General features: G+C 26.6%; 6 protein-coding genes across 7 annotated transcripts; 2 read left to right on the top strand and 4 right to left on the bottom strand.

Annotated features, from left to right (window-relative positions):
• Positions 1–1,801: 1,801 nt before the first annotated feature.
• LOC145837061 (large ribosomal subunit protein mL49-like) lies at positions 1,802–12,282 on the bottom strand. Its single transcript, XM_082944826.1, has 5 exons — positions 12,228–12,282; positions 7,526–7,672; positions 6,493–6,584; positions 4,165–4,340; positions 1,802–2,182 (listed from the first exon to the last, which is right to left on the bottom strand). Exons 2-5 carry the CDS (start codon positions 7,648–7,650, stop codon positions 2,036–2,038), a joined length of 540 nt encoding a protein of 179 aa, XP_082800952.1. The 5' UTR covers positions 7,651–7,672; positions 12,228–12,282; the 3' UTR covers positions 1,802–2,035.
• Positions 12,283–12,751: 469 nt separating this feature from the next.
• LOC145835990 (polyribonucleotide 5'-hydroxyl-kinase Clp1-like) lies at positions 12,752–14,573 on the bottom strand. The gene has a single exon (XM_082943766.1). It carries the CDS (start codon positions 14,551–14,553, stop codon positions 13,222–13,224), a length of 1,332 nt encoding a protein of 443 aa, XP_082799892.1. The 5' UTR covers positions 14,554–14,573; the 3' UTR covers positions 12,752–13,221.
• Positions 14,574–24,385: 9,812 nt separating this feature from the next.
• On the bottom strand, positions 24,386–28,669 carry LOC145836683 (elongation factor 1-alpha-like). Its single transcript, XM_082944466.1, has 5 exons — positions 28,535–28,669; positions 28,363–28,480; positions 26,331–26,514; positions 25,305–25,500; positions 24,386–25,009 (listed from the first exon to the last, which is right to left on the bottom strand). The coding sequence occupies exons 1-5, from the start codon at positions 28,667–28,669 to the stop codon at positions 24,386–24,388; spliced, it is 1,257 nt and encodes a 418-aa protein (XP_082800592.1).
• Positions 28,670–42,391: 13,722 nt separating this feature from the next.
• Positions 42,392–55,754, top strand: LOC145837039 (arylsulfatase-like). 2 transcript variants are annotated; one of them, XM_082944808.1, is made up of 9 exons: positions 42,392–42,482; positions 43,851–43,991; positions 44,313–44,465; positions 45,647–45,759; positions 46,899–47,115; positions 51,112–51,420; positions 51,897–52,027; positions 52,154–52,534; positions 54,552–55,754. In XM_082944808.1, the coding sequence occupies exons 2-8, from the start codon at positions 43,910–43,912 to the stop codon at positions 52,508–52,510; spliced, it is 1,362 nt and encodes a 453-aa protein (XP_082800934.1). In that variant the 5' UTR covers positions 42,392–42,482; positions 43,851–43,909; the 3' UTR covers positions 52,511–52,534; positions 54,552–55,754. The 2 variants fall into 2 exon arrangements, with proteins under 2 accessions (XP_082800934.1, XP_082800933.1); XM_082944807.1 differs by lacking the exon at positions 54,552–55,754 and having other exon boundaries at positions 52,154–53,114.
• Positions 55,755–59,622: 3,868 nt separating this feature from the next.
• LOC145836684 (uncharacterized) lies at positions 59,623–63,447 on the top strand. The gene is made up of 4 exons (XM_082944467.1): positions 59,623–59,780; positions 59,909–60,127; positions 60,729–61,061; positions 63,075–63,447. Exons 1-4 carry the CDS (start codon positions 59,623–59,625, stop codon positions 63,415–63,417), a joined length of 1,053 nt encoding a protein of 350 aa, XP_082800593.1. The 3' UTR covers positions 63,418–63,447.
• A 2,350-nt stretch (positions 63,448–65,797) lies between these two features.
• LOC145835643 (protein canopy homolog 2-like) lies at positions 65,798–72,056 on the bottom strand. The gene is made up of 2 exons (XM_082943322.1): positions 71,783–72,056; positions 65,798–67,133 (listed from the first exon to the last, which is right to left on the bottom strand). The coding sequence occupies exons 1-2, from the start codon at positions 72,031–72,033 to the stop codon at positions 66,764–66,766; spliced, it is 621 nt and encodes a 206-aa protein (XP_082799448.1). The 5' UTR covers positions 72,034–72,056; the 3' UTR covers positions 65,798–66,763.
• Between the last annotated feature and the right edge of the window lie 33 nt (positions 72,057–72,089).

Raw genomic sequence — 72,089 nt, forward strand, 5'->3', positions numbered from 1 at the left:
TTTTCTACCTTTTCCAAAGATGCTTTTAATAAAATGAGTTTGAGAAAACCTTATCTAAATCTATCTGGCGTACCAAAGAAACTTAATAAAACGCGGAGAACTCTATTTAGTGCTTTGAAAACTAGGACTCTGTTGAACTCACAATTTTCACTATGCTCGAAGGGAGAATTGAGCGGTAGATGTTACTGTTAAAGAATGTTACAAACAAAACTGTTAAGTTTAACTGTTTGGTTGAAACAAATTAGATAAAATGATAAGTTTTTTTTCAACTGGAACGGTTACAGTGAGAATTGCACTTTGTTTCACTTCGGCACGGTTATATACAAGTGTAAAAAATAAGCCTGAAATCGTAGACATGCTATCACGAATTCCTCACTTTAATTATAAATCCATAGACCAGAGGTCGTCGGTAAACTGTTTCCCTCAAAGCCGAACTTTGCGGCCCACGATGTACTTCTCAGCTAAAAATATACCTTTTTTTTAACAGTAAGAGTTTTCGTGGTATCACCTTATAGTCAGGCTTTTAATTTAGTAACTAATCATTAATAGTGCTCTACCATTGCCTACTTTTCACAATTTGAGTTTAACATAGTACTTTTATTTTGAATACTGTAAACATTTTATATTAATTTCGGCCCGCGGAAAATTTTTTAATAGAGTACTGCCGCAAGGTAAACTCACATTTTGTACTCTTTTTTTTTTTTATATTTACCTAACCCTTGGCCAGTAAGCAATTCTCGGATTTGATTGGATGAGAGTTGTGCTCGGATTGGAACTGAGCGTGTCACCTTCCGCGAGCAACTTTTTCTTGAAAAATGGCTCATAAAAAGCTGTTGACCTCAGCCTTAGGCGAACCTATACAAATATCACTCTAGGCAATTGTGACGCGTTTCCTTGGATTTTAGTTGTTTGCGGTTGTTGATCTTTCTTTTTTATTCTAGAAAGCTATAAAATTTAGTTTGAAATAAAGTTTAATTTTTGAGACCAAGGTTTGAAAACGTAGTGGTTGTTTGCAAAAGTGTAACATTTGCTATGAAACTTTGTTTGATTAAAATTATTAATCCAAGGATATATTTTAGCAGAGTAATTATTTTTCAAAGTATTAGTCTTTTTCCTTAAATTAAATACCCAGCACAGATTGTTGTTTATATCCGACACCCGTGCAAAGGTGACGGTGTGCTTTTCTGACACCTACCCACTACAACTCAATAAATTCAAATAAACCCTAATCTGTGTTGGATATAAACTGAAAGCTAAGAACAAAATTAACACACTTATAAAAAAGAATTATTCTGCTAAAATATATCCTAAAACTAATATTTTTAATCAAACAAAGTTTCATAGCAAATGTTGGGTAGATGTCAGAAAAGCACAGTGTCACTTTAGCACGGAGTGTTACTTCAGGTCACACTTTTGGTTTCTGTACTGTTTCACTCCGTGCTAAATTATCACTCTGTGCTAAAATGACTCCGTGCTTTTCTAACTAAAGTCGTGCTATATTCAATTTGTAATAGCTTTCAATAACAACACACTTTAAACACAGCAATAGTTGTCTTTATGTCTAAGACTTTGTTGAAATAAAAAATTTTACAACTTTTTTTGTCTAGAACCTTTTTTGTATAATTTTTTAGTTAGATGATTTGTTTGTTGTTAAGATTTTAATTGAAAACTTCAGTCGTTTTAGCAACAACTCACTTGACTATAAAATGAGCCTTAGCTAAAACATAGACTTTATTTTTAAAAGCAAAGGTGCCTTCCATGCTGAATATGTACAAAATAACAAAACTGAAAACATTGAAGGATTTTATTTTAATTTTAAATAAGCATATAAATAAAACATTATTCATTATTGAGCTGTACCAGCTTCAATAAATTTAAGTATAGTAAAGCAAACGTTTTACAAGTATTTTACTAATAAGACAACACAAAAAAATATATAAATAAAAATTCAACAAAACTAATATTAACTACATGCGACTAAATTTATTAACTATAAAAAAATACCAAAAACATCATGATAATAAAATATTAAGCATTAAAACCCGGTCTTTCCCAAAAATTCGGTGACTTCCTTGTGAAAATCCCCCTTGACATAGACAACGCAGTCGTCTTCATCCACGCTCGTCACCGGATCGAAGTCCGAGTGGGGGCGGATCGCGTCTTCCAAATCAGCAGCCAGTTCCTACAACCATGTAACATGAGACTGTTAAAGTTGGCAACGGAAAATTTGTTGAGCAACAATAGTCGTGTCTAAGCGTTAATTTGATTAAAAACTTTGAAACACTAGCAGGATTGACAGATGTCAGTGTGAGCTTAAACTCTCAAAGAGAAAAAGATGTCTTGCAGTTTAGTAAAAAAAAAGTAAAACAATATCTTAACTCTAATATTAAAAAGTAAAACAAGTCTTTAGCGAGATCCTACATAAAAAAAGATCTTTTTTTAGTGAACAACGAAGAACACTATACCATGGTTGCCACTGATCAAGCCGAGAAAAATATCCTGACTTTTCCTGACTTTTTACCAAAATTTTCCTAAGTTTTCTAAATCAAACTCTTAAATTTAACTTATTCTAAAATACATAATCTAACACTTGAAAATATACAAAGCTTTCAATCTAATTTTAAAACAGGTTATAAACAACAGTTTTTTGCTGAATTCTATCATCAAACTTCCAGTACATCACTTAAACCATCTGTGTATGATTGATGTTTGTAATAAACAGCTCTATCAGCAAAATACTTGTATTATTACCTTATAAAAACAGCTTGTCTGAAAAAAGACACAATTTTTTTTAGAATTTTCTAGCATAAATGTATCTAAATAAACGAAACGACATATAAGGAACTTTTACAATTGAAACCTTAAATCAATAAGGAACTTTCACAACTCAAACCTTAAAAGAATAACGAACTTTTACAGTTAAAACATTAAAACAATAAAGAACTTAATCAAATACTGTCTTTTTAAATGTATGTACTAAAATTTATTTTCTCCGTTTTTTTATTAGCACTTCAACCTCTTCATCTAATGAAGATATGGTTTCCTTCATCTGAACTGCATTCCGCTTCATTTTCTTGGCAGTTAAAATCATTTGCCTCATTTTATATAAATCGCTCTAATCTGCTGCCTCTACACATGTTGAAGAGGATCTTTTCTCTAAATCAAGCCACAACTTGTGGGCTTCATTTCTTTTCTTTTGGTACTCATTTATTTTTACTTTCATCTATAAAATATTTCCTCTTATCATTTAGTATAAAATTTGTAACAAATAAATATACTCTTATTTACTTTAAAAACTTAAGTTACTCTACAAAAAATACAATTAAAAGTTAACTTAATCTTGGCATATACCTCTCTTATAACTTATTTTATAAATTTAAACAACTTTGAAAAATTATAAAGAGGTAAAGTATAAACAACACTTGTTACATAAAATACTAAAATAACTGCTTAGTTATAAAGAACTCAATTATTTACTTAAACAAAAAACACTTTGATTCTAAAATTATGCTAGATAAACTTTTGTGTATATATCACAGTTTCACTATGGAAGTATCCTTGCTACAGATCATCAATACTAAAAAGCTTATAAAATCTGCTTGTTCAAGTAGGGTACTTGTTCACTATATTAATAGAAAATTTTTGCAGTTTTGTAAGGATATTTTAATAATTTATACCAGATGAAGGCATTGGAAATAAAATTTAATATTTTTGTAAATTTCTAGGAAAATTTTGGAACTTTTTTATGACTTTAAAGGACTTTTAATTAATTTTTACCATTTGAAGGCTTTGGAAAACAAGGAATTTTGTAAATTTTGACAAAATCTGACTTTTTTTTTTATCAAATTTCCTGACTTTTCCAGACTTTTTTTTAAAACCCTCCATTTTTTTTATTTTTCCTGACTTTTGTCATTTTTTTAAATTTTTCCTGACTTTTCCTGACCGAGTGGCAACCCTGCTATACTGTTAAAACTTATTTGTTTTCAAAATTCAATTCTTTTTTGGTACTCGTAGTTGTATTCAAGAGTTGTAAACTTAACAACTAGTTAATGAAGTTTGAAAAAAAACATTTTTTTTTAAGATATCCAAAAATTAGCATACGTTCAGCTCAACAAGCAACTATAAGAGCACAGTTGAATCTAGCTGTGCAATAAAATTACTAACCCACAAATCGCCGCGTATGTTTTTCACCGTGGTCAGCATCTTTTTCTCTTCCAGCTGCATGACCTTGTTGATGTCGACGGGGGTGTCGTCCTTGTTGAAATCGTCTTCAACCACCTCGACCGGGAACTGGTGGTACTTGTCTCTGCTCACGTGGTATGATAAATCCGGTATTGAATCTTATATAATTTAAATACATTTTTAATAAATCTTTGTCTATTGTGCATTAAAAATGTTTTGTAAAATTTTAAATTCTTTATCACTTTGTCCACTTTACAAGGTCACGAAGTTGAAAATGTCACAAATTAGTTTTGTGCAACATGTAGATTATTTTCTTATTTTTATTAGATTTACAAGTCATTTACTACTATAAAAATAGCATCAAGCAATATACTGATGAAGCCTTTATATGATTGTTTCTCAAAAATAGTGCTCTTAACTGTTTTTTGCTTTTTAACTTTGCTTAACTTTCATTCTTACAACTTGAAATTAAAAAGCTAAAGTAATGTTTTTTTGCTCCTTATTTGTTTATTTTAATCTATTTTTTCCTAAAAACAAATTAATTATAGTGAAAATTATAATAACAATAGTAAAATAAAAAACTAATTAAAGCTATCATAAATTACTTATTTAGCGGTTTCAAATCTATACCAGTCATTTTGATACTAATTAATTGTTAAAATGTAATTATACAAATAGTATTATATTTTCTTTTCACTATTTACAAAACGAAAAAAGTATTTAAATACTTTTGAAGAAAAGTTAAATATTTTATTTAAAAAGTAATTACAATTAATACGCGTGTAGTGTAAGGTAAAAAAAAATCTGTAATTTTGATTTATATTTACAACAATCATAAAAATATTTCAAAACTACAATTCAATTTCAGTATATCTGTTTCAGACAAGTTGCTAGACTTGGTATCAACTTTTCGAGAAAAAGAAGCTAAAATTTTAAAGTCATAACCATTTTTTTAGTAACTATGCATGCTTGTTTGCGTTTTGTGCATTAGCATACGAATATTTGTCAATAACTAAACATTTAACCTTCAAACTATTTTGTGATCTCTCAACTTGAGCTCATGGTATTTCATCTTAAGAATAAGCAAAAGCATTTATTATTTCAAATTTACTGAGATTTTAAACGATTTACGAAGATTATAAAAAAATTACTAAAACTTGAAAACATACCAAAGTTTAAGAAAAGTTTAAAACAATTATATTACTTAATTAACTACTTTTATTGTTTACTAAACCTAATCAAAATTAATTAGTGCTATCTTTATACTGACTTATAAAAAAAGATAATGGCAATTTACTAGTTTTCACGCAGTAATACACTGATAAACTGTTTAGAAGTATTTTGCTAAAGTGAAAATAATTTGAAAGTGATCAAAACATTTTAGAAATAATTATTAAATTTTTTGTTTACTTTTAAACATTAATTATTATAGATTTTGTAAAATTTAGTATTTAATACTGCTTAATGTAATTCAAATATTATAGTAGTTATTTACAAAAAATATTATCAACTTAAAAATGTTGTACGTACAAATTTTATCCAGTGTTGAAAATGTTTTTTGACTAAAGATTACTACAGTCAGGGTTACTAGTTTTTTTGTAATGTTTTTCAAGTTCTCTGAATTTCTTTTAGGTTTTTGAACGTACAAGTTTTTTGTCCATTTTTAGTAAAAAAAATAATTTAAGGTAAAAAACTGTCTTAGATAGTAGAAAAGTATTTGAAAGATACTGAAATACTATTGTGTAAGTGTTTTATAAACGATATTTCTAAATCATAAAAAAAATTGTTGTATATGACAGATTTTTCGCATCTAATCTAAATTTCATTTTCTCTCATGTAAAATTTGTCAAATATACCAGGTTTTTTCGCCTAAATTGTTAGATTCTAGGTTTTTCAAGGACTCCAGCTTTTTTTTTTGAAACCACGTACAGTGCTTTTATTTTAAAAAGTATTGAATTAAATTCAAAACTTATTGGAAACCATTAATTTATTAGCACATTTAACTTTCAATTCAATAAAATACTTAGTTACTACCTAAAAAATGCATTTAAACTTTTTAGAATTTAAAAACAAACTGCATAATCATTTTTAATCAGTTTAGTTAGATTACAAGCAAGAATAAAACAAAATTTGTTTTCAAGTCAAAATACTAAAACCCTTGCTTAATTCTACCTTAGTAATACAAATCTAAACACTAGTTCAAAATTGATTGAAATATTAAAAACAAATAAGTACAAATTTGTTCTTTATAACTAAAAACTTTAAAGATTAACAAGTATTTTACTATTAAAAGATAATTTATTTAAAAACCTGAAGGAGGAAACCACCCGGAGGGAGTTGGGTAGGAATCGTGTTTGGGCGGATTGGGTATCCTGGAAGGCGGCAGAAGCCTTTCCACAAACCTGAACAAAAACATATAAGAGATGAAAATAGTTAAACTCCGGTTTGAATACTAAAATTTTTAAACATTGCGCACTTGCTTTCGCTTTAAAATTAGTTAATCATTTGTTTATTTGAAACTTGATTGATTAACGTTTTGAATATAAATAACTGCACATGCACACTGTACGAAGTCATTGAAATAGCATTTAAATTTTATTTATTTACCATACTATAAAAACCTTACTTCTGTAAATTTTTTGGGTAGCTGTTTATAATTCAATTATTAACTCAAAAATAAAATGAAGCAAGTATTTATTTCTACTAAAAGTCTCAACATTTTAATAAAACTTAGATTTGTTAGTAAATTCCACTTGACAATTTCAAATTAATTAAGCTATAGTTAAGGTACAGCATTTAAAAACTTATATAATGGAACAATATTAACTTTATAAAATTAAAAAAACCCACAGCAGAGATTATACTAAGATTTAAAATAAAACAATTCTAAAAAAGTATTTACGTTATGGCAAAAAAAAAACAGTTTACAAACTAGTCTTACTTTTAAAGCTTTATTCAAGTTTTACTTTGCAAGAAAATCTAAACACCGTTATAAAACAAAAAACTAATGTCTGAAGTTTCTCAATTCTAAATTAATTTTTTAATTATAAAAGAGAATGTTGATTGCAAATAGAGTTCCCTATAAATTTTCATTTCAATTTTTTTTTTCAGATGCTTATTATTAATTATGATACTAATAGTAACCATTTGAGAGGTGACAAATGTTTTATCTATATATGCATGTATGAACAATATGTATGTGTAGCTATTTTTATACTTCTGCAAACTGATCAATAACCAAATACTTGGTTTTGGTACTAAAAAGGGACTCTACAACGATTTAATTTTTGGATAAAATTGTAGTTAATTTTATCACACAAAAGCAAAGCAATTATGTTACAACCTGAAGTCTTCTTTGCTTTCTACGTATGGTAAATTCGATTCATTTTTTTGCAAGCATGTAATTGAAAATCTTCTCAACTGGGAGGATCGTAATGATTTACTCACTCTCTGTAATGTCTTTAACATTTTGATTGGTGTAAATTTAAATCTGCAAAATAATTATTAAATAAATCTTTATACTACTAAAAAAGCTTAAATAAAAATTTAACATTTGCTTATACAAAAACATATTATATAACTTTTGGTATATATAACTAAAGATTCAATGAAATATTATCCTTCAAAATTTTTGCAAGTTTGGTCAAAAAAGCTGACAAAAGCCCACGTAAATTTTTACTTGCATTTGTTTTTATTTGCTTTGATTATAAAAAAAAAAACGTTGTTAGTGTTTTGAATGAAAAATGGATTGTTCGAGAAGTATATAAATTAATTTTTAATTATAAATTACGTATTTCTTTATAATATACTAACATTCTTTTTAAGTACTTATTCTTTTATAAACCAAACTAAAAGTAAACCATAATATTAGTATTAAGATAACAAGCATGCTGTTAAATATACTTTAAACAGACTGAATTACTGAAACAAATCAAATTCAGATTGAAATACTTTAGCAACTGTTCAAGAACTTTTTAAAAGAAATACACATGTTTTAAATTTCAACCAAAAGAACAAAAGTTTGCTAGTAAATGAATCAATAAAAAATTGTCTTAACAAAATTATTTTAGATCTAGAGATAGTAGTACTAAATGAGCTTGTTATAAATTATATACTTGTATTGATCATGATAGAAGAAGCTATGTTTGTACATATTTTAAATATTGTTCTCGTCAAAATCCGCTCAACAATAATTTATTTTTTACATTTTACAAATTTGTTTAATAACATCAAAATAAATTATAATTATACAAAGTTTTAAGCTTATTTAAAAACAAAATTAAACTATAGTAAAAACTTTAACTTTTTTTTTTATGTATCATGAAAAGTAAACAATTTGATATAGCCACAAATACTGAAGTGATACTATTGATTTTTGGTGTTTTAAAATATACACAACAAGTAAATTATACCTTTTTATTGGTGAAATATTAACAGTATAAAAAATTTTTAAACGCTATCATTTATAAATTTCATTTATCGAAATGCATTGTACTATTTCAAAGAATAAAAAATTTTTAATGTTCATTAGCTTTAAAATATATGTTTGTAAATGTTTATTATATTTCTAATTCAAAGGTAATAAATTTAACTAATTAATTAATTAGTGAATAAATAATTGAACTTTACTTTGAAACTAATTACAAAATTATACAAAAATTTAATTAGAATGCTTACAACAATCCACAAATTTAATAGAATTTTACTTGAACTTTGATTATAATATATAAATATACACTTACTGTGTATGGGAATGTGGGCAATAAATTAATATGCTTTTAATTCCTTAATTTTGAGAATTGAATTTAAGATTATAAATATTTTTGAGATAATAACAACACACTGTAATTTAAACTGTATGTATACAGTGCCTGTATATAAAAATACAAATATTGGTAACAATTAAAAATTTAATACCTAAATTTATTAAAATTCAATTGTATATAACACTAATTAGTGTGCTTTTGCTTACGAAAATATTTTCAATTAAAGTATTATGCAAGTGAAAATTCAGTTTGATGGCGAAAACATAAATTAAAATAGATATAACCTTGTCTTAAAACTCTAATCTTTTTAAGAATAGTTGAAGTAAAAGAGTAATAAAAAACTAAGTTAATTGGAAACTTTGAAAAAAATCCTTGGTATAGAAGTTAAAGTTCAACAAATTATAGCTATTTCATTGTTTGAATTATTCTGCATAGCTAACTAATATGGCTTCAAGAAAAGTTTTTATGAAACGTTTTTTTTGATACTAATATCAGATTATTATTTTAACACTTCAAAAGAAAAATTGACTGACATACAACAATTTGTTTTTAAATTTTCAAAATATGCATTCAGTAATAAAAAAGTCTGTGCATACTGAATCATCAGGTATACTTTTATTAAAAAAAAATAACTTTTCTTTAATTTACTAGTTTGATGTATATTTATAAACATATAAATATTTTTTTTTTTTATAAAACACGATTTAAACTTGAATAGATTTGCTTCTGTTTTACTACCTTCTAATCATCACCTTTATACTTTAAAACCATTAGATATGAAAATACTTATCAATCTATAATGGATTTACTTCATAACAACTTTTATTTTTTTTATTTTCAAAGTTAGCTTACGTTAATCTGTAAAAACTTTAGCATTAGATTTTTAAACATTTGTACCAATTTTGGACATTTCAGCTAAATTTGACAACTTTTTTTTTAATTTTCACTTCAAACAATATTATTATTTTTTGAAATTTTAAGAAACTTTGTAATCTTGTTGTTGAAAGTGTTATGTGAATTAGATTACTTTGTCATAGAATAAGTCCTAAACATACATAAATTAAAGACTTGAAATTTCCCAACTAAATAAAAAACTTAACTATAGTTTTTTTAGGTAAGTTAAAAAAGCTAAATAAATATTTGTTTAAAGGCATGCAGGTTTAAACTATTTAAGTAGTTGAAAAATTAAACTACACTATTTAAAAGCACTAAATTGTAGGAAGAAAAGGTGAGATTGTTTTAATAGTTAGACTGTTCTTGTTTAAAATTTATCAAAAAATATCTGTAAAACTTCAACATATAAACGCTAAGTGATATAGTATATATGAACATGTTTTTATTTGAAAACTAATTTAATAAACTTACAATTTAGTAAAAATCTTAACTAAATCTAATTTTGATGAAATTGCCATTAAAATTTGGTTTTAACTTTAGATAATTCTTTATAATGCAGTTAATATTTATATTTTTCCTTTCAAGTTCTAACATTATTTTCCTTAATTTTACCTCAATTATAACTTAAGATTAGCAGTTGCCATAATTTCAATTGAATTTATTTTAGGTTAGAGAAATTCATCCATGAAAAAGTGATATCTGTTCAAGAGACCTGTGCTAATCTTAATACTTTCCATTTTGTGTGGTTAGGAAATAGTTAAGCATCAAAATACTATTGCTAATTATATGAAAAATATACTATTTTGCTGAAAAAGTTAATGGACAAAAAACAAATAATATCTACTTTATTTAATTTTTATTACATCCTTAAAATATTTGCTTTCGTGGTTTATTTAATTTTTCTAAATCCGTCAAAATGAAAATTTCACCAAGTTAATAGTTAGACCAAAAGGGAAAAGTAATTATTTTATATTGGCATCTGCAACAAACAAAAAACTATCTTTAAAAGTATATAGAATAAAAAGACTCTAAAAACAATACAATGTGTGTATCATTAATAAGTATTTTACAGCTGCTCAATAATATGTGTATATATATACATATATATAAACTTTACATTTTACTGAAACTTTAGCAGCCATGGGCTTACTGAAAAACAAACTATTTTAGAAAAACGTAAAAAAATACCATGAGTACATAATATTTACTTTAAAATAATGCTTTCAGACAAAAATCAAACTGAATAGTGAATAGTAATAAAGATATGAACTTGAAAGATATATTGTTTGCCCTATTGAGACTTTATCTGAATAATATTTGATGAAACTTGCATCTTTTGTGATACATTTGATAAAAAGAATAAAAACGTTTTAGTAAATGACAAAACTTAAAACAACTTTACTCTCTAGCCTATTTAAAGGCATGGGAGTAAATAACTTTTTTCACAATTTGAACTTATTTCGTTGATGTTTAGCTAAGCTACAAGTTTATTTTTACGGACTTTTTAAATTCAAAATATTTTTTGAGAAATAGCGGATCAAAATTAGAGACTACAATAGGTTGCTTTTGGAAGGCGCAAACTAAAAAGGCGAAAAAAGACTAATTAAAAAAAAATATCTCCTACGTTTTCTTGAGATATTTATCTCAAACTTTCAGGAAATGTTCCTTGCAGTATTTAGAATATTATTCCGCAAAAACATTAAAAAAAAAGGGCAAACTTACATAAAAAACAAACAAAATAAACATTTTGTAAACAAAATTAATTTAACAGCTATTATTACAGGGTTGCCACAGATAGAGCTGAAAAATTTTTTCTGACATTTATAAATCAAATTCTTAGTAAAAACCAACCAATTTAAAAATACATAACTTAAGACTTGAAATATTTTAAAGTTTTTTATCTTATTTAAAAAAAGATTAAAACAACAGTTATTTTACAAAAACAAAATATTTTAGTAAAATAACATTAGCAAAATACAGTTTTTAGTGATGATAAACTTTCTTATTATGAACATATTTTTATCAAATTTTTTGACTTTTTTTTTGGAGGACCCCCATTTTTTCCTGACTTTACCTGATTTTTCTGACTTTATGGCAACCACATTATTATTAATTTTTTTTAACGGAAACATTTAGTAAATTAAACTGTAAAACACAAATACTACTTCTTTGTTTTTAGTTTGCAATGTATAAATTTTCAACTTAAAATATCTAAATTTTAATATTGATATATTTTAGTGTTAATATGCTAAAAAGCAGTATATAACAATTCAAAAGGAAGTTTTTATAGCATTTTCTTTGATAATTACTTTTTTGAGGTTACAGTTCTTATTTTACAAATACTGACAACTACAAATTACATATTTATAAAAACAGTAAAGTTACCTTTAATACAGATTGACAATCCGGAGATAGAATTTAAATAAAATTTTATTTACCTGTGCAAAAAAATATTCAACTAACCAAATCACTACATAAAAAAACTAAATTCATTTTTCACCTATAAATGTTAAAACGTTTAGCATACATAATAATAACCTAACCAAAGCTTTGAAATCTAAAAAAATTTAAAAAGTCAAAAAGTTAGTGTCTAAACAAAAGGAAATTAAACTGCATTGTTAAAATATTTTAGTGTCCATTTAAAAACTTTATTAAGGCACTCAAATCTAATGATAAATAAAACCAAAAAAAGTTTGTCATTTGTCACAAAGCTTACAAACATTTGAAAAGAAAATAATCTATAATTAAAACTCTAATTGAGATTTCTTAAGTCACACTTTAAACTAAAAGACATAAAAATTTCCTAGTTAAAATGTTTAACTTTTGACAAATCAGATAGCATAAAGTATATTACAATATCCACTTACCTATAAGTAGAAAAACATGTTAACCCTTAAAAAGCTTAGCTATATAAAATTGCTGATTATTTCGAATCATATATTTATTTAACTATAAAAACAGAGGGAATCTTGTATATACTATCTATATTTTATTGAAAAAAATATATTGATTTCAAAATCTATGTACACGGGTATAACCATTTAGCAAAATAAAAACTCACATAAGAAATTAAACTTAATTCAAAAATAAAACAAGAATTAAATACACTAAAAACCCGACCTTGTAATATTTATACTTATTATCAATTTATAGTAATGAATGGAATAGATAATTTAGTTTAAAGAAAAGTTTTGAAAATTAGATTAAATACAACAAGGTATTTTTTTTATATACTTAAAAAATTCTCGAATAAGTATTGTGGTCACATAAAAATAACACTGCAGTTATAAACTTTTACAGTTCATTATCTTAAGCACCATAATTAAAACCTTTGTGAACTTTCAACAAAATATCAACGTTTTCATTTATATTTATTTAACTAGTTACTGCTGTCCAAATCATATTCCATTAACACGAAGCTGTTGTAATCTGACAGCTTAAAGTGTGGTGAGCTGAGCACGACTTTTTTGCTTTCTAAATCAACACTTTTTACAGTTGCAAATGCACGGATGTTTTCATTTAAAACATCAGCTGAATAATCTTGACCTAAAGCACTGACTATTTTTCCTTTCAGGTGCTCTCCCATTTGAACAGGCTGTAGAGACTCACACTCTTCATTTCCATAAGTTTTACCGTATTGTAGAAGCTTCACTGTATCAAAGGTGTACGTTGAGTCATAAGTTTTCTTTACTCCATAGGCACCTTTAAAATACTGTGCAACTTTCAGGGCGCGAGAAGTTCTGCGGAAAGAAGTACATCTCTGAACAGCTCCAGTGTTTTTTGGTATTAAGATAACCTCACAAGAACTGCTTGGCAAAATTTCTTGAAGTTTGTTTTTTGTTTCTTCACACCCAACAACAATAACATGTTGGCACTCAAACGCAATGGCAGCACTTTTGATTGCTTCAAAACCAAAATTTTTAACCCAACCACATGTGTTGATAAAACACCCAGAATATTTTATTGCGTCTTCTCTTTGACAAGCCGATTCAAAAACTTTTGCTAATTGGTTAATATTTTTAAGGTACAAAGATTGGCGTAATGGACTAACTAAGCCATAGTGAAGTGAATATGTAGAGTTACAGAAATTGAAGTCAGCAACTGGATCCAACATTTTATCTACATGCACCATTGACATAGTTCCTGGAATACCAATTGAGTTTTGTCCAACATCTAGATCAATAAAAGAAGATGTTTTTCCAATTCTAGCAGCATAATTTAAAAGAACTTTACATAAGCTGGTTTTACCTGCATCAGTAGGTCCTACTACTAGTACTTTAGGACCATGAATATCCCCATCACTGGCTTGATGTGAAAATACATTAAGTTGATGGTTTAAGTGAATGTAAGTTCTCATGTACATATTTTCTCTGACTTTATACTCATAATTATTACCTTTCATTTCAACAAGACATCCTCTTTGAGTATAAATGGCAAAATACTTACGACCTTCATAGTAGTATTTTTGATGTTTAATTAGCACACTTCCAAAAATTTCACCTGCTCCTCGCACAACAGACACATAAAATGACCCATTTTCATCAAGTTCAAAACTTATTTCATTATTTTTTGGTACATTCACTTTTTTAACTTCAGGTTGTTTCAGTGAATTTGAGTTTGAATTCATGGCTGTTTGGTTTGTTTCTGAGCCTGCTTCATTGTCTGAATTTGAATTAGTTCTAACAACTTTTTGGGACGAAATTTTTGACATTTTAATTATTAAAAATTAAATATTCTGTTTAAAAAATTGATACATTACAGCTAAATATTTACTACATTGTACTTTTCAATCTAAAATAGTAATAAACTATGTGTTTAAAAAGATGTTAGTGTTGACATAAAGACTTAAGATTAAAGTTCCATAGAAACAAATTTAACTTTGAGCTTTTCAGCTTGCAATTGTAGTTGTGTTGCATACTTACATCTATAGATTCATTGTTGAGTTTACTTACCAAAACTACATAACAACAATTGTATTTTTATTTATGCAGCGCATAAGTTTGTAGAAGTAAATAAATAGCTTATTGTACTGCAATAAATATTGAAATAAATATGAAAGTTAAAAAGTATTGCAAAAAAAAATCTAATATATATGAGTATAGCAATTCTCTAAGTACCAAATATTTAGAAGTAAATATTAGAAAAGATAAAACCACTACCAGGGATAAACTATCTTGACTTAAATCACATCTTTTAATTACAATATTAGATCAACAATATATTGATTTAATCAGTGACCTATTCAAAAGTTACTGTTGCTAAAATATTTAACTTTAACTTTACATTTAAGGGCATAGATCAGGAGATTGCACTACCAGGGATAAAATATCTTTACTTAAACTACATATTTTAATTACAATAATAGATCAACAATATATTGCTTTAATCAGTATTATATTCAAAAGTTACTGTTGCAAAAATATTTAACCTTTACTTTACATTTAAGGGCATAGATCAGGAGTTTGCAGCCTTTTCTGAAGAGCCAATTTTTCTACAAAAAGTTGCTCTTGGGCAGCACTGTACAAAAAAGTATTCCGCAGGCTGCAGTTATTTCAAAATATGTGTAGTAAATAACATAAAAATACTATTTTGAACACAGGTGTGATAAAATAAGCATTAGTAGCGCAATATTAATAAGTAGTAATAACTAAATTAAGGGCATAGGGGAGCAGGGTTCGTGCGCGAATTTTTTTTCATTTAGCCTGACTGAGACCAATTTAGCCTGACATTTTTTCAAAGTAAGGAAAATCCTCTTTAAAAGTCATTTTAGGTATTGTGGGGTTCTGATAAGTACTATTGTAGTCTCCGACTTCAACCAGCTTTATCTCAAAAATAGTTTGAGCTTTAAAAATCTGCAAAAAGCAACTCATAGCTTAATTACAACTCAATGAATTAAGACTAAATTGTGAAAAAGGTGATTAACCCCCCTGTGCACTAATTTGTTCAACTTAATTTAGCACTAAGTAAAAACATTACAACCAGAAGATTTAAATAAAATGATATGCATTGTCGTGTTTTATTAAAATTTAAAATGAAACACTTACACGAGTATAAAATAAGTAAAAAATGTTTATTATAGTATTTTGACTAATACTTAAAATTGATATATAATTATAAATCTTAAACTCTAAATAAATACAGTGATTGTTGATGTTGTATCAGATTTAAAAAGCTTACACTTAAATTTAAAAAAAAAAACTTTAATATTTTGTTCTTGCAAAGAAAATTGAATTGTACCTAAAATTTGTACTCCCACAAAACTTTGTACTTATATCTAAAAGCTAAGTTTTAGTGTTGTGAATATCTCTTATAACTTTAAATAAACAGTAAAGTATATGAATAAACTACTATGAGTTTTAATTTGAAAAGTATATGGTATAAAAAGCCTTTAAATTAGAAATTAAAACAGTTCAACCAACTAAGCTCTGAAAAACATAGCTGATGTAAAGAAGTTAAAACAAACAGCTAAGTTGTTGAACTAAACTGTAGTGTTTAAACTGTATTTTTTTATGAATTTTTATAATTATGACGTATATAATCTACTCAAAACAAAATAATGAAGATTCTTAAATTTTTTTTAAAGATCTAACAAAAGGTTTCAAGCATTTATTTTTACAAATACTGACTGATTTTGTCTTTAAAAACTTAATCTTTATTTAGAAATATTCTCACATCTCCATTTGATCTTAAGATTAATAAAAAAAGTTTTATCAAAAGTTTTTAAGCACTTGAACTGAGAAAAACTGAGGTTCTCAAATTTTTAAATAAAAAAACTGACTTAGCCTGATGTTTTTCAACCTTTTTCAAAAAAACTGATTTAGCCTGACTTAGCCTGACGCGCACGAACCCTGGGGGAGTGAACTCTTTTTTTACTATTTGATCTTATTTTATATAGTTTTTACTAAGGTACAAGATGCCTTTAACAGATTTTAAAAATTCAAAATAATTTTTGATATATAGCCGGTCAAAGTCGGAGGCAACAATAGGTTCCTTATGGGAGGCGCAAACTAAAACAGCAAATAACTAGAAATCACTAATAATCTATCTTTTCCTACATTTTTTAAGATAACTACCTCAAAACTTAAAGAAGCATTCCTTGGTATATTTAGAAAATTCTGTCTGAAAGAATTTTTAAAAAATTAAAAATAAAAAACTTTTTATGAAAGTTAAACAAAAAAAAATATTTTAATTGTTATAACTGTTCAAAATATAGTTTTAATTGTTTGCTAACAAAAGATCCTAGTGAAGTAACTTCACTGGAATATAAATAAAAACAAATTATACAATAATCTTCCTTTATTCTACCAACATATGTTTCTGTGTGTCAACGAATCAACACACTTCAACTGGGTTCTGTAAAAAAATAATTATTGTAATGAGAGAAAAGAAGCATAGAATAAAGTATGTGTATACATTAGTTGCAATGAATATATTTTTCATTAGTTAACGACAATAAATTTTGAATCAGTTATCGACTTAACAATCATAAATATTATATAGTTTTATAACAGTCGGATTTAATATTAAGTATTTTACCTATGAATAACTATAATCTGTAGAAAATATCTTATTAAAACATGTATACACATACTGCATTCTATGCTTCTATTCTCTCAAGAAGATTACTGTATAATTTGTTTTTATTTTTTTGCTATAAAATTTTTATTTTTGATTTTTTTTAAATTTTGTTCTGAAAAAATTTTCTAAAAAGAACATTTCCAGAAAATTTTAGGTAGTTATCTCAAAAAAAGAAGTAAATAGATTGAGTGATTTGCCGTTTTAGTTTGGGTCTCCCATAAGGAACCTATTGTCGCCTGTGACTTTGACCAGCTATATCACAAAAAAAATTTAAATTTTTAAAATCTGTAAAAATCATCTTGTAGCTTAGTAAAAACGATATAAAATACGAAAAAATTGTGAAAAAAAAGTGTTATCCCCCCTATGCCCTTAACAAAAAAGTTAGCTTTTATTTTTTATAATTTTACTATCTTTTACTCATAATTACTGTTTGTTTTTACAATAATGCTTTTAGACAACATTAATTAATCAAAATTTTACTTGTATGTAATGTATATAATGCTTTTATTATTTATTATGCATTGCATAATATACACCAGTTATATTAGTTTATAAAAAAAATTGTAATTATATAGAAAAATGCTTATCCGGACATGTTTACAGAAAAATCTTGCCCAACATGTCTGAAAAAGTAAATTATCACTTTACTAATGATGGTTTAAAAACTCTATGAGTTGAACTTTGCAAGATAAAACCCAGTGATCAATCCATATACAAAAAAACTTCTGAATGAAATTACTTCACTTTTAAGTTATTTATAATAACTGTATGAAATTAACAACTTTTAAAAGATAGATTAGCAAAACATTTTTTGTAAACTGGACAAATTAATCTTTTTTAAGTTTAGACACTAATCTAGCCCTTGTTTTAAATAAATAATTAACTAGGCTGAGTTTTCAAAAATTTAAAAACTAGCCTGATTTATTATCATTGTATAACTAGGTTTAGGTAGCCTAAAAAGTTGAGCAGCTTAAATTAGCAAACATCTTAATAATGTATACAATCAAGGTTTCAATTTTTTTATATATTATAGATATAAAAATTGTGTAGTATTATAAATATACTCAAAATTGCAACAATGAACATTATGGTGCTTTATTACACACTGTATAACTCATGCTAAGCAGAGTTGCCATTATCATTATTTTTAAGTTTAGTATTTCTAATAAATTTAAATAAAGACTCTTATACAACATAGATACCATACAAACATTAAATATATAAAATTTCATTAAGTCAAACATAAAAAAAATAGTGACAGAAATTTTCTTTTAATATCTGTTACTTGCTTTTAAAAAAAACCTAATTTTATAATTTTCTAAAACAAAAGCTAGCACATGAAAGCTTTACTAGTCCTTTATAAATTGCTGCTATTTTAAAACTAATACAACTAAAAAACAGTATTTGTGGACAAATGAAAGTTTGTTTGAAGTTTATTTGTTCGTACTTCCTTTACAGCTATTTTGTTAGCTTTTGAAACAATACAAAATATTTTCTTTAGCTTGTTTATTTATACTTGACAAAAAAAGTTCATACTACTAATTCTCTAGTACAAATATTTTAAAGTCGTAACGTAAATTTTAGATATGATTTAAATTCAACTTGTAATTAATCAAGAGGCTGTGTATTTTGCAGTATCCTTTAATTAATACATAAATCTAAAATATATCTTTTTATCTTAAAATCTTGTTTTACTTTTATGATAGTAAGCTGTAAAAACTATGTTAAAATTAGTTTTAATACAGCTTATTAGCTAAAATACAATGTTATCAGTCCAAAACAAACTCAAGTAGTTGTATGAGAATATAGCGAACGGCATTGGACTATCCGATATGACTTTTATTAATTCGAGTTCGCTTCATAGCCGGGTCTCGCTGCATTTTAACGCTTGCATCTCGGCGACTTCATAGCAAACTCACTAATGAATTAAAAAAACAAAATAAAAAATAACTAGTGCGCTTGTACCTTGATCAGTTTAAAGTTGGTTTTACGTTTTAGTTGGTCAATTTGTTCGGATTTTTGTTTTATGTGCAAATGTTAAAAATAAAACTATAGTATGTTCATGTTACTTAGTTGTTAAAAGTAAGTGTTTTCATAATTTTACAGACCTTCAAAGTTTTTTTGATGTTAAATTAAGACTACGCAAGCTTAGTATCCAGATATACTATCAAACATCTTATGTAGCAGCTAAATTCTAAAAGACTGATATACAAAAGCTTAAAAAAAATTAAGTTTATTACTTTAAAAACTTCAAAATGTTTTTGTAAAGTGTTTTTTTTTTGCAAACTCAGGCTAAAAAAGCGATAGATGTTTTAAAGTCATTAAACTGGAACTTCATAAATAAGTTAAAAGTTGTGTTTAAAAAATATACAAAGTTTCTGGGCTAACCGATATTAAAAATACATGTTTCAAAAATTCATTTACAATATTTATTTGTTGTACAATCAAATTAACATTTTGTGATTTCAAAACTCCAAAAAAAAAGCAAAAAACTTTTATAACAACGGAGACTCTTTAGTAAAAGAGTTAGAAAAAAGAAAAACAAAATCTTTATTTAATAGTTTTCCAAAAATGTTTTTTGTCGTATATTCAGTTTATTGGAACAAAAAAAATAATTTGTTATTACAACAATTCTTTTTGTTTATGTTTCAAATAGTTTCTACTAAATAAGAAACTATACTCAAATTCATAGAAAAATATTATGCTTAAGTAAAAATTAAAAAAAAAACTTAGTATTTCGTGTATAACATGCTAAAATTATTAATTAAACATAACTTAAAAAACTTTAAATGGCAATGTAAATACATTAAGTAGATTTTTAAAATGCGCACTTTAAACCAAAGTAAAGTGCGTATCTTAAAGTTTTTACAAAAATTTGCTCTTTTGTTTCAAATGATAGCTAAATTAAACTTAGTCCTAAAAAAATACGATCTAAATAGACTTTTCACAACTAAAAACTTATTGTGTTAAGTTTGATTTAATCAAATTCAAACTATATATTTGATCGGTTTATAAAATATCATAGAAATTTTTATTTTCAAAACGATTTTGACCCAACTCATTTTCAAAAATTAGTGCCTATACTACATGGTTAGTTACGTATCTTATAAGTGACTATACTATTATGACAATCCTTGAACACTTTTTATAAATTAGAAAACATTTGACAAACAACCATATGTTGAAAATTTCAAAAAAAAACATGTTTTAATCACAAACACTAAATAAACTCAAATAATCCTTTACTCCATTTAGTGGGTGAGAAATTTTACTTCCTGAGAAATTATAGTTAAAATATAGTTTTTTTAGAACGTTCACAATTGTATAGTATCTCAACTAAAACACCAAACAAAGTTGTTAGTTACATTCATATTCTATATTGTTCTGTCAACTGCGTTTTGTGATAACGGTTAGTTTGATTGTTTTACATATACTTATGTTTTGTACTCAAAGAACAATATGATAGGTACAAAAAAGCTATATTATCTTAATAAATATAACTAATCAAGAAAGTTAGGTGAACATTTTTCGTTTTTTTTTTTCATAATGTTCTTTTTGACTTCATCTTTAAGTTTTTAAAACGAGTTTTTTACCATAAATAAAGAAGTTATCTGCTTAAAAACAATAGAATGAAGATAGTTAACAAAATAAACTCAAAAAAGCTAACTAAGTAGGTTCTTATTGAGTATTTTACCAAATTAAGCTAAAAATAACAAGTTTTTTTTATAATTTAAAAGTAAAGTAATAAATAAATGTAGAATACTTAAGTCAATTCATTAATAAAATGATGTTTTTGGTTTTTAAAAATAATAACTTTACTTAAAGGACTTTATTCATTAATATAATGTGTAAACAAATTTTATATAAATAAGAATGAAGCAAAGTTAACTTTTTAGTTTTTTATATCTATATAAGAACTTTACACTCTGAGTTTATCTATAGGCATTTACAGGGTCCATAGGGTGGCTATGTGGCCATAGTTTAAAATGTATTTTGATTTTTTTTGTCTAGTTTGAAATGTACTTTACATTAAAGCAACAACTTTAAATAAGTAGACTCAATAACTTTCCCAATACAAAATTATAAAGCAGTCTAAAACCTAATTAAACTATTATAACAAAAAAATTTTCATAAATAATAGTTGATTTACTAATATACTTTTGTTCAAGCAAAAATACAGTTTATAAAAAAACCTATTTATACTTTTTAGTTTCAAATGATTTGAAAGTTTATGTAGTCCAAAACGTTAAAGCTAAGCTTTTTGACTGCATAAAATAGAGTTATGATACCGGATAATTGAATATTATCACAAACATGTGTCACTTTTATTTTAACTGTTAAATTTCTGCAGCATCATTTTTTAACAAATATATATTATACTAAGATATATTCCACGAAAAAATATACTTAATTTCTCTATCAACTATCCAAGTTCCTAAATAACAAAAGACGGTGTTGACTAGGGCCATTTTAGAACTTATTACGGTGATGTGGAAAATCATACAGAAGTAAAGGGTTTCATTAATGGTACTCGTGAACAAAGTTTCTCAGAAAAAAGATAACGGTGGTTATGACAACGATGATTGGGGTGGTTATGACAACGACAATGCTAAGGAAAATAACGTAGCTGATGAGAATGACAACAAAATCTAAAAACTAGAAAGACAATGCAGTTTTATTCAAAAAAATTCTTATTTTTTACAATTTATTTTGTTATAATGCGCTTTATTTATGAAAATAAAATTTTAGCACCAATAAAAATAAATAATATCCTTTATTTTTTTTGTATACCGTTAAGTATTTAAAATAAAAGCTTGTACAGTTTCGCCTAAAAAATAAAATAATATGTATTTTATTACGTTGTTAAAAAGTACTTTAAGTAAATAAAATGTTGTATCGTGGTTTGTAAAACTTTATAAGTGAGCAAAGATCTAATCGCTTGTATTTGAAAAAAATTGCACACACTACATTACTTAAGCGTATTTCTATTTTTAACTAAAGCAACTAAAATTTCGAATCAAGACTTTTGAGCATCGTCAAATATACAAAAAGGGACAAGAATATTAAAAAAAACGCTGTAGAATTAAGCTAAAGCAGAATAAAATAGTTGTGTGATTTTTAAAACCACTTACAAAGCATTATGGGCACAGTGAAAACATAAAAATATATATAAAGTACAGTAACCTCTCGCTTATTTACGCACATTGTGTCCACAGAAAAAGTGCGTAAAGATGTGAGAGATCGTAAAGAAACGAGAGGTACCAAATATACTCACTATAATGGCTGTTTTTTAATATTGCTTCTTGTTAAAAAAAGACTGGGCACTTTCCCACTTTTAACTATTTGTTTACTTTATTTATAAATATGAAAACAACAGATAAAACTATACATATATTTAAAAAAAGGATTTAAATTTCTATAAAATAATAATACGAGTAGAAATTATTTTACTATTTTAATAATAAGTAGAAATTATCTACATTTATATTCTATTCTACTTAGCAAATTCAATATATAATTAAGCATTTCTTTACAATTATAATATGGTGTTTATTAATATATAGGGCAAGACTGCTGTATTACTTCTTTGTGTTTAAAACTCTCATTGTTTCATTATACTTTCATTATTAAACACAGTCATGTTTTTTTCAGAATTTTAAATTAATCTCTTATTGTTAACAAATTTCTGATATACTGAGGTATAACTAAATGTTTATCAATTAGTCAAGGAACATAAATTTACAAAGTCTAAAGATATAGAGAGGTGTGTTAGCATTAAAAAACATACATTAAACCTAATTTGTGCAATATTAAAAAAAATTAAAATTTTTATTTTCTGAATTTTATAGAATTCTGAAATGCGTAACTAAACGAGAGTGCGTAACGTCACGAGTGCGTAAAGATCCGAGAGGTTACTGTAGTTAAAAACAAAAAAACAATTATAAAGTTTTAAATTATAAAACTATAGTTATTAGCAACTACTTTTTAAATACTTAATTATTATTTAAAATAGTTAATTAATTTGCACGGGTCACATTTTTTTTTAATTTTCATGTTTTCTAATCTTACATAATTATTTTTTTAATGTATTCTTTTACTACCACTGTTACCCCTAACCCTTACATTCAATCAGTAACTTTTTTTTTAATTTTTTTTTTTTTCTGTTTATTTATTTATTTTTTTCTGTATTTTTTATATTCTCGTGCAAAAATTTAACTCGTGCAAAATCGTCTTCGTGCAAATTTTTTCACTCGTGAAATTTTGTACCCTCGTGCAAATTTTGCTTCGTGCAATTTAGTAACCTCATGCAATTTTGTCTTCGTACAATTTAGACCCGTTCCCGACTGATAAATTGATCAACAACAGATCGCTAGTATAAATTAACTTTTAACCTAATAGCCTATATTTAAAACTTTAGTATAAATTTTAACTTTAAAATATATGCTTTTAGCTGAAAAGCTAAACCTTATAGTACAATAAAGGTTTTTAAAAAATGCTTAATTAGTTAGATTTAAAACTAATGTTATGATTTAATTAATGTTAAAACTTTATATTAAAATAATTTTAAAACTTATCAGTTTTAGCCTGAATACTTTTTTTCAGGTCGCCACTAGAAAAAGAAATATTTTAACAAAAACTATTATAAAATTTACATTTACTGTTTTTCAATTAAAAATTAAAAATTTAAATTTTTTTTTGTATTTTTGGCATGTAATGAGTTTGGAAAATCCTGCTTTAAACTTTATCAGATGATATTTTGTTGCATTAATATAAAGCTTATGTTAAACTAGTACCATTACAAAATTTAATTAATTTAACGTAAGTTTATTAATATTAAGCCTGTTAAAAAGTCTTAAAAGTAACCAAAAGAACTGTAGTTCTGGTTAAACATGCTTTATTAGTGAAGCAAACAACGAGTCCGGGTAAATTAATTTGTCAGTTATTGCCGTCTGTTTTTTTGTTATCTATTCTGGTTTTTTGCCTTCCTTTTTGTTTCCACCTTTCTTTTGCACTGATTTAACAACACCAATCGCAGTAGCTCGATCCGCATGAGTAATAACGAACCGACCCAGCGACGGAAAGTCCTTGTAAGTCTCAACGCACAAAGGAGCGTCAAGGGGCACGATCTTGACCAGCGCGGTGTCGCCGCTCCTCAAAACTTTCGGCTTTTCTTCCAGCACTTTCCCCGAGCGCATGTCGACTTTGCGCTGCAGCTCGACGAACTTGAACCGCACGTGGGCTCGACAATTTTCCAAACCGGGGGAATACCCGACTTTTATTTCTCCCGGGGACTTCGCTTCGGCGGGCGGCCGATCGTCTGCGTCGCCGGCGACCATGCCCTTCTTGATAAGTTCAGGAGGAACGTCGCCGATGTTGATTCCCATGATGTAGCCCGGAAACGCTTCCTCTATCTGCTTGTGGTGCATCTCGACAGATCGGACGGTGACGTTTTTCAGCGACGAAGGAGCGAGGATCGCGTTCGTTCCGGGCTTGAGCGATCCCGACTCGACTCTTTCCTCTAAAATTGTTCCGATCCTGCTTATTTTATACACGGCGTGGACTGGTATACGCAGAGGTAATTTCAGCAGCTGTTTTTTTAGTTCAAATGTTAAAATATACTTTGTAACTTCAAACTAGTTTTTGATAAACACTAATTTTAAACACTCTAACATAGTCTGATTTTTGAGTAAGTAATAAAAGTGAAAAACTTGGTGTTTTTTGTGCCATAGTTGTCAGACTTCTATGAACTGGAGCATGAGGTTTTAAGTTTAAACAAACAAAACATTTATTTGGTTTTCAGAATTGTTTATTCAACAAATTCTCTGAATTTTGCTACAAAATTTAACTAACTGCCTGACGGTCTGGAGGCTAAGTTGCATCCACGGCATCCAGAAGGGTTTTGCCAGAAAAATTTCCTTCTTTCGTTTCATTTTCCCACCCTATGTACCATGGCATGTTTGTTGAAGGCTCTACTAAGTTGTCTCCTTTAAATGCCGAAACTGGTATGAAAGACACCTGTTTGGTGTCGTAACCGACTTTTTCAAGGCACCCAGATACTTCCTTGCTAACTTCATCAAACCTAATAGTGTGTTGCGGTTTAAAGCTATTGTTTATACTACAAAGCAGATGCTGTAGAGCCAGTTATGTTTAACTTGTAGCTTAAAGTCTTGACTTTTGAAATTGCCTTTTTGTTCATATATTGAACACTTATGCATCAATGTTTTTCGTAAGAGACTTTACTAAACTATAAATTTCTTATTTTATTTAACATCATAATCTCAAATAGCTAACTGTAAATATGCTGTTTTTTATTTGATAAAATATGAAAATACCCGTTAAAATACGTGTAAATATAATTTTTATATAAAGTTAAGTATTTACATAGTTTTTTTAACAATAACTTATTCTATACAACAATTACAAAAGCTTTAACTGCTGCACTTCTTTAAAACCAGATTTCTTTAAAAACTAAATTACAGTTTATTATTTACTGACAGAGTTTAAATTATATATATCAAGTATATTTAAGTTGCTCAATAACTTTTTACTTTGTTCACTGAGCCAACTGGAATGTCTTTAAAAAAATAGTATTCCAAAAAATTAAACTTAAAACAAAAACATACCATAGTTTCACGCTTTTTGGTTCTTTTGCTAATAATGTTTTAAACATCATTCAAATCTAATAAAAACTAATACGACGTAATTTATAAATTTGTGTAAGACGTTTTAAAAATATCGAACTTCTTTCCGAAACATACAAAAACAATCTACAAATTTTCATTAAATAGCGATAAAATTTCAATAAAGAGTAAATAAAAAACAGTTAGGATTTGAAAGTTATTTTTTAATGTCTTTATATGAGGAAATGAATTTTTACATGCATTAAAATACATTCCTCACAATAAAAACCTTATTTGGCTGTACGGAGGCTCTGTGCAGTCCATTTTGTTGACGACGCAAACAATTTGCTTGACTCCCAGCGTTTTGGCCAGCAAGGCGTGCTCCTTCGTCTGACCATATTTAGAAATACCAGCTTCAAACTCGCCTGTTAGTGCGTCAAACACCAAAATTGCACAATCTGCCTGTAAACCTCCTAAAACGTTTGTGACATTTTCCCAATAAGACTTTTTGTGACTATTTGTGACTTTTTGAAATATGGCTATTTCAAACTGATTTTGGTCTTTAGTTTTTTGCTTTATTGTTTAGCAAATACTTTTTTAATTGTAGTTTTAATGATTAGTGAAACTAAACATTCTAAAACTGTTAAGTGTTTTTTTGAAATTACTATTAATTATTACTTCCTAAAAAAGTATTTAAAACAAGAAGTTTTTAAAAACCTTTTGTTGAATTGTATAATAATTGTATAATACAATAATGATGGCCCGTTAACAGTCGAAACCGGAAATACGTGGACATGTAACGATTGAAATAAACAACATAAAACACACAGTAAGTACATCTAGAAAAAAAATTTTAATAATCTAATCAATCTTATCTTTTCCTACTTTGCTCAAAAATTGTATTCAGGAATTTTATGTTTAAATCTGAATACATAAAACCGAATATTTGTGTTTTTAAATTCTTAATGTTTAGAAGTTACCAAATATTCCCCTAAGATAAAATATAAGTATTTACTATAAAATTCTTTAAGTTAGAATATACTAAAAATTTGTTACTGGAAGTATGAAATATATATATATATGCATATATTTTTTATGTTTTTTTTTGATTGTTAGTGGTAAAAAAGTCAAGATTCTGATTTATTAAGGGATTCAAATTAAATTTTTAAGATTACCTACAACTAAAATTATGACAATTGGTAGAAGGCCGTTGGAAGAATTTTTTGATTAAATCAAATTTGAATAACTAAAAAGTTAGATAATCAACCATAAAAGAAAAAGTACTTTTACACAACTGTTTTTTATTAAAGTTTTGCTTAGTAAACTTAGTTAGTAATTTATTATAACTTTAAAAACGTTAAAATAAAAACAAGCAAAATGTATTTTAGTCCTGGTAAACCTCAAATGATTGTAGAAGACCGCCTACGTGGACCATATGGTTGTATATGCTAATTAAAACTTTTATTTTAGATATTTTACTAATACTAACAGAAAATGGTCGAAATATGAAGTCAGTTTTATTAAAAAAGTTTTTTTTTACACAGTAAATGTTGAAAACATGCTGTACATATGTGTATATTTAAATAATGTGATATAACCTAAACCATTAAAAAAAATCTAAAATGTTAATAATTATATATTTTAAAGAAAAAATCGATCTCCTTTAGCAAGATTTGAGCCCACTGTGAGAAATGTTGTGTAATTAAGTTGTTAATTAAATTTAAGTGCCAACAGCAAAAAGTGAATATAAAAAACAACAAAAAAAAGCAAGGTTTCCCAAAGTGGGCGATATCTTAGTGAATATTTTAGGGTTACATGACAATTCAAATTCGGAAAGCTCAAATTCCGACAACTCAAATTCTTAAAAAAATTATAAAACTGACTAGATCTCAATAAGTAATATAAATTTAAAAATACATATGTAAATCTTATTAATATCTACAAGCCACTTTTTTCTTTTTTGAAAATTCTTAAATATTTTTAAAGATATTTTAAAATACCTATGTTTTTCACTTTATTTAAGCAGTATCTCAAACAATATTTATTATTTTGCGAAACGAAAAAAAAAGGTTTGTAGATATTTATAGGACCTACATTTGTATTTTTTATGTTTGACAAACACAAATTACTTTTTTAGTTGTGGCCCTCACAACTTTTTTTAAAGATTTTAAATTGTCCGAATTTGAGTAGTCGTGCCTCTAGATTTTAGCTATGAGTATGTGATAATCACATAGAGGACACATAAGTAAATGGGTAATTAACTAGTTAAGGGTGATTATCAAAATTAGTCCGGAAAAACATAATTTAAAGACAGCACAAACCAGTTATCATATTATTGACGAAGTCTTTCTGTCCGACGTTGTCGAAAAGCATGACTTCGCGCTTTTGAGATTTGAACTTAACCACCTGCGTGTATTCCGTCGTCCCCTCAACAATCGTCTTTTCAAAAAATCACGCGTACTTCGATTCTTCCGGAATCCTTTCCTCAATCGCCTTTTTTTCCAGGTTTTCTCTCGTTCTCTTGTCGATGCCTCCGCACGCGAACACTAGGTGGCCAGCCGTCGATGTCTTTCCCGTCTTTTGGTGGCCGAGAACACAAACGTTAATTCCTTGCTTTTTCTGCTGCATTTTAACGTTTTTTTTTATGCTGGTAAAAAAATTGTTAGTAGAAAATTTAAAGTGTTCTACTTGCTATCTGGCATAAGCCCAATGGAGACTAACTAAATAAAACTAAATGTTTAAGGTAAGTGATAGGCTATAAAGTAGTCTAAAACTGTACTTTACAAAATAAAAACAAGAAACGGCAATCGGCTGGGTGTCACTTTTGCACAGCGTCTTTTTTGCACGAGCGTCACTTTTGCACGGCGTTACTTTTGCACAAAGTACGCATATAAAAAAGTACAAACCCGTGCAATGTACATCATAAAACTTTCTTGTTATTTCGAGATTCAGTGCGTACTTTACGCGCACTTAACTCGTAACTAACGCGGGTGCGTACCTCTTTAAATGCGTACTGTGTTCAAAAGTGACACGTGCATAAGTGATCCTGTGTGCAAAAGAGTCGCCGTGCAAAAGCGTCCCCTCGTACTAAAGTGACGCTCGTGTAAAAGTGTCCTCATGCAAAGGTGACGCTTCGTGCAAAAGTGACCCGTTCCCACAGCTTTGTGTTCATATTTTCTATATAAAACAATATTTATTTACAATTTCCTTTTTTTTAGAATGATTGTCGTGTTGATAACATTAATACACTAAAAGTTTAAGAGTTTAAAAACTCCATAGCTCCTGTGTTAAGTCTATACTTAAAAAATAGGTTAGTTGATTTTTGAATTAATTTAATTTTTAAGTTTTGAATTAGTGTTGGCTATTTTTATAATTATAGAAAACTACCGAATGAAACATAAAGAACCCTAAACATTTTCAAAGGTGTAGGAGCATTTGCATCAAAATTTTTAAATAAAACTACTCACAAAAAGTTTGTAAATAAGAAAAAACAATTATAAACGTAACAAACACCTCCAACATTAAACTTATATTAAAAGTAAAACAAACCCACCTATCTAGTACTTTTACAGTTATTTTATTTTGTAAATTAAAAACTTGTATAACAAAGTTAATAGCGAATGTATTCTAAGTATTAGTTTTATACATGATAAACAACTTTTACAACTTAAGCAAAAGGTTTACGTTTTTCATGTAACTGTTTTTTATACTTTTTACCAAAGCATTATTTTTTTAAATAGTATAATCTGAGTAATTACGGCTTTTAAAAAACCACGTTTTTTATAGACTGCTTATTAAAAAATGTATGAGCTGTCAAAATATACACCTGTATACTCTGTGCAAAAACTTTTATGAGAAATTTACTCAACATTTTCAATGAAAAAAAAATTTAACAATTGTAGTACTTGTTAATTGTAGTAAAAAGTCTGTGAACTATTAAGTTCAAAGACTTATAATATAGCTTGGCAGAAGATTTGAAAACTTAAGTTTTGAAAAAAAAAACGAAAAAATCTGAACAAAAGTTGATTTTATTAAACAAAATATTTATTTTTTTTAATCAAGTTCATCAAATAGAAAACGTTACAAGTTACAGTGAAAGTTGTTTATTGCTTTTGTATACAATTTCTTATCAAAGGTTGGTATAAGAGCACTAAGTCAAAACATAAAACCAAATTTTATTTAATCAACTTATGCTAAAATGCAAATAAATTCTAAATTGCTTAATTTATTTTTAGACACCATATTATGTTAAATTTAAAAATAATATTAGCTAAAAAGTTACTGCAAAGTGTTATTAATTTATATCCTCAAAATTAATTAAAAAATACTTTCACAAAAATACTCATCTAATGTTAAAAAACTCATACACGCTACAAAACTACATATTCTACTTGTTGTGAAAATGCAATTAGAAATAACAGCTCATATTATCTAAGAGTACAAAAGTTCAGTACAGAAGCTTTTCTTTTCTACGTTGGCAGTTAGCTGGTTGAAAGTGCATAGCTAGTGTGTTAAATGTGTAATCGTTTTTTTTTTTGGTTTTGAGTTTAAGTATTTTTTTCTTAAAGTTATTATTGCATGCTTAACTAAAACTAGCGAAGTATAGTCAAGAGTGATGTTAAACTTTTACTAGTGCAGAACTTTTTAAACAAAAAACTATATGCTATAGAACTAAATAGAATAAACATTAGAATAGTAACAAAGCAACTTGCCAAAAACTAAAATTAAAATAAGATTAAAGTAAATTTAAATAAAACAACTCAAGTAATAAAAATAATATAAAAACCAAAATACATAGTTTTTACTTTTATTGTCATCGTTTTCTATTCTACTTCGAAATTTTTTTAATTACACGAATAAAAACAAAAGGATACACAAGAAATAAAATACTAAGAAAAAAGTGTTTTCAAAACTTATACAAAAGGTTTACGTTTTGTATGCAGTTTTCCCATTTAATGTTCACCAGAGCATTAAGTAACTTTGTAATAATATAATTTATGTAATTATGGTATTAAAATAACCGCATTCTTCTTCTAAGCTGCTTATTTAAGGCTCTCAAAGTACACAACTGCACATATTGTGTATTTTTTATCTGAGAATATACTTATAAAATTAAGACAAATGTCAAACGTGATACCTTTTAGCACCAACTGCTTTTTATTTAATTTGAAAATGACCTATCGAGCTAACAAACTAAGTTAAACAGAAAATAGTTTATTACCAAGTTTATTAGTAGAAAAACTATATATGTATACAACTTTGACAGTTAATCGATGTCTTCTTTTTGTTGTTTACATTTAGAGACCGAACGTATTTGAAAATCTTTTTAGAACAATATTATTCACCAACAAAAAACATGAACACTAAACAGCTAGTTGTGGTATTTACTTAAAATTATCTAAATTTTTATTGTTTATTAAAACAGGTAAAAACAGTTTAAAAATACTTGATCGTAACAAAGAAATTATTTCAAAAATTGTTCTTAAGCTTAAACATTTTTTCATTATTATTTAAACTTTTGAATAAAATAAACAACAAAGTTTTAGTATTTTACACAGTGTTTTACCATAAAGTATTTAAAAAAATTTACGTTAGCTTTTTAAACTAAAAGTATTTTGTTATATTTGCTAAATGATTTGAAAATTTTCATTATATTATCGATAGTCTATTCCGTAATGAAAATTGCATCGATCATCGACATAAAAAACGGCTGATTCGTCAAGTTAAACAAAATTCATCATAAATAAAAGTTAGAGTTCCTAAGTAAATAAAACAAACAATTAATTTCCTTAATTTAACACACTCTGTTGAGATGATTACTTATCATTCTTGGGCTTGAGATTAAGTATTATCATTTTAATTTATCAATTATATTAATAATATATATTAAACAGTAGTAATACAAACACACACAAAATTAGTTATTGAAACCAACCTGTTGTTCTAGTTATTTTTAAAAAAAGAATGTTCAAAAATAACCTAAAAAGTTCAGATTTAACTTAGACATTTAAAGATTTAAAACTTTAGTTTTTTATAAGTTTTTCGTGAACAAATTAACTCTATAAAATAAAATTTAACAAAAGATATATATAGTTTGTTAAAAAAAATGTAAGCTGAAACATATCAAATAAATTTGTAACTAAAAAATCTGTAACATGTCATCTCAACTCATCTTTCTTTAAACTTCGCTTTCTCTAATTCTTAACACCACTTGTTCCGTAAATGTTATGTGTCCGTTTATTATCAGCATATAATATGTACTGATGTTGTGCATGGCACAAAAGCCTGGTTCGTTCTGCCTTTTTACTTGCAGCCCGGCCGAACGTTGTACTGTCCACGGCTTTTGGGACGCTTTGGTACCGGCAGTACAGGCTCTACTCAGACCCCAGGCTGAAGTTGCACGCTACAAAGATGTTTTTGGCGGTAAGGTACATACTGTTGGCCCGCTATCTCTTGTTGCACTCACCTTTGAAACGTACGAAACCGAATGGCAGTATTTGCACGACAAGTGCGTGCCTAAGTTCACGTGGAAGATGAACGTAGTTGCCTTCAAGCCTACTGCATGTTTTTTGTCAGGTAGCCCTTTTCACTTGCATAGCGCACCTCTTGGGCACCTGCTTGATCAACAAAATAGTGGCAGGGGACTTGAGGAGGACGCTGAAGATGCTTGTGATCTGTACGTTTGGATGCTGCTTCAGTTCGTTGCAGTTCAACTTGGTACTTGTGCTGGTCGCAAACCATCAAGTCAACTTGTTTTCGCCCAAGCCGGACCTCGTCGTGACTGGGACTTTTTTCTAAATTGCGGGAAAGATTTTTTCCGTTTTGCTTTAAAGTTGAAATAAAAAGAAATGATGAAAAGAATAATTTAACGAAATGAATATAGACACAAATATTTATGACTTGCTGATCGTATAAATAAGGGCTTATGTTATTAAATGTTAGTTTTCAATATATAAGAAGTTTATAAAACATATTAAAAAATCATATAGTTTAAAGTTTTAAAGTCTATAAATTTAATTAGCCAGCGGTTTTCTTACAACACTAAAAGCTGTATACAACATACTATCGAATATCTGTGAGTACAGTAACCTCTCGCATCTTTACGTACTCATGACGTTACGCACTCTCGTTTAGTTAAACATTTTAGAATTCTAAAAAATTTTAAAAATTGAAATTTAGTTTTTTTTAATATTGCACAAACTAGGTTTATTGTATATTTTTATTTTAAAATATGTTTTTAAATGCTATCTCATCTCTCTATATCTTTAGACTTTGTAAACTTATGTTCCTTGACTAAATGATAAACATTAAGTTATACCTCAGTATATCAGAAATTATGTTGAATGTAAGATATTTAAACTCATTATTTCATTATACTTTCATTATTTAACACAGTCATATTTATTTCGGAATTTTAATTTAAACACAAATAAATAATACAGCACTCTTGCCCTATATATGGATAAAGCGACAAAAATTTTAATATAGACACCTCACCATTTCTTATTTGTAAACAAATGCTTTATTATAAATTGAATTAGCTAAGTAGAATAGAATACAAATGTTAAGTATTTAATAAGTCACATTTAAACAAAGATAAAGATAAAATCTACTTATTATAAAAATCAGTAAAAATTTTCTACAAGTATTATTAATTTTAATAAATTTAAATCTTTTTTGTAGTACATGTATAGTTTTATCTTTTGTTTTCATACTTATAAATAAAGTAAACAAATTGTTTAAAGTGGGAAAGTCCCCAGTCTGTTTTTAACTAAAAGCAATATCAAAAAACAGCCAAAATAATAGTAAGTATATTTGGTATCTCTTATATCTTAACGATATCTCATATCTTTACGCATTTTTTCTGTGGACACAATGTGCGTAAATAAGCGAGAGCTTACTGTACTAGATTGTTAAATATGTTGTTTAACTGTAGTTTATATATAAAAAATACATATTTTCTACAAAGAATGACTATAGTACAAAATAAATAAAATGTTTTAACTTTTTAATGAATGCTATTTTGTGCAAAAAAACATAGTTTTTACTCACACTATTAATAGTAATTTATATATTAATTTAAATTTAAAATGTTTTTATAAATTCAATAAAAGTTTAAGTAATTTATAAATTAAACAAAAAAAGATAACTTTTAGAATAAAACTACTGAAAATTTACTGTTTATATGAACTAAACAAAAACTTCAAAAAATATTTAATATAACTCAATGTAGTTAAAATTTAATTCTATAAAAAATGTGCTATTATTTTTAGTTTAAATTAAAAAAGTTTAATAAAATAAACAAAATTTAATTCTAATTAAAATTTAATTCTAATTAAAAATTAATAAGAGATTTGATATAAGAAAAAAAAGTTTATTTTTGCATAAGTTATTTAAAATTATATTTTTCTATTCGTTTCGATAAACGTTTAAGAGGAATAATCACAAATACAATTTGAAATGTGTTTCCTACTTTATAGAAAAAAAAAAAATAGTATAAAACTTATAAACAGTTTAAAGTACTAAACTATATAAAAGGGAAGGTGTCAGAATCGCACAGCGACACTATAGCATGGTTGACATTTTAGTACAAAGTGATAATTAAACACATTAGACAGTTGGACATTTTATCACGGTTGGAAACTTTAGCACAGTGAGATATTTTAGCCGGTGGGACTTTTTAGCACAATAAAACACTTTAGCACAGTGGGACACTTTAGCATAGTGCGTCATCTTAGCATGGAGGCTCATTTAACACGACATCACTGTTGCACCTGGCTTCACTAGATCACGATCAATAGTTTTTGATTATTAAAAAATCATATATGTAAGATAGTACTAAATAAAAAGTAAAGCATTAAACTTAATACAGTAATTCATAGTGCGCAACTTAGGCACTTTAAAGTGTGAATAAAAGGGAAGAACAGTTATCAAAGATGTTCATTTAAAATTTTAAAACTACATTTAAGTAATGAGGAAAAAGTAAAAGCGCAGCAGCCTTTTTAAGTAAAATACCATTTATATTTAGAGAAGTCACTCGCAGCCCGCAGGTACAAATAAATTTAAAAAATACCTTTGTAGGCTCTACTTTTAGAGTAGAGCTGTTGTCTACTTTTAGATAGAAGCAAGTTAGTAAACTCAGTGTTTTTTAGAAATATTTAATATTAAAGAAATATTAATGTTCTAAAGTTTTAGACTATTTTAACTCATATAAAAAAAAAAAACTAACTAACAATTTACTAAATATTTTAACTAAGCTGATAATATTAGGAAGTTTATTAACTTAGACATGTAAAACACTTAGGTAGACTTTAATTGAGGAACGAGCATAAATGAAATTTATAATACGTTTAAGTTTAAACGTCATACTTTTTTTTCATATTTACGCTTAAAATTTTAGCTTTTTGAAATTAATTTAAGCTCATCAAAAAGTTTTAAGAAAACTATAGCTCGTATATATTTCTGGATTAATAAGAGTACTTTTATGTTAAAAAACAAAAGTTTAAATATCAAAATATTTTTGTTTAACTTTTAGAGTAAAATAATTTAATAAACGTTGTAAACTTACTTTTTTATATTAGTAAAAAAGTTTATGTTTCTTTTAAAATAACTAGTAGTACAACCCAAGCACGAAATTAAAGATAAAACTTGTAAAACATTCAAAGCTTCTTAACTTTTAGTTAAACATTTTATATAGCTAGTTTTTAAGTTTTAGAACTTAGTAGTACAACTGTTATATAAGCACAAAAATTATTAATTCAAGATGACGCCGTACTTAAGTAAACTTTTGTGTTAAAATATCTCCCCTGGCTAAAGTGACACTTAATGCTTAAGTGAAGTATTGTTCTATTCTGACCCGTTCCCTAAATAATTATACACAACAAAATGAATAAATAAAAATAAAACTTTTTTAAGTGTAATAACTAAGTAGTATTTTAAGTGTAATTTAGAAAGACTAATTATTATCATTGCTTGATGTTTTATGCGACCTTAAACTTCAAGTTTTTATGTAATATAGTAATTATCTTTAAAAAACCGTTTTCTTTTAGAGAGTCATTTTTTTAATTTTATAAACATTGATGTTTTATAAAACAAAGTCAAAAGCTTCATTGTATGTTATTTAAAAAATGTTTAAGATTTTTTTAAAACATTTTTCAAACTAAAAACTACACTTAAACTTTTCCTTGACGCGCCAGATCTAGCAGGCGGGAAATTTAGTATTGGCTCTTGCATTACAACACTGTTAACTATAAATTGTTAGAAAACTACTAAATAACAATTATAAACTGCATGCTTGTCAGTTGTAAGAACGAATCTTCTTTAATTTGTTTTGTATAAATGTATTTTTTCAAAGAGCTTTTATAAATGAAGTTCCATTAAAACTAGTTAAAAAAATAATCTTAATCTTAATTCACTAAGACTAGTAATTTAACAGCTTATTTTTAATAAACTATATAATTTTAACCCTTGATTTACGTTATTGCTAAACGTAGTTATAGTTAAATAAACAAAGGGAAGTTATTTATTCATTTCTACGAACGATACAAATATGTATAGCAACTTAATTTAGTAAAAAAATTATTAAAGAAAACTACGTACGATTTATATATGACACAAAAAAAAAAGATACTAATGCGCAACGCGAGTTTTTCTCACATAAATCTTATACAAACTTTAATATCGGTAAAAACTGAATAGACGTCATTTCTGAACGTATAATTCTTATGAATATTGTTTTATATCGTTCTATAGTTCCCGTCTGTGGCCTCACAGTCCCACGTTAGTTATTTCGTATCGTATTATATAAACTTTTATGTCGACTTCGTCGTTCTATTGTTCGCTTCTACGGTCTCGCAGGCCCATGCCGACTATTTTATATAGTTTTCTGCAGTTTACGTTTTCGACCTCGGTGTCTCACTTCAACTGCTGCGAATACTTCCAAGAATGAAGAGTCGCTCCGTTGAAACCGCTCAGGTCCACTGCTTAAGGATCGCTCTGCTAGACCGTGTATATACTTTTTTCTAACCCTTTTTGCAGGTGGCTTGACTTTTTGATAGGTAGCTGGCTTACATTTACAACTGATTTTGCACATGGCACTTGAGAAATACGAAACCTTATTTTTTGCCCATGTCATTCAAAAACGACCGAGTAGAATTCAAAGTATCAATAGGCAAACTGTTGATATTATTTATTTGAAACTAGTGTTTTAAGAAGAGTTTTTAAATAAATAAGTTTTTAAACTATGATCAACTATGAAACTAAGTTTACTTACAATAGACTTAATTTACTTACAACAAACTATTTACCTATAAAGTGTGAGTCAAAAAACTGCGATCTATAATTAGTAAAAGTGCGGCCCGAGAAAGGTACATCCTTTGGCTAGCAAGTGTGCAAATGTGGCCCGCAAAACATAAAAAATTAAACGTACATTAAATATTCTAACGTTATAGGTAAAGGGAAAAACAAACTATTAGTATTAATTAAGGATTAATCCCGAAAATATACTAGGTATTCTGGGTCTGTGTGGCCCGTGAATATTTTAATTTTATTAAGCTATTTATTTTATTAAGAAAATTACTCTAGATAGTCCGAGGTTGGAAGTGAAAGCGGAAAAAGTCTTAGATATTTAAGTCATTACATTGAAAGTAATACTAAAACTACGAATGCGGTACGCAAATATATTAAACTTTGAAATTTAGCCCATATGATCGTCAAATGCCTGCCGTGCTGACCCCTGCTTAAAGCTTAAATTAATTTACTGTTCAATCAAAATTGGTTAATTCCCTTAGAAGAAACTTAACCATAGTATTTCATATATATATTTTCATGATTTTCGGACAGTATTTTTCTACTTCACACAGAACAACTACAATAAAATAGTATAGTTCTTTAATTTCATATAATTTCTTAAATCAAACAACAAATTTCTTTATGTTATTCTCACTTCAATACTTTGACGACAAACTCAAATATGTTTAAGTTTTAGTAATTTCAACTGTAGGATTTCAAAGTGATGAAGCATTGTATTTGTTTATTTTTGTACTGAAACAATGTTATCTATAAATATAATGACTGGTTGTTTAAAGAATTGAAATGGCAAACAGTTTTGTAGTATTTGATAAAGAGTTAATAGTTGAAATAAAATAGTTAGTAGTTGAAATCAGTTACTTTTCAAAACTGATTACTAGATTGTTCTAAAATTTTAAAAACTCAAATATATAATAAAATTGTTACAACTGAGTAATTTGAAAGAATCTGTTGTAATGTTATCTACTTGACATCGTTCAAATTAAACTAAATAAATTTTAGTATCAATCTTTTTTTCTAACTTTGTAATGTTGTACTATTTAGTATACATAAATAATATCAAAATGTTCTTATATATAAAACTTATACAATTTTTTCTGTTTTTGTAGTGTTGTCAGAAAGTTATCTTTAATATTTTTATAGATTTATACCTTTTAAACATAGAATGATAATAAAGATGGCTTTTAAGCAGATTTTTAATATGCAAATGGCCACATAATTACATGAGCTAGATATAGTAAGTTAAAAAGACAGCTGTTTGTTATGTATTAAGAATTATTTATTTATTGAACCCTCGCAACATTTTCTGAGGATACTAATATATATATAGATATATGTATATAAGATGTAGCGTTAGAAGGCGTTAAATCCTAGAGATCCTGATAAGCTAAGCTTATCGGAATATTTACCACAGATGTTTTTGTGTTAAAACTTTATTCCGACTAACAGCCTTTCACTGCTCTCAAATAAATTTAAGAACAGATCTATGGAGATTTTTAAACCATAAAGTTTGTTTATAGTTACTACCCACATAAACACTATACATAATTATACATGCTTTTTTCTAATGTGTGTTAATATTTTATAGACTCCGTAGATCGGTTGATAAATTTATTTAAGAGCAGTGAAACGCCGTTAGTCAGAATAAAGTTTTAACACAAAAGCATCTGTGGTATATATATATATATATATATCCATTGGTTTTAAGTTAAAATTAAGTACAAAAAGTTGAAACTGTATTTGTTGATTTTTAGTTTATAATTAAAATGCACAGTAAGGTTTTGTTTTAAAAACGTTGCCATTTATCATACAAAAACAGTGTAATGGTCAAACAAAATTTTATGGTTTAAATAAGACTTCAAAAGATAAAAAAGTTTAAAGGTTCTAATCCAAAATTTCTTATAAAAATTTTATTAATCAGCGTATGATGTTCTAGTACTAAAATAAACAGTGAAAACTTTTGTTTAGAAGTATCACAATTCATACTAAAACAAATTAATGACCAAAATATTTAACTTTTTACATAAGACTTTTAAAGGTACAAATATATATTTTTTTAAAGTCTGTTTGAAAAATGTTTTGCTAATTTAGTCTTAATAACAAAAATTTATGTTATTATAATGCCCAAAAATGTTTTATCATATACTGGATTAATATTAATGACTAAAGTACATTTAACTATTTCAAAATTGTACTCTGAAAACTTATACTTCTTTGTAATTGCATTTATAAGAAGCAACAAACTATTTATACTACACCTTTTCTAAGAAATTTAAAATTATAAAACTTGTATTTTATGTCTGAAGTGAGAAAATTAATATTTATTTTGCTATTTTTCTTTTGTTATTAAATCATAGTTATAACAGAGGTTGGCAGTTCATAAAAGTAAAAACAATATTTATTTTTTTGAAACTAGACCACTTAACTTTCTTAATCAGGTTTCAAGATGATGAAATTTGGGTTGTTAAAAAGTTGTTTAGCAGTTATATTAAATTCATTATAAAAGTTTCCTGTTTGAGCTACAACTTTGTATTGATGAACATGGTTCAAAAGAACTTCTATTTTTGTTTATGTTCAATAGAATATTAATAATTAATAATTGTGTATTTATCATAATGGATAAAATGTATTTATTTTTTAAACATTTTAGGATTAAGTGCGATCACAGGTTATTAAGCTGATTTAGAGTTTTTTTCTTTGTTGTTTAAAATAGACAAGCTAAAAACTTCCATTAAATTCTTTCAAACATGTGTAACACAACACATTGTCCCAAAATATATTCACATATATAAATATATAGAGTTAAGAAGGAAAAACTAAAAAGTTCTGCGACTATTTAAAAGACATTTTTAATGACCATTTCAGTAAAATTGAGCTTCTTTTAAATAAAATTAAGTTGATTTTGAAAAGTATAATGGAATTGGTATTGATAGTATTGACTTAGTTTTGATTTTGGATAAAGTAGAAAGAAAAGTTTTTGAATTTTAAGAATCTCAAAAGACAAAGTATATTGATAAAATGTAATTTTTGAAAAAGAAAAAGTTTGGTATTGAAATCACATAAAATTGACAATATCATCAATTTGCCATAGCATTTTTTATAAGAGAAAAAACTGTTTTGAATTTACGCTTTAAGTTTTTTATACTTGTTAGAAAAATATCATTTAAGAAAGTTTGCACTGAATTTAAAATTCTTGTTGATGAACTTAATCATTACAAACACTAAACAATATGGCTAAGAAGACTCTTAATGCAAAGTTAGTTCCTGCAGCTCTAGAGTACAAAAGAAAAACAAAGTTGTAGCTCAAAAAGAAAACTTTTGTAATGAAATTAGTAAAGCCACTAAAAAACTTATTTGCAATCTAAATTTAATTATCTCTACACCAAGGAAGTGGAGTGGTTTTACTTCTAAAAGATAAATATTTGGATAGTTAAAGTTATATTTAGTACTATTAATATTTAGATATTATGGAATATGAATGATGTTTTATGCAATGATTGCATATTTTATTGTTGTTTAACAAACCTGTTTTTATTTGGTTAAAAATTATCAAAATGATAGATTAGTTCTCAAAGAAAGCACTAAAAGTTTAAGAAATTTATTTAAATAAAATTTAAAGTTAATTAATTAAAATTAAATTTTTAATGCAGCCCTCAGGCCACAGTATGCCAACCTCGGGTTATTAGTATTTGAACTACTCATTTTCTTATTTATTTTAGATGACTGTCAAGATTTTCAGAAAAGTTGAAATTGTAAGCTTTTTATGTTGTTTAAAAGACTCTATAGTAATATTAGTTTAATAAATATACTAAACTATATATATTTTGTGTTTTTGAACCTGGTATACAGTGGTCAATAATTTGTGTTCAAAGTAGAGCGAATTATATCTGTTGTAAAACAAAAAAGGTTGCAATTGTTTCATATATTTAGTATAAAGCTGTAAGTGATCCTCAGAACAGTGTTTATTACAAAAAAAAGATTCTACTTTTATAATAAACACAGTTATGAAGATCCCTTAATAATCTAGGTGTGAAACAATTGTAAGCTTTTGTTTTTAGTCAAAATAAAAGTAAAGTATAAAATTATATGTTTTTTTATAGTACAGTTAAGGCCATAGGGGGGGGGGGGGGGGTAAACCATGTTTTTTACAAGTTGATCTTACTTTATAGAGTTTTTTCTAAGCTTCAAGATGCTTATTATTGTTTTAAAAAATTCGAATTATTTTTTGAGATATGACCAGTCAAATTCAGGCCACATAATAGGTTCTCTATGGGAAGGGAAAACTAAAACAGCAAAAAAAGACTATTTCATTTAAAATATATCTTCTCCTACATTTTTCTAGCAATCTTCTTCAAACTTTCACAGTCAAATCTTTATACAATAACAAAAAAAAGTTACTTTGGAATTAAAAAAAAATTAAAAAAATTATTTTAAAAAAAAAACTTTTTTTTTTAATTTTTGTGATAAAATTTTTATTTTTTAAATTAATAAAATTCTAAAATAACGTTTTTTCCTTTTATTATTAGGTACGTTTCCTAAAAATTTCAAGAAGATTGCTTAAAAAATGAAGGCGGAGATAGATTTTTAGTAAATTTTAAAATTTCCAAGAAAATTGACCCCAAAAAATTTGCGGTCCATATGTTTATATTGGAAAATTTTTACAAAAAATTAAACATCTCAAAAGTTAAATGATATTTTTGAATTCTATAAAAACTGGCTTGTAGTTTGTACTTAAAGCTTTCATATAAAAGCCAAAGTTAATTTTTGTAAAAAAAATGTTGGACCCCCCCCCCCCTCCTCCCTATGGCCTTAATCTGTTTAAAACTTTTTTACTGGAATATACAGTAAATGATACAAAATACAATGCTGTCTGTACATTTTTATATAAAAGACTTCTTAGTATTTTTTAATAAACTATTAGTTAGTTTTGAGTAATAAATTGATTTGTATAACTTTGTTTATTTTATTTATTTTGACTTAAACACTAAAAAATTTTTGAGCATGGTTTTACTTTTTGTAACATAAAATTTTCAAAACAGAATGGTTTTTTTATACTTGGTACTTCAAATTTGTTATTTTTATGTAGTAGAATCACAACCTCCAAATGTAGTTCTGATATATGGTGACGACGTTGGTATGTTACTTCTCAATTATATTATATAAACAATTTATATTAGCTTTTAAAAATAGAAAACTTATGTTATAGTTCTAATACTAATTAACTATTAGTCTTTTATATTAAATACTCATTATAAAAAGGTTGCTACTAATGAATAACTATTAAGCATCACATTACTTTATAGACACAATTATAGATAAAAAATGTTGTATAGTTGTATCATACCTTCTTATAAGTAGATAAATACACAGTATTTTTATTTTTGATTTACTTTTAATGTACTTAAAATTTTTTATTGTAAGTAACTATTAAAAATATGTACAACTAAAAAAAAAAAGTTCTAAAGACTTTCATAATGTTGTTATTTTTTTATTAAGGCAGATTGTACCTCAAATAAAGAAACATATTTTTGAAATTTTTTAAATATTAAACTGCTAACAAATACGCTAAAAAATTTCTATAATACATTTTAATTAGGCACATGAACCGCCTAGTAGTTTTTTTTTATAATATATAATAATAATTTTTGAAGCAAGTTTTTATTCTACAAACATAGCTCTAATCTTATGTCTAGGATCAAGAAAGTAATAATAGGACAATTTAGTACTTTTGGAGTTTGTTAACTAATTCTATGTATTTAGTTGTCTTATCACTATTTATAAAATATATAAAGTGCAACTAAATTAATTTCTAAATAACTTTAATCTTTGAAGTTTACTATTCAAACATATAGGTCTTTATAAATAAACCATTTAAAGCTGTATCAGCATAGCTTTTTTATATGCTAAATATTTTTTATGGTACATAACTTCAAGAAAACATTTAAAACATTGTTTGTATAGTTAGAGAATTTTATTTTAATTCACTTACTCTTCAATCGGATAACACTTGATCAATATTTGATATATATTCAAGTTGAAAACTTTTTTCAGCTACATATTTTGAAAGCTTTATTAATACTGTTCTTAGGCCTTGATTATATAAGTGAAAAAAGTTTGTTTACGAGATTAGACTTTTTAACTCTTAAACTTTATTTGTTTTATATGATGTTTGTTTTTCTATGTGATTAAAATAGTTTATTTTGATTTTACTAATTTTTTTGAAACTTTCCTTTTAGTATTGTAAATTTATTAGTCTTTATTACAAAATCTATTAAAAAGTTTTAAATTACAAAAAAAATTAAATTGCTAGTTCAGTGTATTTATTCTTTAGTTTATTAATTAAAAAAAATATTATAGAATTTATATTTATTTAGTTTATAAGCTTTTTAATTTAATATATTAACATCATATTCACATGTAGTTGCTAAATAATGTTTTCTTCAATTTATAATTTAAAAAATATTTAAGCCAAGATTTCAATAAAGTGTCAATAACATTGAAGGCTATGGAGATTTACAGAGTTACGGCCACCCAACACAGGAGTTTGGTGCAATTGACAAGATGGCTCGGGAAGGCATCAGGTTCACCCAGTGGTACTCACCAGCTCCAGTGTGCACTCCTAGCAGGGCTTCGTTGTTGACCGGTTTGTTTTCTTTTACTTGAAAACACTTTACGCTTTTATTAGTAACTAAGTTAAAACAAAAATTAGGTTTATGTTTCTGGAGTTTATTGTTTTTTAGTCTAAAAATTTTTTTTAATGGTTACTGCATAACAAAATAAGTTTTAAATTTATTCATATGCGTTTGTATAATTTATTTTCGTGAATTTCAAATAAGTTTTATTTTTGTTTGATGTAGAATATTAATAACGATTGTTAATTTAGTTAATAAAAAATAATTCTTTGCCATTGTTAGATTCAAATTTTTTTTTTGTTCTTTTATCAAAAAGTAAATGCCTTTTGTAGGAAAGTTAGCAGTGAAAATGGGAATTTGGGGTCGAAGAGTACCTGTTTTCCTGCATGGAGACTCTGAAGGCTTGCCAAAATCTGAGATTACTCTTGCAGAGGCTTTAAAGGAAAAAGGATACAAAACTGGCATCACTGGAAAATGGCATCTAGGTTATTCTTAGTTGAATCTGTTTTCAGATAAATTTATTAATACTTAAACTTCAAAGTACAAGCTATATTTAAAAGCAATTTTTTAAAACAATAGTTTTAGTAGACTTTTACAAGTAATTAAAAAAAAAGGATATTATTTGCTTTGTTTTAAAAAAAAATAAAAACGTGCAACTTTTTTTTATTAAAATTATTTTTTGAACTAATTTTTCAAAAAAAAGTCTTTTTTTTATATAACATTTTTTGCATAATTATGTGAGTACAAAAATGTTATTACTTAGCTACATATACTTTAGAACTAAAACTAGTTTTTGTTTTTAATTGCTTTTATTTTTAAAATTCTTAAAATTTTAAAATATATTTGAACGGTTTAAAATTAAATTAGAAAAAAATTTCGAAAAATTTGAAAACTAATTAGTTTTATAGAATGAGTTCTATAATGTTTCAACACACAACATCTTTTGATAAGTAAGTGTAAAAATAGAAAGGTGCTAGGAAAATCTATTTAAAACTTAAACCCAAGTTCATATAACTATGAACAATTGGATTTTTGCACTGATATGCGTCTTGTACAAAATTTAATAACTGCTTCACCATGTTTTTTGTTTATTTTGTTCACTAATGTAATGTGCATTCGATACATTTCGAGTTCAAGCAGCTAAGGACTATATGAAACAACTGTGCTGTATTTTATTTAATTTGATACTTTGTAATAAATTATTTAAAAGCTCTTAAAGTGGGCTCAGTGAAAGTTGATTTAAATCTAATTCTATTATATACATAAATATACACTGGCATATAATCAGAGTACTTTTTGCATATTTTTAGAAACTAAGTAAGTTTTTAAAGTATAATAACTTTTGAAATAATTTTTAATTTTTTTTCATATTTTATTGGCTTTGATTTAAAAAGATATATTTGTTTAGATAAGTATGTTTTGTCCTTTTTTATATTTTCTTATACAAACAGGCTAAATTCTAACAATATAATAGATTTTGTAAACATTTTACAGACCTTTTTTGACTGTATTATTAGTTTTGCTTTTAGAATAAAATGTTATCAATTAGTGAAATCAAAATGAAGAACTTTATATAACTATTTTAAATTATAAATTAAAAACTCCATCATTAAGAAATGCACCATACAATATTACTGCTTTTTGTTCATACAAAATTTCTCATCAGGTATAAACTCCAAGACACCTGCAGATGGCAAGCACTTGCCTCACAATCATGGATTTGATTTTGTTGGTCACATTCTCCCATTTACACATGATTACCCTTGTGATCCTAAAAAAGTACATAGGTTTTCATAAAAGTATAGTTAAATTACATATGCTTGATGCATATAATGTGTTAAAACCAAGTCTATATCTATTCTAACAGTCGGATTTAATATTAAGTATTTTACCTATTAATAACTATTATCTGTAGAAAATATCTTATTTTAATGAAAAAATGTATACACATATTCTATTCTATGCTTCTATTCTCCGATTACAGTAATTATTTTTTTACAGAACCCAGTTGAAGTGTGTTGATTCGTTGACACACAGAAACATATGCTGGTAGAATAAAGGAAGATTACTGTATAATTTATATATGTATATATATATATATTTATAATATAAAAAAACAACTAATTTTCAATTCGTCTACTTAGCTTCAATGCTTTGTACATCTCCTCAATACGATATATGTATATATATATAGCTTTAACAAATCTTGAAGTGATACTCATATTTTAGCTACATAGGCACAAAAAAGTTAAGACATATGGCAAATAAGCATATAACAATACCTTTAAAGCATAACAAATCGATTTTAGTTAAGCGTTTTTTTCTTGATTTAATTCTAAAATATTTTTGATAACATTTTTTATTGTCTCTTTTTGATTGAGAAACTAAAATACTGTGTAGGTTTACTCTTTTTAATTTTTATTTTTAATAAAATTTCACTTAATACGCATAATTTATTAATTTCACTAAAAATTCACTTGACTTTTAATCAAATTTTTAAAAAATGTATTGTTTACATGTGTAGAATAAGTTTTTTTTTAATTACTGTTTGTCAATAGTTATAGACTATCAGTATTAAAAATCATTAAAAACCCTGTCTCAATAATAAACAAACTCTTTTAGAGATATTTTTTAGTTTATACATATTAAATCATTGTTATTCAAAAATAATATTGTTTGTTGTTGAAAAACTAGTGATTTTTTTTTAAGGCTAGAACTTTAGTTTTTGCTAATAAATTTTATTTTTGTTAGTAGTTTTAAAAATGCTAAATTATTTCTTAAATGTACAGAAAGTTTATATACGCTGTTGTACAGAACTAATTGTCTAACTTGCACATGATTTTTTACACTTTTTATTTTTAATTACACTACCTGAGCAACTAGATTTTAAACCAATAAAACTTTTAAATAAAATTCAGTTCAGCAAAAGGCAGATGGAAGCCTGCTTTCTGTACTTCAACGACACGATAGTCGAGCAGCCGTACGATCCGACGCAGATAACAGAGAAGATAGTGTCTGATGCCAGAAGCTTCATACGGCGGAATCACAAACAAAAGTTCTTTTTGTACTTGCCGCTACCCCAAACCCACTCTGCCATCACCTGCAACCCCAAGTTTTGTGGGAAGTCTCGCAGGGGTATGTAATTTTTTTTGATTTTTGTTTTTAATTACAGGAAAATAAGTAAGGTTCATTTTTACTTAAAATATTTCGCTCAAGTTAGTTGAATTTTTTCATTTGTTAGTCAAAACAAAACATAAAAATAAGTACAATGTATTCATTTAATTATATTCTTTTACAATTAAAAGTTTGAACAGGTTTTAAAAAACCTGTTTACTATATTTAGAATTTGTTAAGCAACTTAAAAAAAAACCTTTTCTCCTAATAAAAAGGTTTTGAGTTGTTAAAATAAGAGTATAATCAGTTTTTTAAGGATATATCAATTTACTTGATAAAATTTTATTTTAATTGGATTAAAAAAGGTAGTCATTGAATTTTTTGTAACTAAAAATCAAACCACACATATTACTTAGTTAAACAGAACTAGACAACTTTTTCAAAAATATTTTTTTTGTTCAAGTATTTCAAAAGTTATGTAAGTTTGAATCCTACTAAATTTTGTTAGTCTTACCTTTTTTAAGTTTCAAAATCACTCGAAGTTCATCATAATTTTCAACAAAACTTGGGTTACATAAAACTACAAAAAGTACCTATATTCCTTTTTTCACAAATATTCATTTTACTAATTTTCTCTAAAACGGAACAGTGTATATTGAAAAATGAAATAAGTTATAGAAAAAAAACATTTAGAACATTTTTTCAGTTGATACTTCTTACAAAAAACAAGCGTAGATAGGCTTCAAAATAAAGTCCTAAGATTACAAACTTCTGATTTTTTTTGTAGGTTTTCTATTATATGTGCTCTAGTCTGAAAGGAGGTTTTTGAGTTGTATGACCCTCAGTATTCCTTAAAGTTGCACTAAAAAACCCTGGGTTTTCAAAAAAAAATTTGAACCACAACAATTTTTAAATGTTTTGAATTTTCATATAACTTATGTTATTTTTCAATGGGAGTTATACCAAATCAGATCGAAATTGTAAAAAGATTAGATGTATGTAGGAAGTTCAGATATTTTTGTGTATTTGTTTCAATTTTTTATTCTAAAATAAAATTGAGCATAATTTTGGGTAAATTTTGAGCAGAGAGTTAACAAACATTGACCACTTTTAAGTTACATAATTTCTTTAATACTTAGAGGTGAAAAAAATAGAACCAGTTTTAAAAAGAAGAAACCAAGTTCTTTTCAACAATGCTCTTAGTTAATTTTTTTAGTCCCCAAAAAAGTCAATTACCGCTTACCAGCTCACTGTGTAGTAATGATTACACAAACTTTTTATAACTTAATGAATAACATCTAATTAAAGATTTGGTGCTCAACACTTAAAAAGATAGGAGAGCAAAATTTATTGTTTATCAGGACTTAATTAACTGCAATTTTTCTTGGAAATTTGAATTCACTAAAAATCTATTTACTTTTTATTTTTTGAGCTAGAGACTTAAAGTTTTCTAGCAACATTCCTTAAACTGTTAAAAAAGGAATAAGTTGAATTTTGAAATATTGAAAAATTAAAGCTAGGGTAATAAAAAAAACAAAGAATGGGTTTTAATAAAAAACTATTTTTTTTATGGAAAAATATTCTATAAATAATTTTATTTTTTATATACTTTTATTAGTAAAGTATTAGTAACGGACTAACTGTATAAAAAACTGTCGAAGATATATTAAGCAGGGTTGCCACTCGGTCAGGAAATCAGGAAAAGTCAGGAAAAATAAAAAAAAATGACAAAAGTCAGGAAAAAATGGGGGGTTTTGGAAAAAAGTCAGGAAAAGTCAGGAAGTTTGATAAAACTTAAATAAATTTCAGATTTTGTCAGTTTAAATTTACAAAATTCCTTGTTTTCAAATGGTAAAAATTGATTAAAAGTCCTTTTAAGTCAGAAAAAAATTCCAAAATTTTCCTAGAAATTCACAAAAATACTTAATTTTATGTCTAATACATTCATCTGGTATAAATTAGTAAAATATCCTTTACAAAACTGCAAAAATTTTCTATTAACATATTGAACAAGTACCCTACTTGAACAAGCAGATTTTGTAAGCTTTTAAGTATTGATGATCTATAGCAAGCACACTTCCATAGTGAAACTGTGATATATACACAAAAGTTTATCTAGCATAATTTTAGAATCAAAGTTTTTTTTGTTTAAGTAAATAATTGAGTTTTTTTATAACTAAGCAGTTAGTTTAGTATTTTTTGTAACAAGTTAATGTGTATACTTTACCTCTTTATAATTTTTTCAAAGTTGTTTAAATTTAAAAGTTACGTTATAAGAGAGGTATTTGCCAAGATTAAGTTTTATTATTATTTGTATTCTTTGTAGAATAACTTAAGTTTTTAAAGTAATTAAGAGTATATTTATTTGTTACAAACTTTATACTAAATGATAAGAGGAAATATTTTATAGATGAAAGTAAAAATAAATGAATGCCAAAAGAAAAGAAATGAAGCCCACAAGTTGTGGCTTGATTTAGAAAAAAGATTCTCTTCAACAAGTGTAGGGGAAGCAGATGATTGCGATTTAAATAAAATGAGGAAAATGATTTTAACTGCCAAGAAAATGAAGCGGAATGCAGTTCAGATGAAGGAAACCATATCTTTATTAGATGAAGAGGTTGAAGTGCTAATAAAAAAAACGGAGAAAATAAATTTTAGTACATATATTTAAAAAAACAGTATTTGATTAAGTTCTTGATTGTTTTAACTGTAAAAGTTCGTTATTGTTTTAAGGTTTGAGTTGTGAAAGTTCCTTATTTGTCGTTTCGTTTATTTAGATACATTTATGCTAGAAAATTCTAAAAAGTTGTATTTTGTATTGTTTTAAGGTTTCAACTGTAAAAATTTGTTATTGTTTTAAGATTTTAGTTGTGAAAGTTCGTTATTAATTCAAGGTTTTAATAGTAAAAATTCCTTATATATCGTTTATTTATCTAGATACATTTATGCTAGGAAATGCTAAAAAATTGTGTCTTTTTTCAGACAAGCTGTGTTTATAAGGTAATAATAGAAGTATTTTGCAGATAGAGCTGTTTATTACAAACATCAATCATACACAGATGATTTAAGTGATGTACTGGAAGTTTGATGATAGAATTCAGCAAAAAACTGTTGTTTTTAACCTGTATTAAAATTAGATTGAAAGCTTTATATAGTTTCAAGTGTTAGATTATGTATTTTAGAATAAGTTAAATTTAAGAGTTTGATTCAGAAAAGTCAGGAAAATTTTGGTAAAAAGTCAGGAAAAGTCAGGAAATTTTTCTCAGCTTGATCAGTGGCAACCATGATTAAGAAATTAAAACGATAGATTTTTAGCAAAAGTCTTTTTATGCCTTTTTGGTTTGCGCCTTCAATAAGATACTTATAAAAATTTTACTTATCAAACTTTATCGCTTGTATTTTGAAAGTTACTTTAAACTGTATAAAGTACTGAAAGTTTCTGATAGCTGACATAAAATTCTACAAAATAAAATCAGTTTGTAGAAAAATGTGGACCCCTTTGTCATGTCCTTAGTTTATCATAAGTTTTTTATATCAGTTTATTATTAGCTTACTTTATTTTATACTATTAAGAATCATTAAAAAACTTCACATTAATTACTATCATCCCTTGAAAGTACTATATAGACAATTTTTTTTTACTTTAGGTTTTTAAACTTTTTAAGCCTATGTTGCATAGTAATTCTCTAAAGTTGTAATAGAATTTTAAGGTATTTATGAATAAAAAATGTGTATTTATAATTTTCTTAATCAAAAAGAATTTAGATAGTGTGAATAGATTTTTATAAAAGTTTTATTTTCTGTAACAAAAACATTGTTAATTACGCATATAGTTACCAAAAATTTAGACAAGCTGCTTACCTGTATTGTAAAACTCCTTTTGAACACCACGATTATTTAAGACCTTAAAAACGAAACTAGTGTGCAATCGAATCAGACCACAGTGTATACGAGTGTATAGGAGGTATATGAAAAACAAATACTAAAATCAAAATAATAGAAACCTGCTCCCACCAGGCGAGTACGGTGACGTGGTGATGGAGATGCAGGACGCGGTCGATGACGTCATCGCTTCATTGCGTCATCACAACGTCAGTAGCAACACGCTCGTCATGTTCATTTCCGACCACGGGCCTCAAGTCGAGCTGTGCGCGCACGGCGGGAGCACGGGGGGGCTGAAGGGGGGCAAGCTGACGACGTGGGAGGGAGGGGTGAGGGTTCCGGCGGTGGCTTGGTGGCCGGCGGGGATCGGGGAGGGGGGAAGGGTGGACGGAGAAGTGGGGAGTTCGCTGGACGTCTTCGCCACCATCATGGAAGTCACTGGCGGTTTGATTTGTTCAGTTTTTTATCTCGGTTAAATCTTGGTATGTATTTTGAACAACGTGTTAAAAAAATTGTATTATTTATTTACTACGCAGTAGAATTTAAATAGTATTAATTTGTATAGTATATTGTTTAAATATAGTATATTAAACAATTTTAAATTTATACTAAGTAAAAAACAAAAATATTTTAATTAAGCATGTTTTTTCATGTTTATGCACAGTAATTAAAAAATTAAACACTCAGCATATATGAACTGAACTATGAAAACTACTGAAAATTTTGTATTTTTGTAGTACAAACATAATTAATAATCAAAAAAACAACAAAATAAGTGTTGGTATTTAGTTTTGTTGATACAAAATGATCATTACAATTTTAATTGTGACCTAGAGCTTTTATAGTTAAATAAATTCAGTAGTTTTGATTCAATAAAGTATTTCTGGGTATTCTGAGAAATATATTATAATATTATGTAGGCAAGTCTACTTATGAGGACGGTGTTTCCATAGCAAGCTCATTTCGAAACAAACGTGAAAGTAATGAGAAGAGAGCTTTGTTCTTCTATTCCAATGACTTACTCACTGCTGTGCGGTATGGTAAATATAAAGTAAGTTTAGTTTTTATTTAAAAAAAAATTAAGTAAAATCAATATTAATTTTATTTAAAAGCAGCCATCAAAAACGTATTGAGAATTAATTTCAATATAACCTTGAAGCTATCCTTTTTATTCAAGGTTCATTTCTACACGCGGGCGGTCAGCTCAGAGAAGAGCCTCAACAAAAACTGCAACAAACAAAACAGACCAATCAGAAACAGGATGGCGCCCTACGACGCCTACACCATGACGTATCACGACCCGCCGCTCATGTATGACGTCACGGCGGACCCTGGAGAAAGGTCACCGGTGCGGAACGACCGCGTGCTGAATGTCGTGCTGGAGCTGGTGCAGGAACACGAGGAGAAAACCGAAATAAAAAAGCCCCTGTTCGACAACTTCGACGCCAAATTGAAGCCTTGCTGCGATTTTCCTGTGTGCTCGTGCAAGTACAAGAACTTGACGTTAGAAAATATTCATCACGATGAGTTGTAATCAAGGTTTTAAGGGTTTGAATGAGTGAGTTTTTTGTTTTGTTCGTTTGAAGTTTCATAAGCCAAAAGAAAATACTAGTGTGTGCAATAAAGAATTGTTTTCGAACAGTTTTTTTTTTTAAGCTTTATGATTTTGCTTTTGTTACTTTTCGTTTATTGCTACAAATTTAAATATATTTTTACTTAAATTTCATTAAATTTTTCTTGTAAAAGACTAACATAATATATTTTTAGAAGTTTAAATATTTTTTAATTGTACAAATTTTTTTCTTTCTTGAATAATAAGCTTAACATGTGAACACGTAATAAGTCCGCTGAATATTTTAGAAATTGAAGCTTGTTTACTTAATTTTTAGTTTTAATTCTTTTTGATATACTTTTTAAGTTAACTTTTTGATTTAAAAAATATGACTCTCTTATAAATAACTTGCCTTTACTTGCTTTCTTAACATGAATTTTATCAAAGTTTATTTTTAATAGTTTTAGTAATTTTATTTATAATCTATAGTCAAAGTTAAAACTAGTTTTTTTTAATGTTAACTAATCTGTTACATATTTTAAATTTCCCTATTCAGGATTTCCAATAAAAAGGAGTTTTTGATCAAATCAAACTAATTTTAAGTTTTTGTATAGTATAAACTGTAAACAGATAGAATCAAACTGAGCTAAAAAGTCCTTTTTGATAAATTTTCATATATCATTTAGATTTATAACACAGTAAACTATAAATATTAAGTTTACATGCTAGAAATAATGCAACTTCTTCATTTTTGTACTTATTTGTTTTCATAAACACTTTTCTCACTGGCTAGTGATATAAAGCTCTAATCTGTTTTGTATAAATTTAACATGTTTTGATAAACTTTGAGTGTCTTTACAACAGCTGACAATATGTAAAATGTGAAAATTTTACAAAATAACTACATAGTAAACATTTATGATAAGTATAAGTTTCGCTATGTAAGTAACAATTTTTTTATAATTTAGTGCAAATATTACGTACTAAATCAAGTTTTTTTACGTCTTTTTTTTAGTCATGTGTAATTTAAGTCATGTGTATATTTAAATATGTACACATAATTCTAAGCATCTTCGTAAGGTTTATAAGATTTATTCTAAGACAGTTGATGTATGACCTTTGGAACAATAACTATAATTATTAAAGTTTTAAAATTTGAAAGTACTGTTAACCAACATTTTTCATGTGTTTTATAATGAAACTAAGCTGGTTGTAAAACACTTAAAAACGATGATAAATTGAAAAAACTTTATTAAAAAGTTTACAATTTATAAGAATTTCAAAAAGATGAGCTAAATCATGTTTTTAAAACAATGTTAAATTTTAATTTGTGAAATCTTAATTTACCCTAAAATATTGTTGCTTAATTTGCTGTGATTTATTTTTTGTATGGTAAAAAATATCAGATTCAAAATATAACCCTTGCAACGATAAACTGTCTTTTTACTTGGCAGCCTGGGCGCTTGTACGGAAAATAAGCAACAAAACAAGTTTCTTTACTATGTTTGGCCTTTATCTAAAACTTACTTTACTGAAGATAAAGACTTTTTTGCAAAAAATACTATTGTGGCTGTTTTGAGTAACATATAGTTTTTTATTCTAGTTTAATTTAATGGTTTTAATACTTAAGTTTTTTTTTCATAATTAAATTATTATAAGAGTAATTTACTCAGACCTTAGAGTAACGAACTTTATTCTTTTTAAAAACTAGATTAACCTTACAACAAGCGAGTTCAGTTACTTTACTTAAACTCTTTGAGAAAAAAGATTGGTAATTTATTTACCCTTTAAATATATAAAACCATTTTATAACATTTATACTTAAAATACGAAGTTTTATTTAAGATATTTTTCTTTAGAGGTTCATAGCGACATTGCAAGTTAGCTTTTAAATCATTTAATTTAAATTAGCTTTTTAAAACAAGTATAGTAGAAAACAGGTAATTAAAAACCTTTTTTTATTGTGAAATATACTGTTCAAAGTTTGTCACATTTAACCTAATTTTAATCCCAAAATTTACAGCGGACGAGCAAAGGCCATACTAGGATTTGTGATTTTTAATCTGGTTGAGCTGGCATCAATAGTGGGAAATTTTTTGATCTTGATCGTTATTAGGAAAGCTAATGAACTGCGCCATAGTCAGTACATTTACAAAAGTTCAGTGGCTATTGCTGATCTAATTTGGTCTTTTTCTATATCCTTCGTTATTGATTATGTCTCTAGTTTTATGTTTAGAGTAAATGTTATTACAGTAACCGGTCCTGCTTAATTAATTGATACTCATGTTGATAGAAATAATATAAAAGTTCATAAATACGAGGCAAAAATAGATTTATTTATATTGAATCTAAAATGTTTGCCTTAGAAAGGAAAATTCATATATTTGATGGTGGTTTTGGTGTTTTTTTTTAGCTACTTATTAATCTATATCATACCTACTTCACTTATCATATCATTTATTTCATAATCTTTGCTGCGGATGACATATACTTTGCGTTGGTGTTTCCTTTCGCTTACAGAGAAGCCAACATAATTAAAGTTGCTAAAACTGCTTCAGGTCTTGTATTGATTTTAAGCATCGCTGTCTATGTGTTTGTAGTTAAAGTTGGAATAGACAAACAAATGTTTATGTCTATTCTTTTACAGCCTGTATTATTTTTCATTTAGAAGAGTTTGAGTTTAAAAGAGGCCTAAGCCATTATTTTATAACTGTTATTTTAACTCTTTTGTTCGTTTTGCTGTGGATATTGGCATCTGTAACTCTTAGGAGCCTTTACAAAAAATCTTTGAAACTCAATCGAAAAACTAGAAAAAAGGTTGCCCCAGAAAAGCAAATGGCAGTAGTCTTGATTTTCATGGTTATTGCTTTAACTTCGAGCTTATCACCAACCCTGTACAACAATTTTCGTCATTTTGATACTAAAAAAGAAATCTTGAAGAACTTTTCGAACCAATGGAAATTTTTTACATATCTTTATTATTCGTGCTGACAAATTCAATTTGGAACATTCTAACCTACAATGTTTTGAATAAGAAATTTAGATTAGCTCTCAAAGCTTTACGTAGAGATTTGTTTAAATAATGTTGTTTATCAAACGACAGAAAAGAAGCGCTCAGAAAGGTTGGTCCAAAGACCTGGTGTACAAAAAAACTTTTTGGTTATCGAATTATGAACCAAACGGATACAGTTTAATGTCTGGTCCAGGACAAAAAGAACTAAACTGCTTTGCATTATAATATCTGTATAAAAAAAAGTCTTCTAAAAAGTTGATAGTTTTATAAATATTTTATGCATCGCTTTAATTAAAACAATAAAAAACGTGTTTTAAATTGTTTTCTTATGAAATAATTGTAAATCAGAATGTTAAAGATGGTATTTACTTTAAAGTTAAGCACATATAAAACAACTTAAAAATAAGTTGAATGTTATAAGAAAAGTGTAAAAGCTATTTTAACCTTTAAAATATTAAACATTAACAAATCTGATTTTTTTAAAATTTATTAACATAGCCTTTAAGCTAAATTACTAACATTTGTTAATCTTTTTCTTTTAGTTCAAAGAAAACTAATTATATATATTTAATAGTTTAAACTAGACAGCAACAAAAGTGTGTGAATGTATTACGCTTCCAATTGTGTAAATAGTACTTGTAATATTTCAAATTAAAATTTTAACCTAATCATAACTGAAAGTAAAAAAAACTTTAAAAGTAATTACCTTATTTTACGTTAAAAAAGGAATACTTTACAAATTAGTAAACAAAATTTATAGTTTTATTTTTTAATGTGTTTGTATTAAAGCTTTTAGTAAAAATGTAATTATTTTTTTCCGACTTTAATACTCTTTGAAATATAGTTACAAAATTACAGAAAAAATATCAAGAATTGTTCTAATAAAAAAAATAATTTTAAGAAAATAAAGCAGCTACTAAGTGCAAATATACTTTTGGATTTGTACAAAAAATAATTAAACTGTTGACAAACGATCTTTTAAGTATGATTGCTTTTAATTGAGAATTATGACAACAAACTTATCTCCGATTTTAAGGACAATTTTATTTTTAAACAATGTGTCAGTTAGTGTCAGTAAAAAACTAATGAAATTTATCCAATTAAAATTTCAACAAATACAAACTCAAGTAGTTGTTAATTTTTATTAAAGGAACAACACAACCTACCTACTGCATAGATGCACTTTTGTTCGTGCTATTTTTTCTGAATTACTCAGTTAATGCTCATAAAAACTATAAAACTGTATTTTTTAACTATATTCCTACTACTTTTTAACGTTTATTAATTGGTTAGTACATATATCACTATAGAATATACTAACTATAGAATACACTTTATATATTCTATCACTACTTTACGACACAACAAGACTAATAAGCATTCATCTTAAATTCCATTTACAAATAAAGCTGTTTACTAGAACTAGTTTTAGTTTAGTAAACGTTTTTATTAATTTTCACTAAACAAGTATAAGATAAATTAAAAATAGAGTACACAATAGCAATTATTGCAGCTAAGTGTACAATTTAAAGGTTTCTTTTAAGATTCTCCACATTCAACTTTAATTTTTCACCTTCATAAAAATTTTAAATTAACTCATTCATTAGTAAATTAAATTAGTTTAGTTTTCAAAGTTTATTTTTGTTTTACTAGTGAATTCAATGTACTTTCAAGTTTTCATTACGTGCGTACAAAAACCTATCATAATAGGTAACATTAGTATCGGATGATCACAAAATTAAATTTTGACGTTAGTATAATGAAGTTTTTTGAGAAAAAGATGTATGTCAAAGGTTTTACACATACTAACCTAAAACCTTTGAATATTTATTTTAATCCGAAAAACATTTAAGCTACTTAATTTAAGTATTAAATCTTCAAGTAATAAGTTTTGATTAATGTAAACTTTAAATAGTCTTTTATGTAGTTGTGTAGTGTAAAAAGATTCTCTCTATATACATTAAGTCAAAAGTATTTTTCGTTTCTAAGATTGGATTTTTACTTATTCAAGTTTCAGTCTCCTACAAACTAACTTAGTGAATTGGTGTAGATTTTTTATAGATTATAAAAAAAAATAAGAAAAAAAATGCTATAAAGAATATCATTTTTTTGTTAGCTTTTTTTGAAACTTGTTGATTAAAGTTATGAACCTATTTTTTATTTCAATTCAAATCTACTTTAAAAATTTAAAATATCATTTAAAAAATAAAACCTATTAGTTTAAAATTTTAAAAGCATTTTCTTTTTTATACTTCCATAGCAGCGTAAGGTAATAAAGTTGTAGTAAAAAAAGTAAAAAGTGCAAGACTTTAACAAAATACGACTTAAATAGTGAGTTTTGATTATAAAAACTGTTTTTGTTTTAATTTAATTTACTATGACATTTTTCAAACGGAAATATCTTAATATTACTGAAATATTGCTTTTTTTATGATAGATTAGAGTATAGAATTTTTAATGCAACTATAATTTCACTTCTCTTTTTTTTTAATTTTTTTAAACTTAATCATAACCAGTAATATCAACTTTTACATGTACAAATTAGAGTTTAAATCTTAAATGTAGTGTTCTTAGAAAAATTTCAAAATTTATACTAAAACTAAGTTTTGTACTGCTATTATAGACAATTGTAACATAAAGTATGTGTAATTTATTTTACAAAAAGCTACTTACTTACATATTAGTCATAGCTTGTCTACGTATAATTTTCGTTAAACTTGAATTATTATGCATTGTAAAAATATTAGTAATTGAAGTTATATTAAGGTAATATGAATTAAAAAAATAACAATTTTAAGTGAGTTTAGTAAACATTTAAAATGCAGTTGATTTATGAATTATTTATGTATAACAGTAATTATTAAACTTAGTTAATTTATTTTTGTGAAGTAGTTCTATACTAAAGAAAAATTAATGTTAAGTTTTTGAGCTACACAACTAACTGTTTATTTTTTTATTTTTTTGATTCTAGTTGTTTAGTTTTTTAAGTTTTACGCTACTTTTTGTACTTTTTTTAAACTAATAAATAAAGATAAGTCTTATCCAAACAACTTTTGATAGTTTTAGAAAGATTGTTTATTACAATTAGTTTAACCAAAGATTAGTTCTGTGTGTAAAGTTTAGATTTTGTTTTAGTAATTTTAAATTAAATTCAAAGCTGGTAAAATTCGGTCTCATTACAGTTATATAAAACAGTTCTTTTTTTAATTCGTAATTTTGATTTTAACCATTAATTTATATTTGTGCACAGAATTTCAAACCATGTATCGCAAGGTTAAACAAGGACATCGTTTTAACTATGTCTTAAAACTTGATTGTCACATTTGTTTTAGAAGTTCTTATTTTGAGAAAACGTTTTTTATCTTAAAGTTTATTTTTGAGTTTTAGTTATATTCATAGTTAACTGGTTTGTAAATTATAAGTTAACCAAAGCGAGATTACTTACTTATAATGTTAGTTTTACCTTTGAATCTACTAAGTTTTAGTTTTTGAAAATGTAGTCTATTTTAAGGTAGTTTGAAATAAAAATGTTATTATTGTAAAATTAATATTTATATTGCTATAAGATGTAACGTTAAAAGGCGTTAAATCCTGGAGATCCTGATAAGCTAAGCTTATCGGAATATATACCACAGATGTTCTTGTGCTAAAACTTTATTTCAACTAACGGCGTTTCACTGCTCTCAAATAAATTTAAGAACAGATCTACGGAGATCTGTTCTTAAATTTATTTGAGAGAAGTGAAACGCCGTTAGTTGAAATAAAGTTTTAGCACAAGAACATCTGTGGTATTTATATTGTTATTTAAATTAACTCAAATTTACAAATAGATTCTTTAGCAAAATTTAAAGAAAAACTTCGATGTTTTCAGATTGAAAGGTCTTTACCTTTTGTCTTACCAATAAGCTATGCTGTGTAGTACTTCGATTCAAAAACTTATTAAAAACTGACATATAACTGACAAGTATCTATTGGAACACGTGTAAAAATTTTTGTATGATAGTTTTGAAAAGAACTTTCTGTAAAAATCTTAAAATTGCTTCATATTACTGATTATTTTTATTTCTAGTAGAGTTTATTTATGAACAATCAAACGGTGGACTCGGCGCCTTGCCTCCTGTTCAACGGTGATTTAAAAAAGTGTGATGTGATTTTGGCATTAAAAAGAGTCACCGCGACCTTGTCCATGGTGGGATGCTTGTTTATGGTAACAATAATCTGGCTGCTGAAAAAATATAGGTAGACAGTTTTTTTTTTTTACTGTTAGCTAAAAAGTAATCTGTCCAATTTAAGATTTCTTAAAAAGATACATATTTTTTTATTTTTAACAAATGTATTTTTTATTAATTTTTACGCTGTTTTAACAGGTTTCTCTCTCAACGGCTTATCATGTGGCTTAGTGTCGTCTCATTCATGAACGCGCTCACGTACGTTGTCGGAGACCGCACTCCGAAATCGTGGCGGTGCACCATGGATGGGTTTTTTATAAACTACTTCAACTGGGCAGTTCTGGCCTGGGTCGCGTGCATCACGTTCAACCTGTTTTGGAACGTGGCTAGGAGTGAAGCATCGGAAAAATTTGAAAAGTTTAAAATTTTGAATTATATACAAATATATCAAATCTGAACAATCGAAGTTTTGTTAAGACATGGAAAAAGCTGAACAGAAGTTTAGTCTAAAATAGTCAATGTACTTTTAACTATTTACCATAAAAAGTTTTGGTGTTATTACAAGTTTAAAAATTGCTTCAAAGTTGTAATTTTTACATTTACATTTAAAAAAATTTACAAATAGTTGTTAAGCTTGTAAAAAAACAAAACTTTTTAAGGTTTTTTATTTTAAAGTACATTATTTATTTTGACTTTGTCAAAAGTAGATTAATTTTTTGGTAGTAAATCAGATTTTCATAATTTTAAACCTTATGTAAGGTTCTTTTTTTGCTACTAGATCAATCTTATTTACGTAGTTATACTAAGTCTCATTAGATTGTAAAGAATAATGAGTTTAAAAGATTTAATTTCATCTATAGCAAAAGCTTTAATTTTATTTTTGCAAAAAAAACTGTAAAATTTAAGTATTTTATATTAGTACGTTAGAAGTTATTTTTAATCTTAAAGGTTCTCAAAATGACTCGTAATATTAAATTGAAAATTATCAAAAATATATTTTATTGATTTTTAATAACAGGTTTTACCACATCATGTGCTGGGTGTTCCCCCTGATCACCAGCTCCGTTCCCCTCTTTGTCAACCAGTACGGTCCAGCGGGGGTTTGGTGCTGGGTGGAGCACAGCGCGGTGGCGACCCGCTTCGCCCTCTGGTACGTCCCCTTGTGGATAATAATCCTGTGCATGTTCGTCAGCTACACGTACACCTACTACGTCGTCAGGCGGCGCGTCGGAGCAGGTTTCCACGGCAACCTGACGGGGGCGGCGCGGGAGTCGCTGGTGAAGGAAGTGCGGGCGCTGATGGTCTACCCGCTCATCTACCTCGCTCTCTCCTTCTTTCCGTTTGTTTTGAGGTAAAGTGATAAGCTATGCATGAATTTTCATAACAATATAGTTGATTTTGTATCCTTGAACCGAGAGAAAAAGTCGACAGACTTTTATATCTTAAGGACCAAAAAAAAATTGTTGAAAGAAAAATGGGAACAAAAGAATTATTAAATAAACATTAATTTTCATTCAGAATAAAATTATACATTTAAAGCTTTTTTGATAAAATGTTTATTTTATTTTGTTTTTGGTAAGCTTCTTTTTTTCCAAGTGTATACGTCGCGGAACTGGTATTTCATTTGGCTTGCAGATAAACGTTTCTCGACCTATTTTTAGGTACTGGTTGTAATAGTTTTCAAGTTTTTTTTTTAATAATATGCTAACTTCAAAATGTTCTATTACTACAATAGTTTTGTAATATATCAATTATAGATATAAGTATTTTTTAATAATTTTAAAACATTGAAAACTTGAGTAGCTAAGATTTGTTTTTGAATTCCGCATAGATATACTTTTTTTATCAATATATTTTTCAATGTATATTTTTATAGATTTTTTGCTCAAACAAATCATCTACCGACAAACTATCAAAAAATAGACTAATTATATAAGAAAAAACTATTTACTACTGGTATAAAAAAACTTTGCTTTATGTTATGACTAAAAAAGGTTTTTATTAAAAAAAGATTATCAATATACACTGTAAAACTCTTAAAAAAAAGTTATTGCCTCAAAAGTTTACGATTTAAAAACTCAGTTATAAATGTTATACTAAACCTCTTTACTAAGCAAAAGCTCTAAAGTCAAAACGAGAACTCAATCTGAATAAGATAATCTTCAAACTTTAAAACCCTACTAAAATAAAACAAAATACTTCGATTAAAAACCCGACTTTTCACTTTTTTGTAGCTATAAACTCTATAAAAAAATGCATGTTTGAAAATTTCGTTAAATTATTTTAACTTAATTTCAATAAAAATAGATCAATAAGATTTTTATTTTTGAAATACTAGAACTAAAAGTTATTTACTATCAAAAGATTTTGTATTACTTAATGAAATTATTAAGTCCGTTAGTTTAACATCCGTAATTAAAAAACTATTTTGATTTTTTTACTGAACAAAATGGTTTGTCTAAAAGGCATACAAATTACAAAGACCTATTGTAGTTACTAAATTATTTAAACTTGCTTTCAATAATTAAAAGTATAAGTTAGCAGCTTCATTAGAAAAAAAAATACCCAGAGAAAAATCAAAAAATTTGCTGTTTATAAAATTAAACTTAGGCTATAAAAACTAAAAAAACAGTATAAAGACTAACTTAGTTCTAAGTTTTTAAATAATACCAAAATGGCACAAACTTTTTCAAACTTTTAGAAAAATGAGGTTGACTGTTGTAGTTTTGCTTTTAAGTTATAAACAAAAGCCTTGTAGCAGTTATCACAAAAATCTATAAAAGGACTTTAGGTTATAAAAATATGGTTGTACTATTTATACATAATACAAAACAGTTTTTTAGTAAGTGTAGATATCTAAGGAAATATTTCGTTTAGATCTATGAGATTTTACAATGAATTTTGAAGAGATTAACAGATTAATGACAGTTTTTGCCGATCTAACTTTTATTGAGTATACCGCAAACTTTTACTATAAGTATATCTTTGTTTGTATTTAAGAGAGAGAAAATACATTGAAGTATAACGAGCTTAAACTAAATAAATAAAAACATGATTAAGTTTAACTTATAACAATGTTGCTAACAAAAATTTTTGTGTCTGAAGTAAGTTTATAAAAATACAAACTATAGTTTCTCATACTAAAAAGTTACATAATCAATTTTAAGAAAGTTGAAAATTTTAAATATATAATGCACACAATGTAGTTTTCCCTGTCTTGCAAGAAACTATCCTTTTTTTCTTAAACTTTCTAAATTCTAATTGTTAATCAGACATTTTTTATCGTACTAAAACGAAGCAAAAAACATTTTCTTTAACACCTTCAGTACTTTTTTACATTTTACACATTTCATTTTTTCTTCAGACTGCACAACGCGTTCACGGAGGAGGGAGATGACGTCTACTTCCTGTGGGTCATGACCGTCCTCTCCGCCCCCCTGCAGGGAGCCGTCAACTCGGTGGCGTTCGGCATGGACCGGGACACCCGCGACAAGCTCACCGTCGCCATCCTGTGGTCGTCCCTGAAGCGGAAGTTCCGCAAGAGGTCGTCGGTGCAGCTGTACACGCCGCAGAACACCCCGAGGAGGGAGGTAGCGCATGATCTTCCCGGAACTTTGAGGAGCGATCCGCAGGTGATCGAGATGAGCGATCTCAGGAGCGATTACCGGCAGGGAGCGGAGTTCTACGAGGAAGAAAAGGATTCATAGAAACAGTTTTATTGTTTCAGGTCAACTTTGTGAATAATTTTTAATGCAGTGGTCTTCACGGTGTGCGTCTTAGCACTGTAGTGTGCACAGAAACTGTTTTAATATGCACAGAAAACTTAGTGAAATGAAACAATATTTCTTAAACAACGCTTTTGTTTGTATTTAACTTTAAAAAAATATCATTTAAACACAAATTAACAGTTAATAACACTTTAGTTGTAGATTTAAAAATAAAAAACATTTAGAGATATTTTTTGTAGTAGCCTATACTTTTATAGTCTAACAGTGTGCACAAATTTATTCTCAAGTAGTTTAGTGTGCAATTTTTTTGAAAATTTTGAAGACTATCAGTCTAATGAATGAAATCAGTATACTAAACATACTTGTAGACAAACAACAAAGTAATAAGGCTATATTTTTTAGATGTGTTGTCTTTAATAATTAACTACAAGTTTTTATAAAATAGTATTTTTACTATCTTAAATTTTGAGAATTTTATGTAGTGAGACGTTTCGTTTACAAAAATTTTTCTGTAGTGTCTGTTTATTTTGAACGTACTTCTTAAAATATATGCTTTAAAGTTTTACTACACTAATTTTGTAAGAAGCAATGTTATTAAAATAGTTTTAAAAATAAGTAAATTTTAAAATGTGATACTATATATTTATAAAAATTTAAGCTTATACAATGTTAAACTCAAAAAGTAGTAATTAGTAACACATCTTCGGAATCTTTACCTATTTTTAGTGAAGTCCCTTAAGGAGGGGTTTTTGACCCACTACTATTTATTATTTACATAAATGATATAGCTTCAGAAGCTGATGTTAGCAGCAACATTAACCTCTTTGCAGATGACACAAAAAATGTAGCCAATTGAACACAACTTTACAGAATCTCTTAGATAAATTTTACAATTGGCTAAAGGAAAGAAAACTAAACTTAAAACCCTAGTGAATGTCAAGTTCAAAATATTCAAAAAAAAACACTACTATCTCTATATTTGACTTAAAAATGAACAATACATACTTATCTTCAACTAAAGTGTTTAAGATCTTGGAATTTTTGTTGCTGAAAATTTAAAATGGAACCACTTTATTGATTACCTTTACCGAATTGCATCAACTACACCTTTTCAAGTTTTAAACAGCATTAAGTCTCAAGATATAAAAATCCTTTAACAGTTGTTTCTCATACACATTCGTCCTAAGTTGGAATATAACACATCAATCTGGTCTCCATACTAAAAAAATATTAACCACATAGAATCTGTTCAAAGAAAATATACCACATTAATCTTCAAATGCTGTAATATTTTTAATACGTCTTACTTTGATAGACTAATAACAAAACTTAGTATCAAATATTTAGAATACAGTAGACTTGAATTTAACCTCATTACTTTTTTTAATCTAGTTAATGGTGAAACTACAATTATATACAACCAATTTTTGAACCTTATAGAACTAATTACTTACTTAGAGGAAATAGCAAAAAAATTAACATGCAAAAATCATTTCATTAATGAGGCTTGGCATAATTCTTTTTTTTATCGATCAGTTGAAATATGGAACAAACTTCCAAATTAATTAGTTTCTTGAAAAAAAAATTGAAGAATTTCGATTAAAGTTAAAAATTTTTAATCTAATAAAATGTTTTTAATAAAGCTATTAAGTATTTTTTATCCACCGTTGATTTTATTTTGAGATTTAGCTTATTCCATTTTTTAAAGCAGCGCCTTTCCCCTATTAATGATTATTTCTTTTTCAATATGTTAAATGATTGTTTATTTGGTAAGTCTTTGGCATGGGGCTTTAGGTTTTTTATTTTTGTTGGTAGTAAATGCATTTAAATATTTCATGTTGATCGTTCTACATCAAAGCGTAGATAGTATAAGTTTATATAATAAATTTGCTTTTTATGTTAATATATACATCAAAATATGTTTTTATTTCTGTTTTAAACAAAATAAACTTTATGTGTTATTTTTAATTTATTTCGTTATGTGTCTTTATGTTTAAGTGGTCTAGGTGTTGGTGCCTAGGTCCATCATATGGACAATAAACTTGCATTAATAATAAACCTAAATTTAAATTAGATATACCATAGTTTAGTTAAAATTTTGACTTCTACGCAATCAACTATCAAGTATAAAAAACTAAAATGTACCTAAAGATTAATAAGGGTATATTATAATTTGTTGTTATTTTAGATAAATAAATCCTCGCAACATACTTCAAACGTCGCAAACTATTTAGTCTGATTTATAAAGCAGGGTTGACAAAAGTTTTTTGAAGATTTCTTCCAGGTTTTAAATAAACAAGTTTAGATTGAGCTTAAGTTAAAAAAACTATTTTAAATAGTATAACAAACAACATTTAAAGATAAAAAAAGCTTAGTTAAATTTGGTTTTAATGAAAAAAATAGTAAAACGAAAATGTTTTTGTCTGTATGATAAACTTTACATGGCATACTGAAATTTAATTACACAAAATATAAATTTAGGTGTTTGCTAATAAAGATCCTAGCGAGATAAATTCACTGGAATGTATAATAATAACAAATTTAAACAACACTTTTTTCTTTATTACACAAACACATGTTTCAGTGCGTTAACAACTTAACACACTTCAACAGAGCTCTGTAAAAAAATAAATACTGTAAGGAAAGAATAAAAGCTAAAATAGGTACATATATGTGTCTAGGTATATACCTACTTTAGGTTCTAATTTATTAACAAGTTAACATACAGAAACATATGTTAGTGTAATAAAGCAAAGATTACCGTTAAAATGTGTTGTTCTTATTGAAATTTAGTTACTTTATATGTAAAAATAGTTTAAAATTCAAGGTTTTTTAGTTATTTTTGTACGAAATTCAAGGTATTTCCAAAATTTTTCAAACTTCAGGTTTTTCCAGGTTTTATTTGTCTAATTTGTAAAACTCTGAGTTTTCGAGAATTCCAGTTAGTTATCGTTTACAAATAGTAAATCTTTAAAAAATACATTGCTATTTGACTGGATAGCACTTTTTAATACCATAATAAATTCTTAACAAAAAATGATCTTATAACACTAAATTCAAAAAATATATTCTTTATAACAAAAGAAGGAGTAAATCAAAACATTGTTAAACAAATATAAAACTGACAAAAAATATTTCAAAAAGTAATTGATTAAAGATAAGTAAAATTTTGATAGAATGCATTATTGTAAAAACCTTACAATAAATTTGTTTTAAATAAGCAACAAAGATAACTTCATAAATTAAAAAAGACAGTACAACAGCAATAAACAAATTTGAGTACTATTACTACATTTATGGCAACATTTAAAAAAATAAAAAACACTTAAAGTTCTTCTTTGAGCTTTGCTGCTTTAGGACAGTAACTCTGCTCTGCACAAAACTCTGCAGCAGATATCTTATCTCCATCATCGTTTTGTAGGTATTCCTTCAAGTCGTCTTCGAAGCTCTCAATCATCTCACTGCACTTGAAGCTGATTTGCTTGGTTGTTTCTTGAGGGCCGCCTCCTTTTTTGTTGTGTTCTTCGGTACCGGCTTGAAGGGCGGCAAAATCTAAATCGGGGTTCATTTTTCCGTCATAAGTCACCATCCTTTGCAGTCTCTGAAGTCCACTTTTGTCTTTGTACTCGGAGTAGTTGTCTTTGATGTCATTGCAAACTCTGTCTTGAATAAGGTCCTCAATATGAGATTCTGACCTGTTTAGTTTAAACCTTTATTAGCTTTATACTTAATTTATAAAGTAAGAGTTGGAAACATAATTCCCACGGCTTGTTAAACTAATTTATTTTGCCTGGAAGTTTTTGTTTAAATTGAAATATGATCGCTGCTACAAAACAAAAAAAAGATTTTGATAAAAATTTATAAGTATGCAAGGAACTATGGTACTAATTTAGTTATCATCTTGTAATATATTAGTGAGTTAGACATAAAACACTTTCAACTAACTTATACTGTTACACTTAGCTTTATACTGTTTATTATAAAATCAGATTTTTGTTTAACATTGATTGAATAATAGTATTACTATTAGTTTTTGCTGATTTTCTACTAACTAAATGTAGTTTAATTTAAAAATTTAAGTATTAACTGAAGTATGAATTTGACTAAATTCAGTTGTCTCGATACACAGATATTTTATTAAGGGGGGTAATAGGATTATTATAGTATATTAATACAACAATCAAAACAACACTTATATTTATTTACATAAACTAAACAACACAAAGATACAATTACATCACTCTATACGAGAACTAAAGTTAAACACACAAGAAAATATTAGTTCTTAAATCTAACGTGTTTAAAATGCATTTTAACTTAAAGCACACCTGGCGAATGCTCTGCCGAAACTGCTACTGCACTGTAATTGCAAGTCAAATTCCGTTTTATAAGCACTAAAACAAATGTAACTCCTTTAAGTAAACAATATTGTTTATTGTTTTAGAAAATTGTTTTAAGAGTTATAAAAATTGTTTTGCAAAAGCTTGTTTTGAGAATAATGAAAATTGTTTTTATTATTACAAAAAATTCCATATTTATTCACGAGCTTTAAAATATTAAAATGAGATGCTAATATCATTACATTGTTTCTTTTTAAATTTTCAATTTTAACGTTTAAAGCCTGGTAAAATTAATTAATTAAAAAATAATTAAAATCCTTAAAATTCTACTTAACTTTAAACTTTTTAGACAGTATCAAAAGTCCGGTTTAAAAAAAGTAAGAAAAAGAAACTGTATTTCTTATTATTTCAAAAATTACATAATCTACAAAAACTTAGATAAAACACAACATAAAGACAAAGTAAGTAACAATGATAGTCATTTAGTTGTCCTCCAGCTTCTTATCCTTGGGGTTCTTGTCCTTGTGCCTGTTGTCCTCGGGCTCGTCGTCGGGCTGTTATCCTCAGGTTGTTAATAGAGGCTTATGAACCATCAATTGGATCATTGACAACGTCTTGTTTCTTTTAGGAAACATTTGACTTTCTGTCTTCTAGCTGGTTTCTGAATCAGAAAAACATCACATCGATTGGCTTCGGAAACAATGACAGCAGGAATTTTGATCGTGACGTCATAGAATAAACACAAAATCTTCATTCAATCTTTTGTTTATTGTCGTACTTATAAACAACAAAACTTTTAAAGTTTCATGCAGTAGCAAGGTGTCAGGTGTGCTTAAAACTGTGGTTATCAAACGACAATTTGCTTCAAACAACGTTAAAAAGATACAAACGCAACAATTTATTTAACAAGCGACGACTGCTAAATTCAAGGGGAGTTTATTTTTGATTTCTTTCAAAGGGAAAATTTTAACACAACTTTATACTTGAACTTGAAACGAGTAATAAAATGTGGCAAGAAACTTGCCATTTTACGACTAAGAAAGATGAAAACTCATTCAAACATATTTTTAAACTTCAGAAACATTCTAATTTAAAACAAATACAATCTATACTTTAATACAATCAATCAGCAGATCAAAACAATAAACTAGTAGTAGTAAACACATAGGAAAATTAGTTTTATCAGCTAAAACTCAGACGTTATTAATAAGAACAATTCTGCTGTTGTAATTCTAAATTTTAATGCGGTTCTTACTTTACATTTCTATGCTTAGAAAAATATAATAACTGCGCTCTCTTGGCAACTTATAAAATGCAATTTTGCACTAAAATACTGCGTCCCCTGACGACTTATGCAAATTGCAACATCTTCAAAAAACATTGTGCACTACAGTAAAAAGACTGTGCTTTTTATAATCGAAATACTGCGCCCCTATGCGACTTATGTTAGTTGCAACTTATATTATACCCTTAGCTAAAAAGATTAAGCTTTTTAGGATCGAAATACTGCGCACCCATGCGACTTATGTTAGTTGCAACATATATTGTGCACTAAGAAGAAATATTATGCTCATTAGCAAATAAACTGTGCATTTAAGCACTAAAAAAGCATATATAAAACTATACATAGAAATAACCGCAAAAATTGTATGGTACTTCCAGCAAAAAATCCTTGACATCAAGCTTCACTTTTAACAAAACTAAATAAACCACTACCACACACTTGTATTATAATTGTAGACTTGCTGTTTCAAAGTAGAAAGTTATTCACACAATTTTTCTTACTATTATCATAGTGAAATGTCGCAAAGTAAAGTATTATCGCAAATTATACTGTCAAAATTTTAAACTCGTTAAAAAGTTGTTTAGTAATAAACTAAAGTTTTTTTTTTCGCTGCGTTTTTTAATTGATAAGGCACCTAATTCCTAAATATCAGAAGATTCCTAAAATACAGGCCACACATGGTTTCCAATGTCTCGATACACAGGGATGTTATTATTGGGTAAGATGGATTATTATAGTATATTAATACAACAATCAAAACAACACTTATATTTATTTACATAAACTAAACAACACAAAGATACAATTACATCACTCTATACGAGAACTAAAGTTAAACACACAAGAAAATATTAGTTCTTAAATCTAACGTGTTTAAAATGCATTTTAACTTAAAGCACACCTGGCGAATGCTCTGCCGAAACTGCTACTGCACTGTAATTGCAAGTCAAATTCCGTTTTATAAGCACTAAAACAAATGTAACTCCTTTAAGTAAACAATATTGTTTATTGTTTTAGAAAATTGTTTTAAGAGTTATAAAAATTGTTTTGCAAAAGCTTGTTTTGAGAATAATGAAAATTGTTTTTATTATTACAAAAAATTCCATATTTATTCACGAGCTTTAAAATATTAAAATGAGATGCTAATATCATTACACAGTGTGGAAATGATAATAAATTAGTTAAATAATATTTTCAGGATAAAAGTAATGGATTATAGAAAAAAAACTAGTAAAGCAATCATTTAGAATTTTTATTTATTTGCAAAAATTTAACAAAATTTGAAACATATTCTTGTAACAAAAACTAACACTTCAATTTTTATCTCAACAAAATAAAAACTTTAGCATTCACATTACCATACAGAAAGATAACAACTTTATATGTTTCGTTAACGGGTTGCAAGCTGATGTTATACCGTAGAATTTTGTCTTACTTACTAAATATTATTAATGCTTAGAAACCAGTATAAAGTAAAAAGTTTTTTAAATACGAAAGGTTAAAATTGAAAGAGTTTCTATAAGTTATCAGTAGAAGAGTAAGAAATTTGAGAAAAAAGATAACTCTAACACTTCTCTGCTTACAGGTTTTTAAAATCAAATAGTTTTGCTAGTTTTATTTATTTCAGAGTTTGTCATATATTTTAAATCTACTTTAAAACAAATATTCGAAAGACTTAAAACTGTTTACAAATATATTTTGGAAGTTTGAAGTACCTAGATAAAATTCAAATAAATATACTGTTTCTAATGACTAAGAGAATGAAATTCAATAATTACAAAAGTATAGACATTAATTCTTTAGCTTTTTTAGTTTTCGTAGTTGTTAATTAATATGACTTATCAATAAAAACAGATTTTAATGGGTTTAAGAGCTTTAATTGTTTAACAATTTTTACATATACAAATAAAACCAATTGTTTAACTTAGTAAAAAGTTTATAGAGTAAAGATTAGCAAGTAAACAAAAAAAAAGAGATATGTTGCACTTATGCTAATGTTAACAAACACTATAAAACAAAAGCAAAATTGATCATAAATTAAACTGAAAAGATATATAAGAGATATATGTGGTTTAGTAAATATCTATCTTAGGAATTATTCAAAAATCTAAAAGTATGGTTTAGTTTATATAAAAAAAGATAAAAAAAATACAATATGAAGTTATTGACCAAAACCCATAAAAAAGCATTTAATCTACGTGTAGAAGATAATATCTCAAATGACAAAACAATAAGTTTAACAAACCTTAACATTTGAAAAAACTTAATTAACCATTTGCTAAAAACCAAATGACTGAAACAAGTAATTTTTACTTTACAAAAAAATATCTTGAATAATATTTATTGCAATTATGCTTTAAAAAAATTATCCAGAAACATTTAACTTATCAAATTTTTGGTTAAAACAATCAAAACTATACAGTTTATGTAGATAAGTATAAATTACATGCTGATTATAAATCGTAAAATTTTTTTATTAAAAGGTTTTTTTTTCACACTGTACAGCTTTATTTTTTAAATCTTATATTTCGTTAAGAAAAAAAAAAGTGTAAATATTATTCATTAACTTTTGTTTTAGGTAAAAAGTATATGGTTTACAAATCACATGTACAAAGATTTACAGCAAGCAAACTGTTGATTCAGTTTTCTATAATGACATAGGAAAATACTTTTCACTTCTTGTTGTTAAATATATTTTAATTAGATTTTCATCACTAACCTGCTAAACTTCTTTGTTACAGTTCTTGTTTTACCATCTGGACTTATCCTGAAACTTCCAACTTGCACAGTCTTTTTAGGATCAACTTGACTTATCATATGTTCGGCCTCGTTTATAATTGCAGAGCAAATATCGCACATGTATTTTTTTACATTTGGTTTTTTCTTCTTTTTCGCTTCAACATGGTTCATTTGCAAGAGCATCATTGAAATAAAAAGGCAGTAGCAAATAGTTGTCAGTTGAAACTTCATTGTTGAAGCTTTATTTAAATTATGATTCTGTAAAAATGTATTCTAACAATTTTTTA

Source organism: Thalia democratica, chromosome 5, assembly GCF_965202585.1.
Source record: "Thalia democratica chromosome 5, ktThaDemo2.hap1.1, whole genome shotgun sequence".
Lineage (NCBI taxonomy): Eukaryota > Metazoa > Chordata > Thaliacea > Salpida > Salpidae > Thalia > Thalia democratica.

Excerpts from the sequence above, each read along its gene's own strand:
- LOC145836683 (XM_082944466.1), bottom strand. The coding sequence starts at position 28,669 with ATGCAGCAGAAAAAGCAAGGAATTAACGTTTGTGTTCTCGGCCACCAA. Across the intron at positions 28,481-28,534 it reads GAGAAAACCTGGAAAAAAAG|ACGATTGTTGAGGGGACGAC; the intron begins GCGATTGAGGAA and ends TTTTTTGAAAAG. Across the intron at positions 26,515-28,362 it reads CGTCAATAATATGATAACTG|GAGGTTTACAGGCAGATTGT; the intron begins GTTTGTGCTGTC and ends CAAACGTTTTAG.
- LOC145837039 (XM_082944808.1), top strand. The coding sequence starts at position 43,910 with ATGGCTCGGGAAGGCATCAGGTTCACCCAGTGGTACTCACCAGCTCCA. Across the intron at positions 44,466-45,646 it reads CACTGGAAAATGGCATCTAG|GTATAAACTCCAAGACACCT; the intron begins GTTATTCTTAGT and ends ATTTCTCATCAG. Across the intron at positions 52,028-52,153 it reads TGCGGTATGGTAAATATAAA|GTTCATTTCTACACGCGGGC; the intron begins GTAAGTTTAGTT and ends TTTTTATTCAAG.
- LOC145836684 (XM_082944467.1), top strand. The coding sequence starts at position 59,623 with ATGAACAATCAAACGGTGGACTCGGCGCCTTGCCTCCTGTTCAACGGT. Across the intron at positions 59,781-59,908 it reads TGGCTGCTGAAAAAATATAG|GTTTCTCTCTCAACGGCTTA; the intron begins GTAGACAGTTTT and ends CTGTTTTAACAG. Across the intron at positions 60,128-60,728 it reads GCATCGGAAAAATTTGAAAA|GTTTTACCACATCATGTGCT; the intron begins GTTTAAAATTTT and ends TTTTAATAACAG.
- LOC145837061 (XM_082944826.1), bottom strand. The coding sequence starts at position 7,650 with ATGTTAAAGACATTACAGAGAGTGAGTAAATCATTACGATCCTCCCAG. Across the intron at positions 6,585-7,525 it reads GAAAGCAAAGAAGACTTCAG|GTTTGTGGAAAGGCTTCTGC; the intron begins GTTGTAACATAA and ends GTTTTTGTTCAG. Across the intron at positions 4,341-6,492 it reads CGGGTGGTTTCCTCCTTCAG|ATTCAATACCGGATTTATCA; the intron begins GTTTTTAAATAA and ends AAATTATATAAG.
- LOC145835990 (XM_082943766.1), bottom strand. The coding sequence starts at position 14,553 with ATGTCAAAAATTTCGTCCCAAAAAGTTGTTAGAACTAATTCAAATTCA.
- LOC145835643 (XM_082943322.1), bottom strand. The coding sequence starts at position 72,033 with ATGAAGTTTCAACTGACAACTATTTGCTACTGCCTTTTTATTTCAATG. Across the intron at positions 67,134-71,782 it reads GTAACAAAGAAGTTTAGCAG|GTCAGAATCTCATATTGAGG; the intron begins GTTAGTGATGAA and ends TAAACTAAACAG.